At 35.7% G+C, this 71,189-nt stretch overlaps 6 protein-coding genes and 1 long non-coding RNA gene across 7 annotated transcripts; 1 reads left to right on the forward strand and 6 right to left on the reverse strand.

Annotated features, from left to right (window-relative positions):
* Positions 1 to 2,472: 2,472 nt before the first annotated feature.
* On the reverse strand, positions 2,473 to 4,559 carry LOC137032612 (C-type lectin domain family 4 member E-like). Its single transcript, XM_067404441.1, has 5 exons — positions 4,391 to 4,559; positions 3,902 to 4,024; positions 3,702 to 3,805; positions 3,528 to 3,631; positions 2,473 to 3,206 (listed from the first exon to the last, which is right to left on the reverse strand). The coding sequence occupies exons 1-5, from the start codon at positions 4,491 to 4,493 to the stop codon at positions 3,071 to 3,073; spliced, it is 570 nt and encodes a 189-aa protein (XP_067260542.1). The 5' UTR covers positions 4,494 to 4,559; the 3' UTR covers positions 2,473 to 3,070.
* Positions 4,560 to 7,931: 3,372 nt separating this feature from the next.
* Positions 7,932 to 21,768, reverse strand: LOC137032407 (C-type lectin domain family 4 member G-like). The gene is made up of 9 exons (XM_067404162.1): positions 21,672 to 21,768; positions 21,181 to 21,302; positions 21,007 to 21,110; positions 20,588 to 20,712; positions 11,544 to 11,681; positions 10,093 to 10,482; positions 9,901 to 10,016; positions 9,713 to 9,816; positions 7,932 to 9,471 (listed from the first exon to the last, which is right to left on the reverse strand). The coding sequence occupies exons 1-9, from the start codon at positions 21,766 to 21,768 to the stop codon at positions 9,330 to 9,332; spliced, it is 1,338 nt and encodes a 445-aa protein (XP_067260263.1). The 3' UTR covers positions 7,932 to 9,329.
* Positions 21,769 to 25,533: 3,765 nt separating this feature from the next.
* Positions 25,534 to 26,958, reverse strand: LOC137031454 (CD209 antigen-like). Its single transcript, XM_067402392.1, has 4 exons — positions 26,846 to 26,958; positions 26,156 to 26,596; positions 25,959 to 26,068; positions 25,534 to 25,888 (listed from the first exon to the last, which is right to left on the reverse strand). The coding sequence occupies exons 1-4, from the start codon at positions 26,937 to 26,939 to the stop codon at positions 25,781 to 25,783; spliced, it is 753 nt and encodes a 250-aa protein (XP_067258493.1). The 5' UTR covers positions 26,940 to 26,958; the 3' UTR covers positions 25,534 to 25,780.
* Positions 26,959 to 32,012: 5,054 nt separating this feature from the next.
* On the reverse strand, positions 32,013 to 39,968 carry LOC137032971 (C-type lectin domain family 4 member G-like). The gene is made up of 8 exons (XM_067405025.1): positions 39,576 to 39,968; positions 39,369 to 39,472; positions 39,198 to 39,298; positions 34,395 to 34,465; positions 33,705 to 34,091; positions 33,489 to 33,610; positions 32,806 to 32,909; positions 32,013 to 32,640 (listed from the first exon to the last, which is right to left on the reverse strand). The coding sequence occupies exons 1-8, from the start codon at positions 39,691 to 39,693 to the stop codon at positions 32,508 to 32,510; spliced, it is 1,140 nt and encodes a 379-aa protein (XP_067261126.1). The 5' UTR covers positions 39,694 to 39,968; the 3' UTR covers positions 32,013 to 32,507.
* Positions 39,969 to 41,368: 1,400 nt separating this feature from the next.
* On the reverse strand, positions 41,369 to 42,628 carry LOC137032973 (uncharacterized). Its single transcript, XR_010896775.1, has 3 exons — positions 42,513 to 42,628; positions 41,924 to 42,016; positions 41,369 to 41,560 (listed from the first exon to the last, which is right to left on the reverse strand). It is a non-coding gene; the product is annotated as an uncharacterized lncRNA (long non-coding RNA).
* A 2,747-nt stretch (positions 42,629 to 45,375) lies between these two features.
* Positions 45,376 to 47,638, reverse strand: LOC137032842 (C-type lectin domain family 4 member M-like). The gene is made up of 5 exons (XM_067404809.1): positions 47,425 to 47,638; positions 46,717 to 47,274; positions 46,507 to 46,628; positions 46,324 to 46,427; positions 45,376 to 46,133 (listed from the first exon to the last, which is right to left on the reverse strand). The coding sequence occupies exons 1-5, from the start codon at positions 47,522 to 47,524 to the stop codon at positions 46,004 to 46,006; spliced, it is 1,014 nt and encodes a 337-aa protein (XP_067260910.1). The 5' UTR covers positions 47,525 to 47,638; the 3' UTR covers positions 45,376 to 46,003.
* An 8,519-nt stretch (positions 47,639 to 56,157) lies between these two features.
* Positions 56,158 to 59,081, forward strand: LOC137032841 (CD209 antigen-like protein 2). Its single transcript, XM_067404808.1, has 5 exons — positions 56,158 to 56,327; positions 57,062 to 57,163; positions 57,263 to 57,384; positions 57,453 to 57,556; positions 57,928 to 59,081. The coding sequence occupies exons 1-5, from the start codon at positions 56,204 to 56,206 to the stop codon at positions 58,064 to 58,066; spliced, it is 591 nt and encodes a 196-aa protein (XP_067260909.1). The 5' UTR covers positions 56,158 to 56,203; the 3' UTR covers positions 58,067 to 59,081.
* Positions 59,082 to 71,189: the final 12,108 nt, after the last annotated feature.

A 71,189-nucleotide genomic window follows, 5' to 3' on the forward strand; every position in this document is an offset into this window, starting at 1 on the left:
TTAAAGAGTTAAAATGTCATTAAATCTCTTCATCTCTACGCAGGTCTTCCTCGGCTTCTCTGGTGCTGATTTACTAAACATTGCATCACTTAAAAGAAACTTCTCAGCCTCTTCTGTACTTAAACACTTAGACACAAATGTTGTTTTGCACAATACAGGAATTAGAACAAATGCTGGATAAAGTGCCTTTATAAGTAGCTCATGGTTTAAGTTTACACATGAGAGTTTTAAATCATTTTTCACACTGTTTTGTGTGACACTCTACATACTAAACTAAATTTGATCTGATGGATTAACCAATTATGCTAAAATATTTCATATTTCAACAAGTGTAATAAACTGTACACTGTGTATTAATCTCAGTGTGATAATGATCTTTAGCTCCATCTAGTGTATGAACCTTTGTGGCATTGAGTTATAACGGTGGTTATCTGACACTGGAGTGGCTTCAAATGTCTTAAATTGTGCATCCTCATTTCGTTTTACATGGGGAAATGAAGCCTGATGAAGCTCTGAGGCTTCCCATGATTGTACCAGGAACGATTCAAAGCCTCGGCAGCGCCATCTGCTGCCTCGAAAAAATGCAGCCATGACACACATTATTTTATAAACTGAAAATTTCTTAAATATGGCAAATTTTCATACCAGATATAATTTATTATATAAGTAAGCCGCTGCTGTAAAAATGATCCTCCTCATTGAACATGAAAACCAAAGCAAACAAATTACCACACCGAGGTTTTTAGGATGATGACTACTGCTTTAAAATAGTGCTAAAACCACACAGGAAGTGAATTCATCTGACACTGATAGCCTGAGAAATATATATATATATATATATATATATATATATATATATATATATATATATATATATATATATATATATATATATATATATATATATATCAACATTACTAGCTTCACATACAGTCCAGCTTGGCTTTATTTCTGCCATACATCTACAGAAATTCTTAGTGAGAATTAACAGAGGTTTAGATGGTTTATGGTGATCACTGTTTGCTTTAGTTGGGCTCTAGACCCTTGACCTTTGTTATTTTATTTCTCTGTCAGCAATTGCAGATGTTTTCATAAAATGATACTGTGCTGATAAAGGAAGAGATTGAAGAAAAGGCATAATAGCAGTCAAATAATATTCCAGTGATTAGATCACTTTCTGATAGTGTCACTTTTAATTAACAGTCAATATCATCTTATAATGTCTCAAGCATTTCTGACAAATAATATAGAAGTCAGCGAAAAACTAATAAAATTAATTTAGGCTTTTACTCACATGTAAACATTGATCAGTGAACATAAACAGAAGCTCAACTGAACATGAATGACGTTCAAGAACAAACCTCTTCTGGAAGTTCAAACATGCTGCGTATCACACGAGAATGAACCTCAAAGGTTAACCCTTATAGGGTCTTTGGGGTCTGCACAGACCCCAAACGACGTTTGCTCAAATAAAAAAAAAATGTCCAAATGACATGAAACTTTGTACAGTTGTTAACACTTTCTAGATCTACAAAGAAAAAAAATTGGAGTGATATCTTGTTTTTATGTTAGTGTAAAAAAAAGGGTCACACTCAGGGTCTTCGGGGTCTCCACAGACCCCAGGCAACAAAATGTAATTTTGTAACAAAATAATTGTTTTTTTAAAAAACAAATGTAATTTTAATCTGTTTATTAATGTTTTTACTTCATATTTGTGCAGTTTTTGGAGGATTTGTCATATCTTTTAAATTTATATAAATAAATAAATATATATATTTTTTAATATAAATATAAAAAAACAGCTTATTATGTAAAATTCACTATATAAAAGACCCACATTTCTAACTTTCATTAATGGGGATAACATGGATAATTTGACATGGTTTAGTGTAAGATTTTTGCCCGTCTTTTGGAAAATGCAGTTTTAAAAGTAAAAAAAAACTATCACTTTTACCAGTAGACGGCTGCAGAGCTCCACTATTTGCTATGTGTTATTTGACTGACTGAAAGATGTCTTTTCACAAGTATTTTTCAGTTGAAATCATATCTAAACATTATGAAATCACAATTATGACAATAAAAGACAATAAAAATTACTTTTTGTCAAAGTTTAGCATTTTTTTGTACTGAAAAAAATAAGTTCTTCAATAATGTTGATTTTGAGGATGAATTTTGTCCATTTTCTAAGTGGAGTCTCATCATAATGTAACAATATTGAAAAACTGATTTTTTTCATTACAAAAAATACTAAACTTTGACAAAAAGTAGCCTTTATTGTTATAATTGTGATTTCATAATATTTAGATATGAATCCAACTGAAAAATACTTGTGAAAAGATGTATTTCAATCAGTCAAATAACACATAGCAAATAGTGGAGCTCTGCAGCTGTCTACTGGTAAAAATGATAGGTTTTTTTTACTTTTATAACTGCATTTTCCAAAAGATGGGCAAAAATCTTACACTAAACCATGTCAAATTATCCATGTTATCCCCATGAATGAAATTTAGAAATGTGCTTTACATAAAAAGCTGTTTTTGTATAAAAACCTATTTTAAAAAATATTTTTTAATTTATTTATATAAATTTAAATATGATAAATCCTCCAAAAACTGCACAAACATGGAGTAAAAACATTAATAAACAGAATAAAATTACATTTGTTTAAAAAAAACAAGTATTTTGTTACAAAATTGCATTTTGTTGCCTGGGGTCTGTGGAGACCTCGAAGACCCTGAGTGTAGCCCCCAAACGAAGACCGCACAAGGGTTAAATAGCCACATTTAGAATCGCTTAAATAGCAAACTTGAATGTACTTAAAAATTTAAGGTAGCATTTTTTTTAAGTGTGTGAAGTAAACAAATAAGCTAGTATTATAGTAAAAAATAAATCAACCCGTTATGCTGGGTTGAACAAACAACCCAATTTTCCTGGCTAAAATTGTGTTCTGTCCTATAAGATTTACCCATCCCTTGGGATAAAAAAAAAAAAAAAAAACCCAAACTGGTATAGTAAGAATGATTTGGTAAGATAATACATGTTGATAAGACTATGCATGATAAGACTAAATTTATTTCTCACAAATCCATTTTATCATGTATGAACACGGGAGATCATTCCAGTTGTTCAGGATTGGTTTTTCAGGAATCAGTTCAATACAGTTCTCATCTGCAGCCAAGTTATTCGGCTCACCTTCGATCCAAAACCTGATTAAAAAATGTGTACGATTTTCAATTATTCAGAACCCCAAATGTTTAATCAAATCAGCCCCAAACTGATCACTTATTCACAAACTAACAAATGAGGAGCATCACAAGCAACTCATGAATCAACAATCCTCAAAGCACCGCAATCACGTAACAAGAGTGAACTAAAGTTGTACAGAAGCAGAAGTGAAAGAGCATGAAATTTTTCTTTTTAGTAGATTTTCTTTTTAATGGGAAGTTTACCAATTATGGTGAAATGACAGTGAAAAATAATTACAGTGATATCCTTGTTTTATCCCTGACAAGTGCTTTTTCACTTACCCTTGTTTCAGTGGTGAATTATCCACCCATTTCATGTCGCCCTCGTTCTCAATGTCAGACAAACCAATCCACACAGTCTCCTTGATGAAGGAAGATATGAGTCTCTGTGTGTGAATAAAAACAGGAATAAGTGTGATTCCTCTCATTCATGAACAGACTCTCACACAAACTCACCTGCTTCTCTTCAGTGTCGATAATGACCAGATCAGTTCCTCGATCCCTGCAGTACTGCCTGCTCTCTGACCAGTTCTTTGACTCACTGGATATAAAAAAAACACCTGGACCACAGAGATTTTCATAGATAAACACTTTAAAAATCTGTATAAAAACTGTGAAAAATAAACTACTTAAAACAAAAACATATTTAAACTAACTATTTTTAGAAGCCGCCTCTCTCTCTGCTGTGTTGGAAATGTGCTGCACTATGATGAAGACCAACAGAAGAACACAAATGATCCCAAGACACACTGTCATCAACACCAAACACCTACTTCCTCCTGACAAACAGAGAGAAATCACACAAATATCAGTTAAGAACAATTCAGGTCCTTCTTGTTGGATTTAACATTTCAAATCAACCCTTGTTAGCAATTCAGGTGTGTCTTTAAATAACTTTAAATAACTTTTAGAGTGTGTATTCTGTTAAAATGACAAAATCTGGAATTGCTATAGAGTAAAATATGCAAACAAGAACATATCCTGGGGAAAAAAAAGAAAAAAAAACTGAAAAATAATTCCATGAATTACACTTCATATAAAAGCAGAACCATTAACATGGGTTTCATAGAAATTGTATTTAAAAGTTTCCGGTTCCTCACACATTAGCAACACTATATTTCCTTCAAACTAAACTTTCTACTTACTTTGCTTTTGAGCTTGCCCTTCATCCTGTCTGTGTATTTGAGGTCCACTTGTGTCCTTAAAATGTTTTTGATTAACATTTTCATAAACGGTATCTAACTCCATTATTCACCTTCATGGATGAGATGCGTTTTTTGAATGATGAGTGGTGTTGTGCTAAACCTACAAAGGAAGTGATTTCAAATCTCTGACAAATAGGTTACAAAATCATATGATGAAGATGTGGTAACAGATGGTGCAATCTCAACTGACGTTCAAATTCTATTCATTTTTCCTTTGAATCATAAGGATCAGCATGCTTTATGTAAACGCATGATCCTGACAAATGAAAACCATGACAGTAAAGTTTTAATAAACTTTGGTTCCACTGCAGGTCTATCTCAGGCAAAGAGCACCAAACTCTTTAATGGGTTTTTGTGATGTATCCTGTCCAAATACCCACATTTGTGGTCTGGGCCACTTGAGAGTGTGTGTACACAACAGGAAGTAAGTGCACAAGACTGTCCCAGGTCTGAAGAATGCTAAAGCGCAGTACACTTAACGAACACTAAATCAACACTATGTCTGAGGTCTTGTCCCAAATGGAAACCTAAGCCCTCGGTATCTTCCTCTAAGTACACTATTTTGTGATGTAATGCCCAATGTTCCCTCTAAGCTGCGCGTGTGCGCGGCCGCGCACTTCTAAAGCCGCGGCTGCGCAGAACAAATAATTGCCGCGCAGACAACAGACATGAAAATGATTGTAGTAGTTTAAATGAGAAATAATTGCAGTGCTCTTGACAACCGCTATAGAGTTATTGTCGCTATAGAGTTGGAACCGGTGAATGCGGTTAACAGGTTTCATAGAAAGAGAACGACTGAGCGTGTGTGAGCTGGCTGGCCCTGAGCCAAATCAATCGCGGTAAGAATACTGTCATGTTTGCGGAATAATGCCGCGTTCCAGGCAACCTGTAACTCGTGTTTTTCCAACCTTCTACCCGTGAAAGTGCACTGGAACAGCAGTCAAAGCCGTGACTTCCCACCCGTGAACTCGTACCAGATCAATGTACTCCCAGTTATGAGTTCTGACGTCACATAGCCCGTGAAACAACAATGGCACTCCTTACGGATGCCGTGTTTATGCAAGTGCACGGTAAAATAAAAGGTATAACAGCTTCTCTTGCCTTATGCTCCGTTTTCCTTCTCTGTTTCCCTTAAATAAGCAGAGTAAGCACCTTTGGCGATAGAAATAATTAATGAGCATAAGCCCCGTACGGTCCGCCATCTTGGTTTGTTTACACTTTTACACAGTTTGGCCTGACTTTCCTGGAACGCTACAAAGTCATGAGTCGTGATTTGAAATCGCGACTTATTACGGGCTCAAAAACCTGCCTGGAACGCAGCATAAATACCTCAATACGAGAGGCAAAGCGAAACGAAAAGAAATGTGAAATAAAACGTCATGTTTTAATGAAAAGTGGTGGAAATAACGGATGATGGGCACAGAATGCAAACAAAACTCTGAGACATTTACAATCACACACCCACCACAGGTGTAGCTTGCAAACTTAAAATACATCAGTGATATACCTCAGTTTAAACAGATTTTTGTGTGTGGTGGTGCTGTGGGTTTCAGGGATGTTTAGATAACTATAAAAGAGTTAACGTTCACTTTTCTTAAAAATATTTAGCTGTAAGATCGGTTAAATGCTTCAGTTTGTTTTCACTATATAATATATTAAAACAAATGGAAGCATTTAAACTTATATAATACTGTATATCACTTTAAATACTTAAATATTATATTATATTTTATTATATTATAATGTAAGCCTAATAAAAAATTGATCTCACAAGGGGATTGTTTAGGGCTCCTTGCCACGAAACATCTTGAAACCTGGTATAGAAAATCTGGGAAATACATAAGCAATAAAAATGTAATTTTGATGGTTTAACACTGTCTGTTGCTAATAATTGACTGTACAAAAACACATGGTTCTCCCAAACCATCATTGTAACTGCTCATATTATATTATTATAAAGAATTGAACTGTCCTGCAGGAGGACAGAAATTATTTTTAATAGAATTTCTTGGTAAAGACTGGTACAGTTAATACAGCAATGTAAAAAAAATCTCAAGTAACCTAAAATGTGCTTAATTTAGTGACTGAACTGCTTGTTTTCAAACATATTATTTAATAAATCACTAAGTTACATCAATGGTCAAATAAAATAGAAACGGCACAATAAAGTTAAATGTTACAGATGCATGATAAAAACATTTTGTGTGTGTGTGTGTTTACGTTCATTGTACAGGTCTGATATAAAGTATGTTTTTGCTCAGGTGGCCAAAATGTGCGTTCAACAGAGAAAAGTTTTGCTCAGCGAGAAAAAAAATTAGAGGGAACATTGGTAATGCCACTTTGACTGTCAGGTAGAAGTCTGCTGCAGAGCTCGCTTCAGTTTGGTTTGGTTAAAGTGTATCTAGGGAGCATATTGGCTGGAGAGGGGACTCGCGGGCACCCTTTTGATACCTAAAATGACAAATAGGAAGCCCTACACTCTCGTGGACATGGTCCCTGTGAAATCAAAACGTTTTTTTTAAACTATGTTAGCCTTAAGGTTATCAATAAGCTGATCTGTTCTAAACAATTACAAAATTTGCATTTAAAAGAATATAAGAGTGATCAAGGTCTAATCAGATTATACCCCAAATGCCCCTGATAAAGACCCCCAGATTTACTAGCCTCCTGATAGCAGGCTTTCAACTAAATGAAAATGACAAGCAGAAACATAATGCCACAAGATCAAAAGTTTATTTATCAAAAATCACTAAAAAAACCCAATAACAAAATTCAAACAAACACCTAAACCAAATCGACTCTCAATGAAAGCAAATAATACAAAGAAATACAATAAACAAACCAAACAAAAAAAATCTCACACACTCTCTCTCTCACACACGTTTGTTTTTGTGAATTGTGGGGACAATGCATATAGATGTAATGGTTTTTATACTGTACAAACCGTATATTCTATCCCCCTACACCAATCCTACACCTAAACCTACCCATCACAGGAAATTGTGCACATTTTTACTTTCTCCAAAAAAAAAAAAAAAAAATCAATTTATAAGCCTTTTGAAAAATGGGGACATGGGGTAATGTCCTCATAAGTCACCCTCTCCTTGTCATACCCATGTCATTATACAAATCTGTGTCCTGATATGTCACAAAAACGCACGCGCACACACACACACACACACACACACACAGATTTGTTTTGCTATTAAAGTGTGGACATTCCATAGGCGTAATGGTGGATAGATCTGTTTGGATCTGGTCTGGCGGACAACAAAGTTGAGTAGAGTTATCCCTGGATGGAGCTCTGGATAGAGTTAGTCCAGGAAGATTTGTCTGTAAGTGTACTGTTTAAACGCACAGCTACACTGTAAAAAGTAATTATTACACTGTAAATAAAGCTATATCTACTCCATAAAATTTTGGCAACAGATTACAAGCAATATTATTAATTAAATTCAACAAATAGAACTGAGTTAGAATTAATCAAATTAATTCCTTAAATGTCAACCATTTAAAACGAGTAAAATTTAAGTAGAATTTAAACAAAAATATCTGAATAACAGACAGACGTAAAAGATTAATTAAGAACTCTTTATTTTCTTATTGCCAACTTTGAAGACACTTGATGATAACAAGTAAAATCACTGAAGGAAAGAGAAACACACAAATTAACAGAGGTTTAGATGTTGATGCCGATTTTATTGAAAAAGTTTGCTCACCATTATGGTGATCAGTATTGCATTTAGTTGCCCAGTTCGACTTATTGCTTTTTATGTCAGCTTGTGGTATTTGTAATGGTGTTTGCTAATTTTACACATTTTAAATGGTTGACTTTTAAGGAATTAATTTGATTAATTTTAACTCAGTTTGTATATGTTGACTTTAATTAATAATATTGCTTGTAATCTGTTACCACAATTTTATTGAGTATATAGAGTGTATTACTTTTTACAGTGTACCTGACAAATGTAAATATTTTTTTTTCAGTTATCCCTCTCCGTGAGGAAGATCTGTTTAGATCCGCTCTGATGGATATATCAGTTTAGATCCGCTCTGACAGACAACAAAAAACTCCCTGAAACTTCCTAACTCTTCCATCAAGACAGTGGCTTTCTCTGTTTTTACTGTTATTTTTATTTCTTATGTATTCCATTTTTATTCTTATGTATCTGTTTCCTCTTTATGTAAAGCACTTTGAATTACCATTGTGTATGAAATGTGCTATACAAATAAAATTGCCTTGCCTTGCCTTCTTAAAGGGGCCATCCTACTACATAAGCATTCAAAACTTACAATCTCTCACTTCCGCCAATATGGATCAAGGATTTTAATGACATCATCACACACTTCAGCTTCTCATCAGATCTTCTGTCCAATCAAAGGCTCTCTAGAATCTGAAGTCCCCAATGGGTCAATATCAGAATAATAGGGTGAATCAGGGCAATCTGGGACATTTTAGACTTCTGTAGTTTACTGTGATTTTCACCTCAACACTTCAAACCAACAAATGAGATGCATGATAAGAGCTAGAATAAGATCATAATGACATAGAGCTGCTTGAGATGGTGCATGAACACATCTGAGGTTTGGTGTCCCAGATCACCCCGATTCACACTGTGAGAAACTGGATGCTCTGAGTTTATTACAGCAGTAAGAAAATAATGGCAATTTTACTTTTCCATTCATCTGAATATAAGCTTGCAATTTTGTAATTTACAGAAAAGTATGAAATAAAATTGATATCATAAAAGTCGTTTATATAAAATGAATGTAGCAGACTGTTTTAAAGGCAGGCACCTCTATCAGAAATTCAGCATTCACAATAAGAAATGCTTCCATAAAATAAAAGAAGTAAAACCACAACAAGACGGGATGAACCCTATTTCTCACAAACGCCTTTTCTCTTCTCAGAGCATGGGAGATCATTCCAGTTCTTCAGGTTAAAAGATGTAGAAGAAGAGATCATTTCAACACAGTCCTCCTTTCCATGTTCATCATTCGGCTCACCTTCCATCCAAAACCTAAATAACATATTCGATTTTTCAATTATTAAAAATCCCAAATTTACTTAGTCACGATTACAAAATAAGCATATTCTTTTGAATTTATTTATAGGAAGTATCTTTCATTGTAGTTGTTGTCATGTTTGTAGAAAACATGTTTTCGTAATGTTGCAATGGTTCGATTTTCATAAGGAGTGTACAAAAGAGCAACCAACAAAACACAGTGATTTTCTCTTAGTGTAAGTGTTTTAGCACTTACCCTTGATTCAGTGGTGAATTATCCACCCATGTTAAATTGCCCTCGTGCTCAATGTCAGTCAAACCAATCCACATTCTCTCTTTGGCAAATGAATTTATGCATCTCTGTGTGTGAAAAAAACAAACAAAAACAAAACAAGAATAAGTGTGATTCCTCTCATTCATGAACAGACACTCACACAAACTCACCTGCTTCACTTCAGTGTCGATAATGACCAGATCAGCTCCTTGATCCCTGCAGTACTTCCTGCTGTCAGACCAGCTCATCTTCTTATTGGATATGAACAAGCCATCTAAACTGCATCCTAATAGAAATACACACATTTTTAAAACCATGTACATGTAAAGATAAAGAAATCTAGGGTGAAAATGGATATTAACCTTCATTAAAAGCTTTTAACTTCAGTTCATCACTCAAAGACGTGACTTTGCTTTCTAACTCCAGTTTCTTCTGACTCAAAGAATCAATGTTTCTCTGTAACTGGCTTTTCTCAGCCGTAAGATCATTGACTCTGGTCTCCAGCTCCAGTTTCTTCTGACTCAGAGAGCTGAAGTTATTCTTCAGTTGGTCTTTTTCAGTCATTAGTTCAGTGTAATTGTCCTGTAAGCTGTTGATGGTCTGATTGAACTCTTCAACTGTGTTCTTGTTACTCTTGAACAGAGATTCTCTCTCTGCTGTGATGGAGAGGTGCTGCACTATGATGGAGACCAGCAGAAGAACACAAATGATCCCGAGACACACTGTCATCAACACCAAACGTCTGCTTCCTCCTGACAAACAGAGAGACATTACACATATATCAGTGAATACCCTTCATTGACATTATTCATGTAACACAATTCTTAATATTGTTAAAATACAGAACATTTCTAATTTCCTCAAACATTAGTGACACTGGTAACACTTTAGAATACTGATCCATCATTAATGAATAACTACACAGGAACAAATGAGTAATGCATTATTAACACTCTAGTAACTACTATTAACTAACAAGAAACTCCGATTAATGAATTAGTAAGTAATAGTGCTCAGTTGAATGTGGTAGTTCACTATTAGCTAATCAGTAACTACTGTTTTTTTAAACCTCCCAGAGAACTACTATATACTATATACTACTACTATATCAGTATTCTAAAGTGAGAAACATGATAACTATCTAGAATCTACTGAAGTCATTGTAAACTTTTGAGGTTTTTGTAAAGTATTGGATAGTAATAACTCAAGAGTTACTATATAACTCTAAAGTAACTACTTCTTATTTGGATCAGTATTCTAAAGTGAAGATCATGACTAGTGTTACCAAATACATCAGAAGGAATTACTGTACAAAACTGTACAAAAACCTCAAAAGTTTACAATGACTTCAGTAGTTCCTAGAGAGTTATCATGTTTCTCACTTTGGAATACTGATCCAAATAATTAATAATTCCTTCTGAAGGATTTGGTATTACTTCAGTCATTACTAGTGTGTTACCATAACCTTTTACTTTAGAATTAATTATACATTATATATTATTCACATTAATTATGAACCCGTAGTTCTTAGTAGTTAAAAAAAAAACCTGTATATAGTAGTTCTTAGTAGTTCTCTGGGAGATTAAAAAACAGTAGTCACTGATTAGCTAACTACCGCATTCAACTGAGCACTATTACTTACTAATACATTAATCAGAGTTTATTGTTAGTTAATAGTACTTACTAGAGTGTTAATAATGCATTACTCATTTGTTCCTGTGTAGTTATTCATTAATGAAGGATCAGTATTCTAAAGTGTTACAGTGACACTATTAACTAAATCCTCTTGGCTATAAATTAAATTTCTGCTTACCATAATTTTGAGCTTTCCCTTTATCCTTGTTTTTACTCCATTTTCGAGGTCCAGTAGTGTCAGTATCTTCATCACTTTCATAAATGGCCTCTATTTCCATGATTTGCTCTTGTGTCTTATAGAACATCTTAACAGATGAGGTGTGTTCATCAGAATGATGAGTATAGTGTTTTTAAATTATTGCTACACCCACATGGGAAGTGATTTCATTTGACGCTGCATTTAATAAAAATATAGACTTCCAGTCAGAAACTCTCCTCAGACCTGAACTATGACTGTATCAAAACCATGTTGGCAATTACAAAATCCAACAAGAGGAATCTGTGACCACAAATTAAAGGGGTGGTTCAATGCGATTTCACTTTTTTAACTTTAGTTAGTGTGTAATGTTGCTGCTTGAGCATAAACAGTATCTGTAAAGTTACATTGCTGAAAGTTCAATGCAAACGGAGATATTGTCTTTTAAAGTTATGGCAGTTTATTGCCTACAAAAACGCCCGGTTTGGACTACATTGAGCTTCTTCCTGGGTTGGTGACATCACAATCCCTTGCTATTAACATAAACACTGCCCCTGGGAACACGCAACAAAGTGGGCGACGCCATGTGGCGCAGTATAATGGAAGCGGAAGAGTTGTTTACACCGGACGCGAGCTGTGTGACACGACATTTTATTGTTTGTACATGTTTTTTAACGTAATGTTATAGTTCTGTTGCTATTTTTAATGCATCAAGGACATATACAAAGAGCAACTCTTTTTTGCTAGCCAGTTAGCTAAGTTCTAGTGCAACAAACACCAACAAATGTCTCTGTTCATAGACAAACAGTTGTTCATGCTATAAATTAAACGATACCTTTACAAAAATGTGACTACTCAGTCATGTATTCAGCTACAATAAAGCTTTAATAAGGATAAAACTGTATATTGAAAGCTAACAAACAGCAGTGACAGCATATCTAAACACTTTGACACAAATACTAAATGAAATACCATTCATAAACGTCCTTTAAAAGACGCGATTGCAGAGGTTCTGCTTTACCCTCTTCATCTGGGTCTGATTCGGCTCAATTATTTACATTTCCAGCTTAGCGCGTAACTACGAATGGTAAGGGGCGTGGTGTTTCCGGACGCTTCAGCGAATCATGATACACTGGGCCAGCTACCAACCTGCCAACCAATCTGAGCACATTGCGTATTTCGGAGGGAGTGGCTTAATAGAAGCAGGAAGTCAAACGAGCCGTTCATATGAGAGTGGAAACAGAGGTGTAAAATAAAGGTAAAATATATGAAAAATACAGTATTTTCAAAAAAACGAAGCATTAAGACATGTTAAACTGCGCCCCTAAAACACACTCAAGCCTAGAAAAAAAACACTGAACCTTGTGTTTAAAACGTTTATGTTGAAGTGTATTTTGTTCCTATTGTTCCTGTTTTCTTTATTTCCAGTACTCTCTTGTTTGTTCCCAATATTTACCCTAAGCTGCATCCCAGTTTGCCTACTTATACTATGCCCTAAAGAATGTACTCTTTTTGTGAAGAAAAAGTACACAATTTTGAGTGTGAGGCTGAAGAGACAAGCTTTAGGACATTTGATCACATCGTAAAATTGTGTCTTTAACAGTCTTTACATCTGAAATGCTTTGGCTTCACTTTTCAGGATGTTTGTGGCCCACTTGGACTAAACATAGTACAGACATGGTTTTTGACACCAAAATGAACTAAAATGTCCTTAAAATCAAAACGTGAAATTAATGGGGGATAAGTTAAATATCACATGACCAAATGGGAAAAGTGGTCTCATCGCATCCACTTGTCGGAAAAAGCGTTAACAGCAGCATAGTTCTTTTTATTTGATTATAATTTCCAAATGTTAGTGAGAAGATTTTTTTTTTTTTTTTTTTTTTTAGATATCTGCATATGCAAGTGGCATTGATTATACTCATATTTGGTCATTCCTTTGAAGGTTTCTTGAGTAAAACAGCTCTGTGTTTAAGGAAACACATACAAAAGACCTGTTCTACAGAATACGGAAGTTGTGCAGAGCCCCTATACACAGCACATTTCCCAGTGTTAAATGAACAGGGTTTATATAAGTCCACACTCAGACTGTTATAAGTAATACTGGAGCAGTGTTGAAGGTAAGTATGTGATGAGTTAAGTGATGATTGAGCATTATTGAAGACACCTGATGATAACAAGCAGAATCTGAAGGAAAGAGAAACACAAGAACTACAACTAACCTCAGCCACAGCCTTAGATGAAATCAACTGAAGATAAAAGAAGACATTACATCTCTCAAGATCTGATTAATTTAACACTGAGGATTTTGCTGTGTAGTGTCCCACCAGTTAAGAACCATGTCCAAAAACAGGATTCATGCTGCAGCCCCTTTAAATTGCGCGCTCTCCACCCCCTCCCAAGCTCTCGACTCTATCATTGCATAAACAAAGTTCACACAGCTAATATAACCCTCAAAATGGATCTTTACAAAGTGTCTAATCGTGTAAGTACAGTGTTTATTTGGATGTTTACATTTGATTCTGAATGAGTTTGATAGTGATCTGTGGCTAAAGCTAACATTACACACTGTTGGAGAGATTTATAAAGAATAAAGTTGTGTTTATGCATTATACAGACTGCAAGTGTTTAATAATGAAAATAGCGATGGCTCTCTTGTCTCCGTGAATACAGTAAGAAACGATGGTAACTTTAACCACATTTAACAGTACATTAGCAACATGCTAACGAAACATTTAGAAAGACAATTTACAAATATCACTAAAAATATAATGTAATCATGGATCATGTCAGTTATTATTGCTCCATCTGCCATTTTTCGCTGTTGTTCTTGCTTTCTTACCTAGTCTGATGATTCAGCTGTGCACAGATCCAGACGTTAATACTGGCTGCCCTTGTCTAATGCCTTGAACATGGGCTGGCATATGCAAATATTGGGGGCGTACATATTAATGATCCCGACTGTTACATAACAGTCGGTGTTATGTTGAGATTCGCCTGTTCTTCGGAATCTTTTAAACAAATGAGATTTATATAAGAAGGAGGAAACAATGGAGTTTGAGACTCACTGTATGTTATTTCCATGTACTGAACTCTTGTTATTCAACTATGCCAAGGTAAATTCAATTTTCAATTCGATGGCACCTTTAAATCTAAAAATATCTAAAAAAAAAAAAAAAAAAAAGAAATGGTGGAAAAACACTTGAGCATCTCTGGTCACTTCAATCCTCCCTATAGGCCCAGTGAAGTCCATGCTCACTGACATGGAGATGTTCCTTCCATTTCACTAAGCTGATTGCTCACTTAAAAACCTTCACTGGTTGTGTTTTAAAGTCATTTCAAGTGTGATATGAATGAGTGAGCTGTTTATTTCCTTATTAGAGGCACTGTATTTAAGATTTTTGCTGTAAAATATCCAAAAACCACTAGGCCAGTGTTATATATCTTGTTCAGTATTTACAATATCCTAAATGTTTCCAACTATCTGCGTTACCCTCGGTTTCCGGTTTTATTTTGTATAAAACAAGGAAACACTAAAGACGCTTTAATATATTATACGTTTTATTAGACAAGGGAACAACTGTTTGGTTACATTTATAGACAAAAAAAGAATTATTGTTATATAGCTCAACACGTTTAGTCTTATTGTTTGAATATAGTTTTCTTGATTTTCTGAGTGTACCATGCTTTTACCATGCCTCAGAGAAAAACACTATTGTGTCAAGTAGCTAACAGCATATTCAGATGCATCTTTATTTTTAGTAACAGTAATACAGCATTTTCTCCATTATACAAAACGTTTTAAAATTAATTGCATGCCATTTATCAACACAAGCCACCCAGCATTTATTAATATGATATTCTAAAATCGATATAGCTTATACTGCAGTGTGCAACAAGTGTCTCACAGTAACGTCATAACATCATTCCCAACACAGTAACACAACGCTGTGTTACCTCACGCTTGACACAAGAAGTGGAAGCAGTGACTGCGGCATAATAAAAGTTCCACTGCTCTCGAGACATGTGTCGTGCTTGTCTCTCATTATCAATCATTATCGATCGGCCTTGTTCAGCTCCAACATCACTAGTCCTGCTCTGCTTCATACTACAGTAATGTTAATAATCTCATCCATGAACATGATTTCTGCCCAAGTACCATCCCGTTTCTTTTCCGCCAGCTGTGAGGTGAAGACGGCATCTCCCAAGACTCCGCACTCAAACTCTGCTTCATCAAGCTATGACTTTGTTTTGAATAGGCGACCTCTAGCAGTTAAAATCTACATATTGTAGCTTTAATTAGATTTCCCATTCATTTATTCATTCAGACTGATGTGTGGATGGGGTCGTGACCGTCATGGGGATCACACACAAAAACGAGAGGTGGGAGTTATCACTTAAACAGTTTTGTACTATGGATTGTTTTCTAATTCTTTTTTTTTTTCTTTTTTTTTTTTTTTGAGGAAGCACTTCCTCCTTTGCCTCCTTAAGAGAAAGTCCCTGCTGCAAAGACAACTTATACGGAATGCAGAAGCTATAGCAGAAGAGAAAGTGCAGTAAAGAAGTATGAGCAAGTTTTGAGCAATCTCTTGCCACAAGTAGATATATCTGTATTCTTTCATGCTAGAGTTATACAAATGATGGTACTTTCTAACCTCTTCCCACAATCTGTCATTTATATAGGTCTTCGTTGTCGCTGTGTTTCTTCGACTACCTTGTGAATCGACGGCCCCAGGGCAGGATTTCCACCTTGTGGATAAACTAATTACTGCAATATATAATATACAATCCGACGATGTGCGTACAGTATGCACATACTCTTCTGATGATGAAATTTGCATCATGCACAATGTACGCTGACCCTCTCATACATGTAGAGATTGGGCTCTAAATGAGGCCAGTGATTCAGGTCAAATGATGATTATGTCAAAACAAAACCAACAACACCTGATAACATTTCCTCTTTGTTTTCTTGGTTTGTCTGGCTGTTTTAACTCAATTACAGCAGCCACCTGAAACCATGTTAAAAAGTCAAGGATCAAGAGCAGAACTAAATCAAACACTCATCTCCATGATGGTGACTTAAATTGTGATTCTTTCCTTTAGTGATTCTGTTTGATAACATCAGGTGTTTTCATCATGTAATTATTCACATAATAATTTCATTAACTTTAACACTGCTTCAGTGTTAATTTCAGCACTCTTGAGTGTGGACTCAAACTCAGAGGAGAGTTAATTAAACCCTTTTTGTGGTGGGTTTTTGTGGTGTAATTGTCCTGTAAGCTGTTGATTGTCTGATTTAACTCTTCGAATGTTTTAGTAACGCTTTAAGTGGTCTTTCTCTGCTTTGATGGAGATGTGTGGATGTGCAAATATCAAAATTGTAACAATTTACATCATATTTTTTAAAATAATGTTTTAAATAAGCCTTTGTAAAAAAAAAAAAAAAAAAACATTTTTCTTTAGATTAGAAACAGACCTTTAAAAAAAAAAAAAAAAAAAAAAGTTAACCATGGAAAATAATTCCATATTAATACACTTCATATAAAATCAGAAACCCTTTAACATGGTTTCAGGTGGCTGCTGTAATTGAGTTAAAACAGCCAGACAAACCAAGAAAACAAAGAGGAAATGTTATCAGGTGTTGTTGGTTTTGTTTTGACATAATCATCATTTGACCTGAATCACTGGCCTCATTTAGAGCCCAATCTCTACATGTATGAGAGGGTCAGCGTACATTGTGCATGATGCAAATTTCATCATCAGAAGAGTATGTGCATACTGTACGCACATCGTCGGATTGTATATTATATATTGCAGTAATTAGTTTATCCACAAGGTGGAAATCCTGCCCTGGGGCCGTCGATTCACAAGGTAGTCGAAGAAACACAGCGACAACGAAGACCTATATAAATGACAGATTGTGGGAAGAGGTTAGAAAGTACCATCATTTGTATAACTCTAGCATGAAAGAATACAGATATATCTACTTGTGGCAAGAGATTGCTCAAAACTTGCTCATACTTCTTTACTGCACTTTCTCTTCTGCTATAGCTTCTGCATTCCGAATGTTTTAGTAACGCTTTAAGTGGTCTTTCTTTGATGGAGATGTGTGGATGTGCAAATATCAAAATTGTAACAATTTACATCATATTTTTTAAAATAATGTTTTAAATAAGCCTTTGTTAAAAAAAAGAAAAAAAACATTTTTCTTTAGATTAGAAACAGACCTTTAAAAAAAAAAAAAAAAAAAGTTAACCATGGAAAATAATTCCATATTAATACACTTCATATAAAATCAGAAACCCTGACATATTCCTAGAAAAAACATTCATAAACTGTATGCAATTCTCATTTCCTCAATCACATCTGCTATGCCATTCCTTCTTTACAAGACTATGTAAAAAAAAAAAATAAATAAATAAAGGGAAAAATAATTCCATATTTCATTTCACACCGGTGTGATGAGACAGACTTTTAATGGATAGTATTTTTAGCGCCTGATTGTAATTCTTGTTATGATTTATATTATTTAAAATGTGTTATAATGGCCATTAATGCCTTTTAAATTAGTTAATATACTAGTATATAACTGTATAGTATATAAGCTATAGGTTGTGAAATCAAGCATTTCTCATTTTTACTGTTTTTTTTAGTTAACTTATGTACTAGCATAGCATATATCTACTCAATTAGCCTGCTATCTTAGGGTGCGTTCACACTTGTAGTTCTGTTCGTTTGGTTCATTTGGTCCGGACCAAATAAGAAAAAAAAAACCATTTAGTCCTGGTCCAGTTAGCGTTCACATTGGCAATTTTATCACAGAACCAAAAGAGACCGAACCTTAAGGCATAGGGATACATTCACAATGTGATTGGTCGGATTTTATGACGTATTGCCTATTTTGAGACAGATCTTACCGAACATCCAAAACAATGCTGTTTGCTGAGGTAAATGCGCTCGTTGTGTTTGCGTAGCGGGGTGTAGCCTGCATGTGATGGTATTTTGGCCAGCTGGGAACTCGTGAAGAGCTTATAAAATGTGTAAAGTAGTCAAAACACCGACGGGAATCCATTCGTCACACACACAAACGATCTGCTGCATGGAGACGCACGTCTGATGCCTGTGATGGGCAAACTCGCGATTATGACAAGAAAAAACGACATGCGTGAGGATTCTGTCCTTTTTAGGGTCTCGTCTTCCTGTTTTTGGTTCGTTTACATGTCTTTGGTCCGTGTTGCGTTCATATATCATTCGAACTGCACCAGAGTTCGTTTGGAAGCGGACCGAGACCCATCTTTTCAGCGGTCTCGGTCCGCTTGTTTGGTGCGCACCAGGGTTCGGATGGCAGCGTTCACATATGTTCAAATGAACCGCACTAACCGAGCAATCGCACCAGGGTTCGTTTTAATCGAACCAAACATGACAAGTGTGAACGCACCCTTAGCTTATATTATATTAGGTATGTTTTTTTGCTTCCAATATAGTTAGTTCCCACATGTTGCAAATTAATTATTGTTACGGTTAGTTCTGTTTATATGGTTATTGTTTGAGTTTTTACTAGATTTTGATTGGTTTTTCTTTGTGTCCTTTTAAAAAGGGGTTTGGCCGCTGACCATTGACGCCTCTCGTCAGAAGTTTAAAGGGCGAGGTCGCATCTGTTTCCGTCGGGGGGGAATAAATATTCTCTGCTTGAACCTCTGTCTTCCTCTTCACTACGTGCCCAATGTTTGATTTTGTTCGTAACATTTAATGGGGGCTCGTCCGGGATATTCTGTAATTATTGCAGATGATCCGGAGTTGTTTTTTTTCCCCTCCCTTTTTTCTTGTAAAATTATTAATTTGTATTATGTGCAGATTGTAACAGTGGTGCTGTGTGAGGGGAGAACATTTGGGGCGTCTGAGGAATTGATTGTTTAAAAGATCAGGCAGCATCAGGTAAGAAAAAATGAGTTCTTTCGATTTCCATGTTTTTTATTAATAATCCAACACCTGAACAATTGGATATATGTAGAAAAGATGATCTTATAAAAGTAGCTGAGCATTTTAAAATTTCTGTTTCGAAGCAATCGCTGAAAAAGTCTATTAAGGCTTTGGTACTTCAAAAGCTGGTTGAGAGTACTTGTAAAGACTATGTAAAAATCTTTACAAGTAGTCTTGTTATGATATCCTTTTACACATTTTTATTAACACACACAAAGGTTCAGGTAAAACCAGGAGTGTGAAAACAATCTGAAAAGTTTTTTTTTTTTTTTTTTTTTTTTAAATCAGCCTCTCTTCACTACAGCACTGTTTAAATTTCAATCAAGAATTTTAAATATAAGAATTAACAAGTTGGACAAGTATGAATGAAAAGGCATAGATTTCATACTAAATCGAATTATAGGCTGGTGGTGCTTGAGATGTTAATGGTCATTCAGTGATTATGTGAAAAAGACCAACAATGAGGAGATCCAAGTTTAAGAAAATTTTAAAACTTAAAAGTGTTTGTATATATTTAACAAAACAGCAACATGTGTTTTCATCAAATGCAATGAAGCTCACAGACAAGAATGAAATGTAAAATAAAAGCAAAAATGAAGTTTATGGCATCTTTTAATTATTGTGTACCATTTCATATTTTGATTATTACTGCTGCCTCTAGTAATTATGTCTTTGATTTTTAATTTTCAACCTTTTAGGGTTCATTTTAATCTGGGACAGCTTAGACTTCTATACAATGCCAATATGTGCACAAATGAAACACTTGGTAATATATATTATATTTATATTAGTATTATATTAAAATATATTAACATAGAGCTGCTAGTGATGGAGCAAGACATGAACACATCAGATGTAAAGTGTGCAGCAATTTCACATGAAAGCAGTTAAAACAGGATGAAATAAACTGACATTGTTTTAAAAGATACAAATTGTAATAATAACTAATATATGATCACAGTAAGATTGATTCCATCAGATGATGCAAGTAAAAGCATGAAAAACAGGACAAAACCCTATTTCTCACAAACCCCTTTTCTCACAAAGCCCTTTTCTCTTGTAAGAGCAATCAAAATCACCCCAATTGTTCAGAGTGTGTATTCCAGGATTCAATCCAATGCAGTCCTCATCACCACGATAGTTATTCGGCTCACCCACATCCCAAAACCTGAATAACATGTGTCAGATATCTAATTATTCAAATGTTCAACCAAAGTTTTTATCCATTTACCAAAAGAGAAATATAACAAAGGAAATATGCGCTGTGGTAGGTAAAACCTCACTGAGACTGTGGTTTCTAGTGTCATTGTTAGCGTGTGGGTTCGAGTCCCATTAAGAGCAGGGCGGTAAGGACCAGAGAGGTGACACAAGCAATTCATAAATCAGTACTTGCACAATGACAGTTTTAAAAGAAAAAGTTAGCACATTTTCTGTGATTTTCTGGGAGTGTTTTGTCACTTACCCATGTTTCAGTGGTGAATTATCCACCCATTTCCATTTGACCTCATTCTCAATGTCAGACAAACCAATCCACACATTGTCCTTGACTAATGAAGATATGTGCCTCTGTATGTGAATAAAAACAGGAATAAGTGTGATTCCTCTCATTCATGAACAGACTCTCACACAAACTCACCTGCTTCTCTTCAGTGTTGATAATGACCAGATCAGCTCCTCGATCCCTGCAGTACTGCCTGCTGTCAGACCAGCTCTTCTGCTCAATGGATATGAACAAACCATCTGGACCCCACACATATCCTAATAGAAACACAACTGTACACATGTGATTTAAATAAATAAATAAATAAATAAATAAATGTACACAATATCTAACCTTTTTTAGAAGCACCCTGAAAGTGCTGATATATAATGGCAGGAATCAGAATAAGACAAAGGATCCCGAGACACACTGTGATCAGGACCAAACATCGACTTCCTTCTGAGAAACAAGATGAAAACACAAATATTAATGAATACACTCCATATTATCAAAGATAAAATTTCAAATCAAGATTTGTAAGTCAATTATTTTGTTCTATAATGGCAAACATATAATATGTCCAAAGAAAAAAATAATTCTGTGTAATACATTTCATATAAAAGCTTCAAATCAGACTTTCAGCTTACTGCGATTTCTAGCTTGTCCTTCATCCCGGCAGTGTCTTTGACGTCCAGTTGTGCCATTATTTCTGACATCATTTTCATAAAAGCCCTCTAATTCCATTGTTCTTGCTTCTTACAGTACATCTTCACAGATGAGCTGTGGTTCTTATAATGATGCCTACTCTTAATAGTTCATTTTATAGTGCCAACACAGGAAGTGATTTCATTTGAAACTAGAATACAAACTTCCAGTCTCAAACTCTCTCAGATCCAAACTCTATAACCATATCATCTTGTACATTCAACCAGATATACAGTGGTGAGCTAAAACCCATTTTGGCAGGAAAATCCCAAATAGTCCATGACCACCTAAATGACAACCTTACAGGACAGGTCTAATTAGACCTTTATATAATGACTGAAATCTAATGAAAAAGTTTTTAAGCTGCACCACTGTGCTACTGAAATGCTGCAATGTATGACCTTTAACTCTGAGCTGAGATCTGGTATGTAGAATGAAACTTAGATCCTCCATTTTTTCCAGATGGAGTAGGCGGAGTTGTGACCAGGGGGCGTGGCAAGGTTGAGGGATAGTGCACAGTCAGCAGATTATTATGCAAAACTAACCTCTGCAGGGTGTGTAATTAACCCGCTTATTATGTGGCTACTTGCCAGATCAGTAAATATTTGAACATGAAAAATGTATGTGACATCTTTAATATCTCAAAATGACTCACAGTACCCGATTGAATGGTCTGTTATCAGTTGTAGCAGTTGTTGTCGTGAAATAACAGACCGCTAGATGGCGAGACTGGAGAATCAGGATTGAGTACCTGCTGTTAATAAAGGAAAGAATCACAATTTAAAAATCACCATTATGGTGATCCTTGTTTGCTTTAGTTGGGCTCTTGATCCTCAATGTTTTAACATTAACATTTCCCTTGCTGAGTTACAACAGCCAGACAAGCCAAGAAAGCAAAGAGGAAATGTGATCAGATGTTGTTTGTTTTGTTTTGACATAATCATTATTTGTCCTGAATCACTGACCTCCTTTAGAGCCCAATCTCTGAGTTAGATTTACTTTACTTCACAGCACTGTTATTCAACAGAATAAGATACAGCATTTTCATATGAATCTCAACCAAGGTGACAAACAGCCTGATGAAAAGATCAACTCTGAACATCACAAAACAAGCCAATAAAAAGTCACAAAAAACCCAGCAAAAATAAAAACAAACTACTAAGATAATTCAGCTCTATTTATTGCTGCAATGCATGCACCCAGAATGCATGGCAAGATGCTTTTTGATGGTCACCGTTGTTGAGATTCATACACTGATTTTTGACATCTGTGTGTGTGTCTAAACAACATAGATCTGATAATATTGAAAAGGTTGGATCTTATGCAGTAGAATTACAGGGCTACAGTAATCAATAAGATGAAGTCAGAGATTGGGCTCTAAATGAGTTCAGTGATTCAGATCAAATAATGATTATGACAAAACCGAACCAACAGCACCTGATCATATTTTCTCTTTGCTTTCTTGGCTTGTCTGGCTCTTATAACTCAGTTAGTAGCCAAACAAAATGTAGTATTACAAAGTCAAGTGTCAAGAGTCCAACTAAATCACACACTGATCCCCATAACGGAGATCACTCAATCACTTAATTGTCTCATTAACTTTAACACTGCTTCAGTGTTCAGTTTCAACACTCTTGAGTGTGTACTTTGGGGAGAATTAATTTAACACTGGGGTTTTTGCTGTGTATCAAAATTTCTGTCAAGTCCACTATTACTCCCAGTGTGAGAATGACTTTGGCACTCTCTAGGATATGAACTTTAAGACACTTTGTGACATTAAACTTTGAGAGTGGTTCTCTTATCTGACATGAGGTGCTTGTCAATTCTTAAACTGTGCATCTGCTTTTCATTTCCTTACTTTTCATTGTGTTCTAGCATGGGGAAATGCTATCTCTTCTGTCTAGATAGACCAAACTAATTAAAAGCCAAAAAGAAACAAAACAAATTCTTGATCATTTCAATTTACTGGTTTATGATTAGGCTACACAACACAACTCACAATTCCCCAATAATATCCAGCTGCAGAACCGCAGCACCAGCATTTTTCAGAACCGGAAGTGCGAGGCTGGGCTTAAACAGACATATTTGCCATACACATTCACGTCATTTTCTTTTGTTAAACATAGGCTGTTTTCACATGAATTTTGATCTGATTCTACCTTGACTGTATATGATAATATTATTTCCTTATGTATGTTCATGTTGTGAACTTATTAAGTAGCCTACTTAAAGACACAGAGGTATGGGCATTTAATGTCTGACCGATCATAATGCTGAATCTGCCATTTTTTTGAGAAACAAACCAGACAGGAGAGTTAGATTAACACTGGGGGACTTGAAACTGAAACATGTTGTGTATTCACGTCTTTTCATGATTGTAACAGCATAGCTTATGATGTATATTCACATTTATTTAATGTAATAAAGAGGAAGAGATGATCAGTTCACATGACGCTTGAACTGAGGTGCCACAGCAATGTAACCACACATTAAAAAGGTTATTAACATAACATATGATTAGTTTTCTCATTTAACAGTGAAATCTTTTTTTTTTTTTTTTCGTGAGCACAAGAGTTCAAATGAACTTCTGTAACAGTTAAAGTTAATGAGGCATGAGGCATGAGGCATTCTTTGTAATCACGAGGGGCGCAAAAATGTGGCACTTTGCAAATGGGACAAAACTGATATGCTTGCTGCTCGTCAGTAAGAGCTGTATGACATCTTTTGACATGACAACTGAAGAACGTGCAATGATGTTAGCAGACTGTAATGTGTAACAGAAAACCTGGTGACTTTGGTAGAGATAGCTAGTATACTGCTATCACACTTGTTACTCTATAAATTGATTTTCTTTGGTTGATTTAGTGATATTAAATAATATTTTAAAACCAGTTAATTTAGATGTTACCATATTTTCGGTGTACAGGATCATGCGGCAAATATTACTGAACTTGAAAGTAAGATTATTTTCTTCAGAATGAAAGGAATGCCAAAGTAAAACTGAAGTAAAAACAAATGTAATAGTGTAATCATTTTAAATAATGTATGTATAGCACTTTTTAGACCAAAGAACACTTTTTTACCAAAAGGGGTTCTTTGTCCTTATATAGGAACAATAATGTTTAAAACTGACAAGACCACAAAGGTCAGAGGAAACACAGGGCTTAAATACTGGGTATGATTACTGAAACTGAACAGCTGTGTCGGATTAATTAACAAACGAGGAGCAAATCATTTATTCTTGAAATGGGAAACTAATGACAAGTTTACATTTTCCTTGCATGCAAGTATCCACTCCTGACTTTGTATATTACAGAAAATTATAAAACAAAACTGATATCTTGAATGTTTAAAAAAAAAAAAAAAAAAAAAAAAAAAAATGAAACTAGCAGACAGTTTTAAAAGGTAGAATCCACAATCAGAAATGATTTGTTCTTAATAAAAGGATTCCAAATTAGTAACAGAAAAAAGAGAACAGACCCTATTTCTCACAAAGTGCTTTTTTCCAGTCTAAGCATGGGAGATCATTCCAGACGTTCAGGTCAGAAGAACTACAATACGTGCAATACTGCATTTCAACACAGTCCTCGTTTCCATGTGCATCATTCGGCTCATTTGGGAAAAAAAACCTGAATAAAATGGAACAGATTTTTAGTTGCTCAGTATACCAAGTATCCCAAAGTTGTACTTATTCAGGAACCAAATAATAATAATTACTTTGAGTAGATGCTCAAATAAATCTCACTAACAAGTGAGATTTGTCACAGGCAATTCAAAAATCACCAATACTCACTGTTACCCATTTCAAGAATAAAAAAGTTGTACAGAAACAAAAGCAGCTCTATTGAGTAAATGTTAATCATCACCCCATTGCTTCTTGGCAATCATTCTGCTAAATATTGCTGAAGAACTACATTATTTGGCAGATGTTATTAATGAATACCATTTTTGTTTCTGTGTGTTATTTTATGAAACCTTTCCAGTTATACACACTAACCATTTTATAAAACCAATAAGCCTTGGTTTATATTTTCTGTGAGTGTTTTGTCACTTACCCTTGTTTCAGTGGTGAATTATCCACCCATTTCATGTCACCCTCATTCTCAATGTCATTCAAACCAATCCACACACTTGCCTTGATAAATGAAGATATGTACCTCTGTATGTGAATAAAAACAGGAATAAGTGTGATTCCTCTCATTCATGAACAGACTCTCACACAAACTCACCTGCTTCACTTCAGTATCGATAATGACCAGATCAGCTCCTCGATCCCTGCAGTACTGCCTGCTGTCAGACCAGCTCTTCAACTCATCGGATATGAAGAATCTGCCATTTCCTTTCAATTAAAAAAAAAAAAAAAAAATGATTGTGCTGGAAATGTGTGTGTGTGTGCGTATGTGTGTGTGTATCCTTTTCTACAAACCCTGTTCAGATATGTTCCTTAGTTCATTCTCTAACTCCAGTTTCCTCTGACCTTCTTTACAACCTTTTAACTTCACTTCCTCACTCAAAGACGTGACTTTGCTTTCTAAATCCAGTTTCTTCTGACTCAAAGAATCAATGTTTCTCTGGAACTGGCTTTTCTCAGCCATAAGATCATTGACTCTGGTCTCCAGCTCCAGATTCTTCTGACTCAGAGAGCTGAAGTTGTTCTTCAGTTGGTCTTTTTCAGTCATTAGTTCAGTGTAATTGTGCTGTAATCTGTTGATGGTTTGATTGAACTCTTCAGCTGTGTTCTTGTTACTCTTGAACAGAAATTCTCTCTCTGCTTTGATGGAGATGTGCTGCACTATAATGGAGACCAGCAGAAGAACACAAATGATCCCGAGACACACTGTCATCAACACCAAACACCTGCTTCCTCCTGACAAACAGAGAGAAAACACACAAGTATCAATTAACAACAATGCCCTCATAACATCAAATAACCCTTGTAAGTAGTCCAGCTTTGTTTTAAGATAAATGTTTTTTTTAAACAGTATGCTGAATTCCTATATTGTAAAATATGTAACATTTCATATAAAATCAGAAATTATTAAAATTGCACGTAACATTTCCGTCCCCTCAAACATTAGCGACACAATCTTTGCTTCAAACAAAACACTCAGCTTACCTCGATCTTTTCCTTCATCATGGAGGTGAATCTGTGTTCGAGGTCCTGATCTGTTAGTAATATTTCTGCACACATAAAAGGTTCCTGATTGCATTATTTGCTCTAACTTACAGTCTTACAGTTCAGTGTGTGTTCACAGAGGAGGTCTTTAGGATGTGTGTCGTGTTTTTAAACAGTTCTAAACCTACACAGGAAGTGGTTTCATTAGTGCAGATAAATCTAGATTTCCTTCTCATGCTCTCTGTCAGCTCATACTACTGTATGATTGAATATATAATACATATTCAACCTCATGTAGTCAAAGCATAGTGGAGTTTTCTCTGTGATAGTGTCAGAAGCTACAGTGTCCAACAAGAGGAATCTGTGGTAACCCAAACTGACTCAAACACCCTAAAACAGGCCTAACTGGACCTGTGTGTTAATGACAATAAACTGGAATGGGATGATGATTTGCATCGCAGTGGTGCTGAGAGACAGAGAGGATGATGGTAGGAAATAGAAATTGTGGGATGATGACTTCCTGTTTACAGTTATACAAGTGGCTGACAATGGGATATTCACATTTTCATTTTCTCAATAGATGTCACTGTTCTGTCATTTTCTCTGTGATGGTATATATCAATCAAACTAACTAACTAACTAACAAACGAACAACCCTTTAACTTTGAGTTCAGATCAGAACATCCTACATTTTTCCCAGGACAGTCATCAGGAGTCAAAGCTTCAAAACCTGCTCTCTGCTGCACCCTGCTGGACTGGAGGAAATCTATCCAAAGTGCAATAAATAGATACACAATGATATATGAAATAAAAACACGATGAGATAATAGTCAATTGACAACTTTATTAAAACAGAAAGCAATTCAACTCAAAAGCAGGTTTAAAGATACTCAATCTCAGAATAATGAGAAACAGGATATTGAGAGTTTATTGTAGCAATGAGAACATAATTTGTTTTACGTTTTCCAGACATCAGATGGCAGTGTTTTAAAAGATAGAAACCTCAATCAGAAACTACACATTTGCAATTGCAAAATGAGTAAATAAAATAATAAAAGCAAAAGCAAAACAAAACTTATTTCTCACAAATCCCCTTTGCATGGAAGATCATTCCAGTTGTTCAGGACGGGATTTGCAGGCATCAGTTCAATACAGTCCTCACTTCCACCTGCGTCATTTGGTTTACCTCTATCCCAAAACCTGGATAATATGTATCAAATTTTCAGTTACTACCCCATATTCAAATGGTAACAGCCCCAAAGTTTTATTCAGCAACCAAGCAGTAAGAATAATTATTTACAATTATTATTTAAGCAGAAAGCAATTAAAAAGTAAAAAGCATCAGACCAGCTTTTTCAGGATGATTCAGTTCAATACAGTCCTCATTTCCTGAATTAGTAAAGGATTAGTTCACTTTCAAATGAAAATTAGCCCAAGCTTTACTCACCCTCAAGCCATGATGAACACAATCGTAGAAATATTAATACATATCCTGACGTATTCAAATGACAGGGAAAAAAAAAAAAACAAAAAAAAAAACGGTACTGGCGTACTGGCAAGTTCCGTAAATTGAATAGGGAAGGCATAGGACATACGGCGTAAGCTTAAGAATACGGAAGGCGGAAGCTAGATATTTTACTTCATAACTTGTTAAATATAGATTTTTTTTTTTTTTTTTACACAAACGCATCGCTTCGGCCTTTATTAATCCTCCCGAGCCGTGTGGAATATGTTTATGATGGATGGATGTGGATGGAGACATTTTTTTCAGCTCATACTCATTTGGTAACGCATACTGCCATTATAAAGCTCGGCTGCGTCAGGATATATTTTAGGTAATCTACCTAGCTAATACTATAGATAGAGCTTTTATATGTATTATGTTAATACATTAAATATAAAAGTAGTAACATATTGTTTTTAGGAATCATTTAATATTTGAAATTGTATGGGACACTTCCTCAAACCATGAACCGTTTCACCATGAACAACACCATCTGCGAAGGTAATTTTCAGCTTACTGTGCTTTTTTCTTCATTCTGGCTGTAGTTCAGTGTTCTCAGAAGATCTGATTCAACAACTCCACAAACAGCATTACCAGCTTCACTTATTACTAACCAGACTGACTTTATTTCTCTCACACGTCTACAGAAGCTCTTATTGAGAATTACCAGAGGTTTAGATGTTTCGTCACCATCATGGAGGTTGGTGGTTGCTTTGAGCTCTTTACCCCTGACTACTATAGAGTTGCTTCTTTATCAGCAATTGCAAGTGTTTTCAGAAAGCATTGGTTCTTACACTGTCAAGATAACATTCCACCACATCACCCATTATAGTACATTCAAGCACATATTATTAGCTTCAAAAGCCAACAGGAGGAATCCCTCAAATAGACTCGAACACCATTAAGCAGGCCAAACTGGATCTTTGTATTAATGGTGCAGGAAAATATTTAGTAAATCTAATGTTTCCATTTCTCTCTGATCACTTCAGTCTGCTGCTCCCTGCTGGACTGGAGGAAAGCCACAGCTCAATAAAGCAGCAACAATGACATTTGAAATAAAAATAAAAATGCTGTGAAAATAATCTTAATTGATCATTTAATTCAAAGAAAAAGTTTCATAGGCACAGATTATCAGAAATGTTCCATGATTCCATAAAATAATACAAGCAGAAAAATTAGTTAAAGGGATAGTTCACCCAAAAATAAATTCAAATAACTAGCTTCCGGCAGAAGACCATACGTCAATTTGGGCGGAAGAGCAACCTTTGACCTGATGCGATGACGAACGCAGAGGCGCAGAGGAGAGAGCTAAACAAAACACTGGTCAAAAATTAGAAGTTTAAAATGAGAAATTTTAAAGAGAAATGTCAGAGGAACTTGAGATTGTTGCCCAGTTGTATTTGTTTGAACCATGAGAGGCGTCTAAGCTTACGATACTCTTACATCCTACGTCAAACATCGTGTCAGAGGATTTCATTTGGCGCAAGTCGACTTGCACATTTTGCGTGCGGTCGTTCACCAGAAACTAATTGTTTGAATATATAGAGTTTTAAATATGGATATGTTTTCTTACAAATACGCATCCCTGCGCCTCAAAATTTATTAACCCTCTGGAGTCATATGGATTCATTTTTTTTTTTTTTTTTTCTAATGGATGGATGCATTCAGAATTTGGCATACCATTCACAACCACTATTAACCTTGGAAGGATATTTTTAAATATATCTCTGATTGTGTTCTTCTGAAAGAAGATAGTCATATACACCTAGGATGGCTTGAGGGTGAGTAAAACATGGAATAATTTTCATTTTTGGGTGAACTATCCCTTTAATCCACAGACCATATATAATTCAGAAAAATATGAAAAACATCAGTTCTACTATTTTAACAGATTACAGTTTAATCTTACATTTTGAAAATTACATAAAATGCTGAAAAAATTAAACCATATTTTTGTGTGTGTGTGTGTGTGTGAGACAACAGTTTTGCTGACAGAAATGAGCAGATATTAAACTATGAAGCCCAAAAACAATTTTACAATTACTCAGGATGTCTTCAGTTATTTGTTACAGGGGTAAGAAAACAAGTCTTATATTTTTCTTCCTAATATTTGATATTGGAAACACATACAATTTGAAAAAAACAACAAAAAAAAAAAAAAAAAAAAAAAAACATTAAATCAGTCATGATTATTTTAAGAAATTAGGTTTGATTACAGGAACCTTCACTAAATATGCAATAAAAAGAAAAAAATTAGGAAAAAAAAGAGAAAAAAAGAATACAAGTCAAAGCTTTATTAAATATAATGATGAAGGAATAGATTCAAAATGTTGAACAGGTTGAGAGGGGGCAGTTCAAATATCAGTCACCAGGGGAACATTCTACTTCCTGTTTCTCAACACTATTACAGTGATGTCACAGTGGTGTCACATGGCGAGCTCACAGTATCAGTGTCAATGTCAATGTCAATGTCACACCCAGATAACAGATTTTTGTTACAAGAACGTTCTAAAACATACAACTGACTTCCAGACACAGACTTTGATCAAATCAACTGAAATAAAAGAAGACATTAAAGGATTAGTTCACTTTCAAATTAAAATTTCCTGATAATTTACTCCCATGTCATCCAAGATGTTCATGTCTTTCTTTCTTTAGTCGAAAAGAAATTAAGTTTTTTTTTTTAGGAAAATATTCCAGAATTTTTCTCCATATAGTGGACTTCAACAGTTACCAAGGTCCAAATTACAGTTTCAGTGCAGCTTCAAAGAGCTCTACATGATCCAAGACGAGGAATCTTATCTAGAGAAACCATCGGCCATTTTATATTAAAAAAAAAAACAAAAAAAACAAGAACAAGCAGTAATCTCAGACAGTTTAATCCAGATATTTTAATCCAATCCACAAATTAATTCCAAGAACCAAATTAGCCAGAGTTCAGTTATCATGATTAGGAGATCTGGCATCTGTCAAATCATCTCAGATGTATTAAACACTTACTACAACATCAAAAAAAAAAATAACAGCCCAAAATATACCATTTCTTCTTTGGCATCTGTAAACACATCTACTATTAAACCCATTTATTGCCTACGAAAATATTTGAACTAAATATTGCTAATGCAAGACAAAAATTGTATCACAAAAGAACAAAACAACATGAATAATTATATTTATAGTCTACATAAACTCGAAATCTCCCACCATCTAGGTTTCAAACGAACAGCCTGTGTCACATGCTCATAAGTGGTAAATGTATTTCTTTGAAGTGAGCATGTACCCTTTGTGGTTATGTTGCTCACTTTCACTTTCAAGTGGCATCGCCTTCCTGCGGGGAGCCTATTAAAGGTGCGCAGATGCCATTTGGAATTCATCATTAGTTTGTAAACGATCACTCAATTCTCTGAAAACTGTAAACTACAGTTATTGCTTAAAAATATAACTATATTATTGTCAAAGATACTTTCTTACGTGTAAGTAGAAGTACTTTAAACTTGAAAACAAATACTGTATGTCTATAAATTGGTAAAATGTTTCTCTTCCTCTCTGATGATCACTTCAGTAGAATAAATGGCTCTCTGCTGCACTCCGCTGGGCTGGAGGAATTTTCTCGCCATAATCATGCATCAAGTACACCGAAGTAAATGTAAGAACGAAATACGAAGGAGCAAAAAGAGCTTTGGTAATAATGGTTATTGACCATTTTATTATATTTACTTTATGTTGACCATTTAAAGAGAAAGCAATTCAACTCAAAAGTTTCAAAGACAGTCAATATCAGCACAATAGGGTGAATCTGGGACACTTTAGACTTCTGTAATTTACTGGCTCATTATAACAGCTAGAAGAAGGTCACATTGACATAGAGCTGCTTGCGATAGAGCAAGACATGAACACATCAGAGGTTTGGAGTCCCAGATTACCCAGTTCACCCCGCTTATAAGTTTTTTAAAGTAATGCATTTTTTTTGACAGTTTTACATTTTTCTTTTATGAATTTCAATTTGTGATTTTGTATGTTATATACAATTGTAAAATTAAATTGATGCCAGTTTAAATAAAATTAAGAGATAGAAACCTCAATCAGAAATGTTACGATCACAATAAGATTGATTCCATAAAATAATACAGTTAACAACAAAACAATATGGGATGAACCCTATTTCTCACAAATCCCTTTTCTCTTCTCAGAGCATGGGAGATCATTCCAGTTCTGGATGGTGTTTACAGGCATCAGTTCAACACAGTCCTCATTTCCTCCTGCATTATTTGGCTCCTCTTCATACCAAAACCTGAATAACATGTGGCAAGAGTAAAAAGTACAGAGCAAGAGCAAAAGTGAACTTAATGGAGAGAAGAGTTTTTTTTGTTTGTTTTTTTTTTGCTAAAAGTCTTCGGTTTTGTTTCATGCTTAAAATACATTTGCACTGGTTTTCTGTGAGTGTTTTGTCACTTACCCATGATTCAGTGTTGAATTATCCACCCATGTCATGTTGCCTTCGTTCTCAATGTCAGACAAACCAATCCACACTCTCTCCTTGATGAATGAAGATATGGACTTCTGTGTGTGAATAAAAACAGGAATAAGGGTACATTTATACTGCAATAATGTGCTATAATTTAATCGTTCTTACGGATCCACGAAAACAACTAAAATCACCATATTCTGCTGCCAGGCCAGTAGTTGGCGATGTCACTTTGTAAAGAAACACTATGTGCCTTTAGATTGCATGTGTAACCCCTCCTGTTCGAACTGCCCGCTTTAAGTGGGACTTGAACCCCGGCATGGGAGTTGGACACTCTAACAAGGAAGATAAATACCGCAGTCTGTAGTGTCAGTCATTTTGTGATCAGGGGAGTGAGGTTTACACGCACAGCTCTACGTCTGTTACACGTGTATAACATCACCGTTTTCACAAATTCACATTTTTATACTTTACACAAAGATGATTTTTTTTAAAAACGAGCACTTTGAATCCCGTTTTCAAAATTTTGCATTTTCAGGCCCCCAAAACACCACTGTAAATAAACACCCAAACTGAATAAAAAGTTTCCCCTTATAGTTGAAAATGGTGTGTTATTTAAGCAACCCCTAAATGTGATTGCTCTCATTCATGAACAGACTCTCACACAAACTCACCTGCTTCTCTTCAGTGTTGATAATGACCAGATCAGCTCCTCGATCCCTGCAGTACTGCCTGCTGTCAGACCAGCTCTTCTCCTCATCGGATTTGAACAAACAAACAGGACCACACAGATTTCCTGACAGAAACTTCACTTTTTAAAAATGCATATAAAGATAACGAAAATTATGAGAAAATAATCTACTTAAAAAAAAAAACAGATTTGTACCCACCTTTAGATTTTTCTTTCTGTAGCTCTTCACTTAAAGATGTGACATTTCTTTCTAACTCCAGTTTCTTCTGACTTAAAGAATCAAAGCTTCCCTTTAACTGTTTTTTCTCAGCTGTAAGATCATTGACTCTGGTCTCCAGCTCCAGTTTCTTCTGACTCAGAGAGCTGAAGTTGTTCTTCAGTTGGTCTTTTTCAGTCATTAGTTCAGTGTAATTGTGCTGTAATCTGTTGATGGTCTGATTGAACTCTTCAACTGCGTTTTTGTAACTCTTGAACAGAGATTCTCTCTCTGCTGTGTTGGAGATGTGCTGCGCTATGATGGAGACCAGCAGAACAACACAAATGATCCCGAGACACACTGTCATCAACACCAAACGTCTACTTCCTCCTGACAAAAATCAGTTAACAACAATTCACGTCATATTATTAGATAACACTTCAAATCAAATTTGTATGTAATCCAGCATTATTTTTAGATAAATTATTTTTAAAGAGCGTTGCAAAAAAAAGTTGTTTTAAAGAGTATGTTCTTTTATAATGACAAACATCACTAAAATATGGAGCATTTCATATAAAATCAGAAACAATGACACATTTTTTCCCCCAGAAAACAACAATTGAAATTTTACGTAACATTTCCCATCCCCGCAAACATTAGCGGCACCATCTTCAAACGAAAGTTTCTGCTTACTTTGCTTTCGATCTTTTCCTTCATCCTGGAGGTGAAGCTGTGTTCGAGGTCCTGATCTGTTAGTAATATTTCTGCACACATAAAAGGTTCCTGATTGCATTATTTGCTCTAACTTACAGTCTTACAGTTCAGTGTGTGTTCACAGAGGAGGTCTTTAGGATGTGTGTCGTGTTTTTAAATAGTTCTAAACCTACACAGGAAGTGGTTTCATTAGTGCAGATAAATCTAGATTTCATTTTCATTCTAAAACTCTCCTTAGACTCATATTACTCTATGATTGTATATATACAATATATACAATCATAGAGTAATATGAAAATATACAGCTACAATGACTAACAAGAGGAATCTGTGATCACCCAAACTGACTCAAACACCCTAAAACAGGCCTAACTGCCTATGTATTAATGACAATAAACTGGAATGGGATGATGACTTGCATCGCTGTGGTGCTGAGAGACAGAGAGGATGATGGTAGGAGATAGAGACTGTAGGATGATAAATTCCTGTTTGCAGTTAAACAAGTGGATGATAACAGGATATTCACATTTCCAAGTTCAAGTTTATTTATAAAGCACATTTAAAATAACAAATGTTTAACCAAAGAGCTGTACAATTAGGAAAATACAGTAAAAGAAACAGGAAAAAAACTAAATTTGTTAAAAATAAACAGAGTAAGAGAAGAAAAGAACTTAACACAAACACACATAAACACAAATACAAATGAGACTCATTCAACCAAAACCTGTATACATCTCAAACAATAGCCTACCATGGACTAAGGAGAAAAAAATGTAGACAGTGTGGTAGCCCAGATGATAAAAATTGTTAGTGGTGGCGAGATGAAGCCTCATGAAGCTTTTCAGCCAAGTGGTTCACAAAAGGGTTCATTTCTCGAGGCTTAATTTTCCTCACAATACCACCTGGTGGTCAAAGAGTGTAAAACAAGCAGATACATTACAGATGACCTGATGTGATCTGTGATGCACTGTATTTTGCACCAGTTAAGGCTTAGAAATAACGGTGAAGAAAAAAAAAATATTTCCACATAGACTAAACTATTTATATGAATATAATGTGTTTTTTTTTCTTTCTTTTTTTTTTTTTTTCTGGTAGTATATAATGATTGTCTAACATAACTGTGTAATAAACATATTGGCTATCAAATGTGTGTAAATCAATTCTTTGGTCATAATAGGCAAAACTTACCTCTATCACAATCACACATTTTGAGGGGATCCTTTAGGTAATATGCAGTGTTATCGACCGCATAATGTTTATTTTAAGTTTCAGACATTTAAATACACATAAGTACTAACAAAACAATACATTTAGAGTTTGTAAAATACACACTGTCTATGGAAGCTCAATAATAATCCTTTCTGTTATAATTAGATTACGTGTTTTATTCCTATCAGATTCACATTGTGTAAGTAACTGTAAAGTTTACTCTATTCTTCTCCCATTTTGTGCATGAATTCATGTGTTTTAAATCCAACAGATGATATTCTCTGAACTGCGGCACAAACTAACATAATGGCACCCATCGCGCCCAGGTGTTTAAAGCGGAACTCAGTAAGATTTGCGAAGCTCCCCCTACAGGTTCCTTCAGTGAATCACACTGTCATAAATACTCCAAGCGCAGCTCTGGACTACAATGACTACAAAGCTCACCAGCGCAGTAGTTTTGCAAATACAGTACAAGAAATCTCGATGGAGGTGGGTAATTTTCGAAATTGTCTTATAAATTCATAATATATACATTGTTTTTGAATTACCGTAAAGCATTTTGTCACTCTCGCGTGAACATGAGGCGAGATTGTGTCGGGTCGACAAAGCTCAACTTGCAAGTGCTGTTTTCTGGCGTAGACGTGCCAGAGGGGGTTAGTGTATGCCTCAAACACACCACTAGAAGTCAATTAACCATCGTAAGGACTTAGAAAACTATTTATGAAGGTAAAAAAAGTTACTTAGTTCTGCTTTAAAGGGGGTATCACACACAGTTTCTGCCAATCTCATGTAATCTTGAGTACATATAGAGTAGTATTGCATTCTTCATATCTACAAAAAGTTTTTAGTTTTGTCATATTTATAAAAGATAGATACGCTAAACCGAGTCTTTCCAGAAAAAGCCGAGATCCTGGAGGCGTGTCTGCTGTCAGTGCCGTGGGCGGAGCTAAAGAGTCACGAGTGCGCACAACTTCTGCATAGAGAACGTCCGCTAGTCCACAAATAAAAAGGAAACAAAAACGTTCATGTCGTTTACATTATATGCACTTGTGCGCCGTTTTCCAACAAAACACAGACACCTGATACAGCTTTACTCACCACCTGCAATCTGCAAATCCAGCGCCAAACTGGGACTTGTTTACAAAGCATTCATCACCGAAATCCCGTGAACAAACAAACATACGTGCATTGCTGCCCCAGAAAAACAAACTTCATCCACTGTTCCCTTGGCGCTGGGATCTTTGGGAATCTTTCCCTCAGAACCAAAACCACACTCCTTTGTTTACAGGAGCTGCGTCTCATTTCAGAGGCTGTGTCCTCCGGAGGTCGCGTTTGAAAGCTGAATACTTCATCAAGGATAAAATGTTCTATGTTGTCCGCTGACAAGCAACTTGACCCGCCCACAAACACTATAGTATTTCTGTGTGGTTTACATCATGTCAAGTAGATGCCGTGTCCTACTCTGTGAAAGTAAATGTGTTTTATTTTCACTTCCGAGTCTGCAAAGAATCAGTGGTTAAAATTATTTTTTTCAACAATACCACAGCAAAATCCCAATCTTTTGTTGTGTTCCCGTCATTTTACTGACAACTGCTTCTCAAACCTCAGGGAGTTCAACGCTGGATTCACAAAACGCTTGGTCTTAAAAGATGGATCAATGCCTAGTTTATTTGGACCAGCTTGCTCCCTATAGTCTGTATATCTCCTGCTAACTGGCTAACTCAAGTTTATGTAGTTCTGCTATTCAGATGAGGGTCCAATATTGTCTAAAAATGTGTCGATTAATGCAGCTTGTCTGTCTTATTACTTGGAGTAATGATCAAGGATGGAGCACGACTATTTACAAAGTGTAATGCATTATCAGCTATTCACATTTGTGCACGGCTAACATAGGAGTTTACAACCTAGCTCGGTTTGCTTACATAAATACACACACATACATGTATATATTTAAGAAAAATGTTATATACAAAATATTTATATTTGATATAAATTATATGTATTTATTTATACATGCATATATTTCTTATATATATATATATATATATATATATATATATATGTGTGTGTGTGTGTATTTATATATAGATAATTATACACCGAACACACACATACGTAAACATAGACTTTTATTTTGGACCTGATTAATCGCAATTAATCGTTGTGCAGCCCTACTTCTGAAAAAGTCACTGTTCTGCGATTTTCTCTGTGATGGTATCAATCAATCAATCAATCAAATAAATAGATAAATTTGAGTTCAGATATTAATGGTAGAAGCTCAGAAGATCCTACATTTTTTCCCAGGACAGATGTCAGGAGTAACTTCTCTGTTAATGGCATTTCACAAAATTTAAAGTCATTAAATCGGGCCTCCAAACTCTGTTTTCATCCTACTGATGAAGCACTTAATATTTTTTTAGCAGTTAGATCACTGTAACTGGCCTGCACTCTGCTTCAAAATCAGCTTCAAAGCCAACAAGAGGAATCTGTGATCACTGTGAAACAGCAGCAAGCGCCCTAAATCTGATGTTCCTGTTCCTCAGTCTGATAAAACTGCTCTCTGCTGCACCCTGCTGGACTGGAGGAAATCTGTCCAAAGTGCAATAAACAGATAGAGGAGAATGAAATATGAAAAAAAAACAAAAAAAAAAACACAAAAAACAAATGCTGAGATAATAGTCAATTGACCATTTTTATTAAAACAGAAAGTAGGGCTGCACGATTAATCGCATGCTATTCTCACGCGCATTTCGTCATTAAAGCCGGTTCCCTGATTACCGCTAAATCGCCATCACCTGTTTTTAAACGGAGCGCCTATTAATAGACAGAGCCGTAGTTCACAGACAAGCCACGCAATATCGCGTTCATATCGCAGGCGATTCATCTGCGATATGAACGCGATATTGCGTGGCTTTTCAGTGATCTACGGCTCTGTCTATTAAATGCCGCTTCATTTGAAAGCAGGTGATGGCGATTTAGCGGTAATCAGGGAACCGGCTTTACTGACGAAATGCGCGTGAGAATAGCATGCGATTAATCGTGCAGCCCTAACAGAAAGCAATTCAACTCAAAAGCAGGTTTAAAGACACTCAGAATAACATGAGAAACAGGATATTGTGAGTTATTGTAGCAATCAGAAAACAATTACAGTTTTACATTTTCCTTTGGATAAATTCATATGGACATCAGATGGCAGTGTTTTAAAAGACAGAACATTAGCATTAAGAATGAATCAATAAACTAATAAAAGTAACACGACTTGATAAAACTTATTTCTCACAAATCCCCTTCATCTTCTTAAAGCATGCGAGATCGTTCCAGTTGTTTACAAGGTTTTTTTCAGGATTCATTTCAATACAGTCTTCATCTCTTACATTATTAGGCTCACCTGTGAACCAAAACCTGAATAAAATGTGCCAGATTTAGTTTGTACCAGACTTTCATATATAAATATAATGACTTGGATCAGATTGGGTGCACAAAAAAACTTGATTGGGACATCACTTTTAATTGAGAATAAAAAGACTTTGCACATGCATCTGCATGCATTATCTGTGAGTGTTTTGCACTTACCCTTGTTTCAGTGGTGAATTATCCACCCATTTCCACGTGCCCTCGTACTCTGTGTCAGACAAACCAATCCACCCTCTCTCCTTGAATGAAGATATGTGCCTCTGTATGTGAATAAAAACAGGAATAAGTGTGATTCCTCTCATTCATGAACAGACTCTCACACAAACTCACCTGCTTCACTTCAGTATCGATAATGACCAGATCAGCTCCTCGATCCCTGCAGTACTTCCTGCTGTCAGACCAGCTCTTCTCCTCATCGGATATGAAGAAAAACCCTGGAAAACACATTTTTGTACATAAACACTTTTCAAAACTGTATACATACAGTAAAGTAAACTAGGGAAAAAGAAACTATACACAAATCAGATTCATACTAACCTTGTTTAGACAATTTTCTGTTCAGTTCCTCACTCAAAGAAATAGTTTTATTTTCTAACTCCAGTTTCTTCTGACTTAAAGATTCAACGGTTCCCTGTAACTGGTTTTTCTCAGCCATAAGATCATTGACTTTGGTCTCCAGCTCCAGTTTCTTCTGACTCAAAGAGTTGAAGTTATTCTTCAGTTGTCTTTTTCAGTCTTTTTCAGTCATTAGTTCAGTGTAATTATCCTGTAATCTGTTGATGGTCTGATTGAACTCTTCAACTGTGTTCTTGTTACTCTTGAACAGAGATTCTCTCTCTGCTGTGATGGAGATGTGCTGCGCTATGATGGAGACGAGCAGAAGAACACAAATGATCCCGAGACACACTGTCATCAACACCAAACGTCTACTTCCTCCTGACAAACAGAGAGAAAACACAAAATATCAGTGAATACTCTTCATAATATTTTTATTTTATAGAGTTTTATATCAACCTTAGGTAATTCACCTTTTTTATATAATGCTATAGACAGAGGTTTTATATTATTTTATAAAACAAACATTGCTATACAGTAAAAAATATCAAAAGAAGAACAGGTTGAAAAAGTAAACTAAAAATAATTGCATGTTAATACATTAACAAAACGTTAATACATTGTTCTTAGAAAATAAATAAATAAATAAAATTGTATGTGACACTTCCTCAAACATTAGTGACACCTTAACAGAAACATCTGCGACACCATTTCTACTTTAAAGTCATTTTCATCTTACTGCGCTTTTCATTTCTCCCCTCATCCTGGCTGTGATTCAGTGTTCGAGGTCCAGTTGTGTCTTCAATATCTCTGCGTTCAACGTTTTGATAAATGTCCTCTAAATCCATTATTCGTGGTTTTGGACAGTACTGTACGTCTTCACAGATAAAGTGTGGTCCTCAGAATGCTAAATATCATATTCAAAACAGTGTTAAACTCTCACAGGAAGTGGTTTCATTTCACAAGTATGTATTTCATTCAGTATGCAGACTCATATGCATTTGTGTATTGAACATTCAAGCACATTATCAGCTTCAAAGGCAAAAAAGAGGAATATGTGATCAATCAAATGGATTCAAACACCCTTAAACAGGCCAAACTGGACCTTTGTATTGATGATGCAGGAAACAGCAGCAAGTGAATCTAATATTTCTGATCCTCTCTGATCACTTCAGTCAGATAAACTTGCTCTCTGCTGCACCCTGCTGGACTGGGGGAAATCTATTCAAAGCACAAAATTCCCTTTGATTATACGGTATGAGATCCAGCAGTGTCATAATCATTTATGAAAAGCATGATAACACATAAACATTTTGTGTAATTTAGACATAAAGAGACATCAAGAATCAGCGTATGAATCTCAACAATAGTGACAATGAAAAGCTTCATGCTGGGTACCTAGTCTTTGTGCAGTGAATGCACTTTGACCTCACATTGTGACCAGAGTATAAACACACAGTGAGGGCACTGTTAGGGTGCAGAAACAGATGTTGGTTTTGCAACTCATGTCCGATGAAGAAGAGTCCAATTTTTAATGCCCTTCCCTCGCTAACTTCCCCCCGTCTCTTTCACTCGGATCATTGTTTACGTCGCACAAGTGCCCACTACTGTCAAAAGCCAAGTGAAAACTGGAGTCAGGTGGTGCTGTCTATTTATTGGTGATATTATAATCATCACATAGTGGCCTAGTGTAATCACTTATCACTTTAATGTGCTTAGAAGGATTTAAAAAAAAAAAAAAATTCCACAAAAAAAAGTTTGAATATCAAGGGCCCTGTCTCCAGCTGGTATTAAGACACATTTTGGTCGATTGGATCACAAGTGGATGATGCTAAATACAAGTGTGAACAGAGTGTAAAACGTTTTGAGCTTGTCCTCTTTCGACCACTTCCAGAGGTAGTCGAAAACCAGATTGCATTCGTAGTGGAAACACTCAGGTGTTCGAATATAACCACCCATAGACCCTCCTGTCAGAAAAAAAAAAAAAGAGACAGAAACAGTTGAAAGTGGATAAAAGAGATGAATTAAAATACCAGGTGTAAACAGGAATGTGTCGCCATCGTCCACTCGGGATTCAATCGACCAAAATGCATCTTAAAAACAGGTGTAAAGAGGGCCAGGAATCAGTGTATGAATCTCAACAATGAAGATAAACGAAAGTCTTATGGGTTTGGAATGACATGAGGGTGAGTAATTTATTTTTGGGTGAACTAACCCTTTAATCCCAGTGTTATAATTATCTTTAGCCCCCTCTAGTGTATGAACCTTTCTGTCATTGAGCTGAAGTGTGGTATTCTGATCTCACACATGAGATGTTTCTCCTTTCTTACATTGTGTATCCTCGTTTGCTTTCCTTTGCTTTTCTTCCTTTCCTTGTGTCGCAGCTTCTGGGAAATGACGCCTTGTGACACTTGAGACATTACCTAGAAAATATTCAAAGCCTCAGAGTATTGACAGCAACGCCATCTGTTGGTTCATGAAATTTACAACAGCCATAAAAGCCTGAAAAAAGTACCAAAGTAAACTAAAATGTCTGTTGATAAAAAGGGAGATTTCCAGTGCACTGACCTCACAGAACTACTTTTACAATTCAAAACTGTTTCTTAAGTCTCATGTTTTTACTTAGTTTTTAATTTGAGCCAAAATAGTTTTTTTTTTTTTTTTTTTTTAAATCATTATTTTATTACTCAAAAAAAGTTTTGCAGGTGCACAGTTTTCCCCATAAGCATCAGAAAACACTTACACAATGTGAATGAACCGTATCAAAAGGGAACAAGGTGAATCAGGGTAAGTTAGCTGGGTATATTTAGTATGAGGTTAGAGAAAACTAATTTTGCCAGCAGTTCAAACTATGAACAAGAACCCACAAGTAACTTCAGGGCTAGGCCAAGCCAAAATAATAAACAAAAAGTGAACTACCTTAACCCAGCAACAATATATCCTATCAGGAACTAAAGATATGAGAAAATTCAAAGACTTCCATAACTCCTCAATTAAAACTAAGTCAAAAAATAAATGGCATTCATAATTCAAAGGCTGTCGCTCTTCCGTTCCTCTTTTAAAAGACGCCCGTGCTCCCCGTCAACCACTGTGCGCTAGCGTCACGTCCAGAGCTGTGACCTATGAGAAATGGGAAAGGAGAAAGAACAAAAGGGAGAGACAGAGGGAGAGAGAAACACACACACATATGCACTGGCACCAATACAGCCTTGGGCGTAACAATATTATGTATTGGGGCGTTTCCTCCTGACAAAAATAAAACAATACAATATTACATAATGAAATTACCAAAAAAAAATAAATAAATAAAATAACAATACATGAATGTAAACAAATAAATAAAAATCATGACAAGAACTTTTTATTATCTTTATTCCATCTACTGTTTGTCTATTAAGGAGTCTGGATTAATATCAGTTCTATAGATATTACTATAGGACTCGAAAATCTCTCTCCAGAATTCCTCCAGCAATGGACACAACCTAAACACATGAGCTGTCATGGCGGGTGAATGCGAGCACCTATTACATGCATGGCACCTATTATGTTGGGATAAATCTTAAGTTTGAGTTAATAAAATGAAGTCTGTGGAGTATCTTAAATTGGACTTAGAGTAGACCATGTCTAGCACAGGGAGAGTGTACCTGACCTAGATCATCCTCCCATTCTCTCTGTGTAAAGTCTATGCCCAAATCACACTGCCAGGCCCTTCAAATACCATCTAAATTGTGTGGATCTTATGTATACATGAAATAAGCCCCTTGCTGTTTCGATTTAAATCAAGCAGTGTTTCAGTGGGTGAGGAAGAGGGCACGCCCTGGAAAGGAGTTAAATACTTTCTTTATGAAGCATTTGATTTGCTAAAATCTGAAAAGAGGGGATCTAGGCAAAGCAAAACACCATTCAAGCTCTTCAAAAGAGCAAAAAGAGCCTGATACCATTCTCTTGCTAAACAAGAAATGCAGAATCCACATAGGGCGGAGGAAACAGGAACAGTTGTAAACAATAGGGCCCAAAATAGAGGTTGTCTGCAGATCAAATTCTTATTAAACTGAAACTAAATTTTTAGAGTACGTGCAACTACTCACAGTAAATTCCCCACTGTTAAAATTAACACCGCTCTGTGTTCATATGGGAACCACCGGCAGTGCATTAAAGTAACACTGAAGCAGTGTTAATTAGATACTTAAGTGATTAATTGAGTGATAATTGTTCAAATATTGAAGACACCTGATGATAACGAGCAGAATCACTGAAGGAACACAAGAACTGTGATGTTTCATCTAATCTTTGACTCTCAGCCACAGCCTTAGATGAAATCAACTGAAAATACATAAAATCCCTCTCATTAGAAACCAGAATGACTCTGTCACTTGTCTACAGTTCATTTTGAGAATTAACAGAGGTTTAGAGCTTTATTGAAAATACTTGGTCACCATTATGGTAATCAGTGTTTCATTTAGTTAGACAGTTTGACTCTTTACTTTTTATGTCAGTTTGCTTTTTTTGGTGACTTATTAAAATGGTTAGGACAAATAAATCCTGTTTGATGACTTGAAATTAAAGTTGGAAGAACAGGCTTTATATGCATCGCTTACATAATGAAAATATATTTCCATATATTTGTGATCAATATATTAAATTGTTTAAAGGTGCCCTCGAATGAAAAATTGAATTTATCTTGGCATAGTCAAATAACAAGAGTTCAGTACATGGAAATGACATACAGTGAGTCTCAAACTCCATTGTTTCCTCCTTCTTATATATATCTCATTTGCTTAAAAGACCTCTGAAGAACAGGCGAATCTCAACATAACACCGACTGTTACATAACAGTCGGGGTGTACGCCCCTAATATTTGCATATGCCAGCCCATGTTCCCAACATTATGAAAGGCATTAGACAAGGGCAGGCAGTAACGTCTGGATCTGTGCACAGCTGAATCATCAGACTAGGTAAGCAAGCAAGAACAATAGCGAAAAATGGCAGATGGAGCAATAATAACTGACATGATCCATGATATCATGATATTTTTAGTGATATTTGTAAATTGTCTTTCTAAATGTTTAGTTAGCATGTTGCTAATGTACTGTTAAATGTGGTTAAAGTTACCATAGTTTCTTACTGTATTCACGGAGACAAGAGTCGTCGCTATTTTCATTTTTAAACACTTGCAGTCTGTATAATTCATAAACACAACTTCATTCTTTATAAATCTCTCCAACAGTGTAGCATTAGCCATTAGCCACGGAGCAAATTTATTCAGAATCAAATGTAAACAATATAACAGTATACAATACTCACATAATCCGACGCATGCATGACGAACACTTTGTAAAGATCCATTTGAGGGTTATATTAGCTGTGTAAACTTTGTTTATGCACTGTTCAAGGAAAGCACAAGCTCCGTGGAGCACGAGAATTAAAGGGCCAGTAGCCCTGAATCGGCTCATTTTTAATTATGCCCCAAAATAGGCAGTTAAAAAAATTAATAAAAAAAAATCTATGGGGTATTTTGAGCTGAAACTTCACAGACACATTCAGGGGACACCTTAGACTGATATTACATCTTTTTAAAAAAAGTTCTAGGGCACCTTTAAATACTCTGAAAAAATATATGAAATAATATATTGTGTTAATATTTTACAATATATTGAATAATTCATGAGGAATTGCTGCTTTTCATATATTGAAAAATGTGACTATATTTACACTGTAAAATGTAATTTGTTGAGTGTACTTAGAAAACATGAAGCAAAACGATTGCCTTTTTTTCTCAAGAATGTTTTACTCAAACTTATAAGTTGTTAATACAAAGATATACAAATAAAACAAAATCAATTCAGCCATCAACACAAACTCGTAATAGTTGAGATTCACTTATACATCAACACATCATTCAAACCTCAACAATTGTGACAACTAAAAAATCATAATTTATTCATGTTGAAATGCATGCTGGGAGCCATAAAGGAGTTTTGTATGCTGGCATGTAGCATGCCTCCATTGTTGTGTTTCATATGCTGATTGTTGAAATTTGTGAGTGTATAAATATTCAAAACATTCTTTTTTTTTTCTTTTCTTTCAGAAACTCTGTTTTCCAAAATCGGAAAACACACTTCAGTGATAAAAATGCTCTGGTAATAATGGTAATAATTTAAAAAAATGTTTTAAAAAGTTTATTAAGTTTATTAAAGCAATATCTATATATACATATATTTTGACATTCTACATTTTCATTTTATATCCATTTGCAGTTTTGTATGTTATAGAAAATTAAATTGTATTAATAAAATTAAATTGATATCATAAAAGCAGTTTAAATAAAGTAGGGGAGACCTCATTTAGAATTTGTACTGTCACGATAAGATTAATTCCATAAAATAATGCAATTAAAACATGACAATACCCTATTTCTCACAAATCCCCTTTCTCTTCTCAGAGCATGGGAGATCATTCCAGTTCTGGATGGTGTCTAAAGGCATCAGTTCGACACAGTCCTCATTTCCTCCTGCATTATTTCGCTGTTCATACCAAAACCTGAATAACATTTGGCAAGAGTGAACTTAGAACTGAAGCAAGAGCAAACGTAATAGAGAGAAGTGTTTTGCTAAAATAAAAAAAAAACTTTGGTTTGATGAGTTGTGTCTTTAGTTGATTTTTAAAGGTTGTGATGTCTCATGTTTAAGATACATTCGCAGTGATTGTCTGTGAGTGTTTTGTCACTTACCCGTCTTTCAGTGTTGAATTATCCACCCATTTCATGTTGCCCTTGTTCTCAATCTTAGACAAACCAATCCACACTCTCTCCTTGATGAATGAAGATATGGACTTCTGTGTGTGAATAAAAACAGGAATAATTGTGATCCTCTTATTTCTCCTTTAACACATAAACACATTCACACAAACTCACCTGCTTCTCTTCAGTGTTGATAATGACCAGATCACCACCATGATTCCTGCAGTACTGCCTGCTCTCAGACCAGCTCTTCAATTCATTGGATTTGAACAAACAAACAGGACCAGACAGATTTCCTAACAGAAACTACCTTTTAACAAACTCTATGTATAAAGAAAAGAGAGGTATGGAACAGAATCTACTTAAAAACATATTTGTACTGACCTTGTTTAGATTTTTCCTTCTTTAATTCTTCACTCAAAGATGTGACTTTTCTTTCTAACTCCTGTTTCTTCTTATTCAAATCATCAACACTTCCCTGTAACTGGCTTTTCTCAGCAGTGAGATCTTTAACTCTGGTCTCCAAATTCAGGTTTTTCTGACTCAAAGAATCAAAGCTTCCCTGTAACTGGCTTTTCTTGGTAGTGAGATCTTTGACTCTGGTCTCCAACTCCAGGTTCTTCTGACTCAAAGAGTTCAAACTGTTCTGTAACTGAATTTTCTCATCAGTGAGATCTTTGGCACTGGTCTGCGGTTCCAGATTCTTCTGACTTAAAGAGTTGAAGTTGTTCTTCAGTTGGTCTTTTTCAGTCATTTGATTAGTGTTCTCATCCTGTAATCTGTTGATGGTCTGATTGAACTCTTTAACTGTGTTCTTGTTACTCTTGAAAAGAGATTCTCTCTCTGCTGTGATGGAGATGTGATGCAGTATGATGAAGACCAGCAGAAGAACACAAATGATCCCGAGACACACTGTCATCAACACCAAACACCTACTTCCTCCTGACAAACAGAGAGAAAACACACAAATATAAATTAATAACCATTACTCTTTAATCAACCTTTCTTTAAAAAAAAAAAAAAACAACAACAAAAAAATATTATTGCTCAATTACCAACTCCGTCTCAACTTTAGAATAAATTTCTGCTTACTGCACACTCGAGCTTCTCCTTCATCCTGGCAGAGACTCTGTGTTTGAGATTCAGTTGTGCCTCCAGTAACTGTGTTTAAAGTATACCTGCCTGATTTCATTATTTGCTCACAGTCCTGCAATACAGTAGCCTATGTGTTCACAGATGAGCTGTGGTCTGTCCTGTAAGAATGGGTTTCCTGCTAAGATAGAACATGGAATCAAACATTGTGCTATAGAACAATAAAACTCATTCATCTGGAGAATAAGGACCACCTTGCCCAGACATCACCTCGCCCATCTATGGAGGGAGGGAGATCCTTTCCCCCTGACTCACGTCACTGAAAGTTCACTAAGAATAATAAACATAATTTGATGTATCTTGTGAATATCTTGGTTTTTTTTTTTCCTGTTCATGTTTGGTATCACTTTGTCTCAGTGTGATTGATAAAATGGTCTCAATTTCACCAGATATGCATCATATTATGTGAAAGCTTAAAAAAAAAAAATTCTGTTCTCCTTTTTGGGTGGTCCTTCTGATAATCATTGCTCTTCTCCCTCGAAACCAGGTTCAACCCTTTGGGGCATAATATTTGTGAAATATATATATATATATATATATATATATATATATATATATATATATATATATATATATATACAACTCTTTTGTTCTGGTCTGGGTATTTAAGGAACATAGACGTTGGAACAGGGGGGCGGGGGGCGGCCGCCCCCCCTCCACCCCCCCCCACCCCTTTTCCCCACCCTTCTAGGGGTCAGCCAGCTGTTTTTTTCGTTCAGTGGCTTGATATTACCGGTATGAATTTTCATGTTCCAAAATGTTGTGAAAATAAAACAGCTCGCCCTCGTTCATTTCAGGGGTTCTATTTAATTACCATTTGTGCATTTCATTCATTGTGCCTTGACACCAGTTCAAAACTGAGTCCCAAAAGTCCGCGTAAGAAGCATAAAGCCTCGTTTACACTGCACGCGTGTGCGTTGCATTACGGCTCCGGCAAGGTTTTGTTCCGTCTTCTGAGCGGTGTCAACTCACACCAGAAGCATTTCAGAAGCGAAGCGGCTGGATTCCCGAGACCAGGGGCGGCGCCAGCCGATGTTGCCGGGGCTTCAGCCCCGAATGTTTTGAGTCAAGCCCCGAATGTAATGACTGTCACTGAGCAAATATGAAACTGGACAATAGCCTATGTAAACCCCCGAAATCATAAGCTGCTTTATTTCATTGTGCTTTGGCTTTGCATATACTGCATACAGCCTGTAAAAATAGACCTTAAAAATAATCCAGCCTATAGAATACATTTCTTTGCTGTCAGTAGCCTATGGGCTACTCCGTTTCTTCCTCTCTGTTGAATATGCAGCAGGTAGGGGAGGAGCTAGCACAGTCAACCGCAAGAGTGCGAGACAGTCAGCGAGCAGGAATTTCAGGTTTGAGGTTTCTTAACAGTGCTCTCAAAATATAATTTTTCTAAACATATCTCTCTATTAAAATACGTTAAGCAGTTCAATACTGCTTTTCTACAGTATCCGACCATAAACCGGCAGCGCTTTCTCTCTCTCGCACATTTGCGCACGCGATGAGCTGGTGATCTGGTGATCAAAATAAAAGCTCAAGGATTTATCTTTTAAAAAGAAATGAGTACAAAAGTATTGTAAAAAAGATGTTTGAACCCTTTTTAATGTCCAGGTACAAGTCAATGCTGTTTCTTTGTTCAGTTTGCACACTGTACATTGGTTGAAGCTCTTAAGTTTGAGTTTCCAGAGTGCACCAGATTGATGCATTTAACCTTAAAATGTACAAAATTTTCTCTCGGGGGCGCATGCCCGCGGACCCCCCTAGAGCTGGTACATCCAACAAAGTTTTACAAATTACAGTGTCAAATAATGTACATTTTCTGAACAAGAATACGACAACAAAAGCTCCTTTCATGTCAATAAAGCTGTTAATAGAAAATTTAAATATCTTTGGACAAACATAGATTTGGGCTAAGCCCCGAATGTTTACAATGTCTGGCTCCGCCCCTGCCCGAGACCACGAGATTTGCATGTCTGACGTTTTTTTCATTGATTTTTTTTTCGTGTTTTTAATGGCTAAATTGTTATATTTTGTCCGGTTTTATTGTGTTTATTGCTATGCCATACTTTATTTTGCTGTAGCCATACAGATGAAGTTAATACACTTAAAATTCCAGTTATGGACAACAAAAACAAAGAAATTTCAAGTTTTTCAACTTCGAATCTCTTGTTGTCAGTTTCTGGCATGGTAGTGATGCGAAATATGACCAGGAGTTTACTCAGGGTGATTATTTTGACTTTATTTTGTATTTGAGCTGCGCGTCTTTGACGCGGCGTCCGTCAAAAATAGGCGAGGCGCCTATCTTTAGCGAAGTGGCGCGGCGAGCCGCTTCTGGGACGCTTCGCGGCTGGTGTAAACACGAGCATTGACTAGAGTAGCCGCGAATCAGCTCCGGTAGCCGCGTCGCAGCCGTAACGCGCCGCACACCCGTGCAGTGTAAACGAGGCTTAACACGTACAGACTGTTAGGCCTATGATTCGCTCTTTTGTTGTTCTGTTTTCTTTCAGGATCAAAAATACAACAAATGAAAGCGTTTGTATTTCCGACTGATGAACTATGCATATACATTCATAAATCAGTCAATTTTGTATTTTATTATGAGATATTTATTCTAATGTGATCAGTGACTCAAGCACTGGTGGACCAAAGAGCGCGCATTTCGACATTTGCAGTAAAAACTTGAAATATAAATTCTCAGAAAATGCATTTAATACCAATATATTGAAACGTCTGTTTATATACTCCATTAATAAAGGAGTCTAGACATTGGAAAAATATCAGTCCACATGCGTTTTATATTTAATATGAGGGAAATAGACATGCATGCATGCGTGACACACAAAAAAATCTTTAACTTTTAGGTAGCAAAATATTTTTTAGTAATTCTGTCAATTACACTAAGGTTACATTGTCTGCTAAATATTTGCTTCTTATTTATTAAATACGGGCAATTTATTGATAAAACATTGATCAAAATTAAGATACAATTTATACAAAACGAATATCTTTTTAAAAAAGTTTTCTATAAAACAAAACTTAATGAAGTCGTCAAAATCATGTTTTACCAAAAACAGCGCCGTTGCTAGGAGGGCGCCAGCGCCTCTGCCTTTCAGCGCCTATGCCTCGCGAGTGGATGATAGCCCTGAAGACGCCTTGCAATGATATACCTTTAGTGGTAGTATACCTTAAGAGTCTTCGTAGCGCGCTAAGAGACAATGTTATCGGGAAACGCAGCCCAGGTATGATGCGTTTCATGCGTAATGGAGATTCCAAAGCGCTCTTCTTTGGTCAGAACCATGGAGAGCGATCGCGGATAGGTCTGTCCTATGCACCGAAACTTTTAACAATGCAACAAAATATTTAAAGAGCATCAAGCTATTAAAATCTATATTATGTATACGCACAGATAATATAACAGTAGGCTATATTAGTCAATATATAGATATTATTATAAAATAATTATATAAAAAAAAAAATGTGATTTACAGATCGTCTGAAGGTGTGAACGTGTGTTTTACTGTCTATGGATGGATCTGAATTTTTATTTATTTATTTATTTATTTTTAAACTTGTATAGGGGTTTCATGAACATCTATATCGGACGTTCAGAAGATGTCAAGAAATAAACATCATAAAAACTTTCATTCTGGCTCCTCAGTGGATGTCTTTTCAATGTGTGCCAAGACATCTTCTGGACATAACTTTGCTTATAGGGTATCATGCATTTAAAAGTGAAATGACCAGCAGACAACACTTGATCACACAAATAATATTTCATATGAGTCAGACTTAATAGTTTTTTAGTTAATTACAACATCCAAAACAAATGCAAATTTGTATTTTTCAGCATTGCAAAAATTTTATTTGCGTTATGCAAAACCCCAGTAGACGTATACTGCATAATGCTGAGGCTCGTACTGTCACATCACTGATGGACATTTGGGTCAAAATGTGATCAAACATGATCAAAAATCAAACATGATCTTTATTTAATATCCTAATGATTTTTGGCATAAAAGAAAAATAATATATTTTGACCTATACAATGTATTGTTGGCTATTGCTTCAAATATACCCGTGCGAATTATGACTGGTTTTGTGGTCCAGGTCACATTTGTGTATAATCTTGAGTTTTTCCTGATGGAAATATAAAGTATAAATACTCCAATGAACTTTTGGAAACCACACAAACAGCACTTCAGGTCAGTTTGAATGAAGCGCCCATAGAATACAGTTCCTTTCAGGGGTGCAAAATTAATCTGTTCCCGCCCCCATGTCAAAACAATGCCATGAACTGAAACGGACAGAGAAGTGTTGGAAAGTCATCTGTGCAAAACAAAATGTTGCAGAGATGCGCTTCTTTTACAGCAGTCATTGATTTATTTTATTTGCAAAACATATTTTTTCTCTCAATACTTTATTTTACTTTTGCATTTCTTTATTTTTGTTTGCAAAGCAACCTTTTTTTTTTTTTTCTTTTGCAAAACTTTATTTACTTTATTCTTTGGCAAATATATGTGGCATTACATTGATTTCATAGTTGGGAGGTTATCCTAAGTTTTAAAATTTATTTACAATGATTTTTCTGTTCTTCTTGTTCCCCTTTCCCCCGTGATTCTGCTTGTTAACAGCAGGTGTCATTGATAATGCTCAATCATCACTTAATTAATCATTAATCATACAATTATTATACAATTATCATGCTGGTAACTACAAATTTACTATAACTCATTCAATCTGAGTTCTGTTTCAGTTGTTGAGTTCACATAACTTTTCTATTACCACAGGTCCTAAAGCTCTTGCCTGATCATAACCCTTCTTTTTTCAGTCATATTCCTCTGAGCTTTTTTTTTTCTAATGGCTCTCAGCCATCTAAACTTACAGTCTTTCTTCAAATCTCACTCTTGCTCACTCTCTCTCCTCCCCCATTTGTCTGGACACACCCTCCCTACTGCTGATTGGCTCTCTCTCTCTCTCTCTCTCCTCCCCCATCATGAGTGAACACACCCCCTACTGCTGATCTGCTCACTCTACCTTCCCCCATCATGAGTGGATACGCCCCCTACTGCTGATTGGCTCTCTCACTCTCCTCCGCCATCATGAGTGGACACGCCCCCTACAGCTGATTGGCTCTCTCGCTCTCCTCCGCCATAATGAGTGGACACACTCCCTACTGCTGATTGGCTCTCTCGCTCTCCTCCCCCATCATGAGCGGACATGCCCCCTACTGCTGATTGGCTTGCTTTCCTCCCCACCATGAGAGAACCCACCCATACTGCTGATTGGCTCATGATGAGTGGACACACTCCCTACTGCTGATTGGCTCTCTCGCTCTCCTCCCCCATTTGTCTGGACACACCCTCCCTACTGCTGATTGGCTCTCTCTCTCTCTCTCCTCCCCCATCATGAGTGAACACACCCCCTACTGCTGATCTGCTCACTCTACCTTCCCCCATCATGAGTGGACACGCCCCCTACTGCTGATTGGCTCAGTTTCTCTCCTCCCCCATCACGAGTGAACACACTCCCTACTGCTGATTAGCTCTCTCGCTCTCCTCCCCCATCATGAGCGGACACAGCCCCCTACTGCTGATCGGGTACAAGTTTGTTGTGGTGCTCTGTCCTATACACTTTTAACAGTGTTTTTCAAAAATTGCTTACTACACCTTTATTTATTTTTTCAAAATAAAAATATTAAAACGTTTACTAGATTTGTGATGTTGATAACACCACAGACTGTGAAAAGGGTCATTTTTTATGTCAGTGATTTTAGCGAATAAAATATATTTTATTGAGAAAAAAAAAAAAAAAAACATAGAAAAGTAACTAACAAAACTACTAAATGAATATCATGAATGGATTAACAAGAAACATACAAGAAGCGTAATTTATTAAGATGTTATGGATTAAGAGTTCCATTATCCTATGAAAAGATAATCTGCTGTTTCTCTTAAACTAATATTCCACATATTCCTTCTGCAAATGTGCAGATTAACTAAGGATGCTCTGTTAATGAAGGGAAATTGCTTGAACAAACAGGATTCTGTGTGGGTGGAGTGCATCCGTTTTGTGTGTGAAGGGGTCTGTATAAACCCTGATAATTTTACAATAAAGCTGAAGACTTAAATGAACACTTCTCTGTATGATTGTTTTTCTTCCCTTTGGCCAAAGCTGAACTGAGATAGACACAGTTCCCATGCGTTCTGAAAAACCTAGAAAACCTGGAAAAATAATGAACAAAACCACAACAAAAACACATGGGAAATGAGAGAAAACATCAAATGTCCTGGAAAATTATTTTGTCAAAAAAAAAAGAAAGAAAAAAAAGCTCTTGTTCAATGAAGAACAAACAGTTTTTTTGACCCCCAAGAGTTTTGATACAATTCAAACACTGCGCACATCTCAAATAAAATTAAATTAAATTATGAGCTTCCAGCATGACAGCCATACGCATTCTGTTGGTTTGTTGCAACCCCCAACAGCATATTTAAATACTGTTTAGAAAACACAAAGTACGGCAGCTGCTTTGTTATGGCTTACGGCTGCATGTACCATCAGCGCCATCTACTGTCACAGAGTGAATGTTATGTGCAATTTCATTCTGTGCATCTCCTTGATTTGTTCTGTTGCCATTCTTCTCATCCGTGTTGGGCTTGTTTCAGAGTGCGCATGCACATTCATTTTTAATTGTATGCCTGATGAACGGCTTTGTTAATGTTTCTTATCTCGTCACATTGTCACAAAGTATATCTCATCACATTGACAGTTATGAATTATAATGAATCACGTAGCCTATATTTTCAACAAAAAATTGCTAGATTAAACAAAAGTTTATACGTTTTCATCCCTGAATACTTCTGTTGGTCGTTTAACATTTCTATTGTAAAACAGCTGACAAATATTAAATGAGTTTGTTTATATCACACTTTATGACCGAAGCGTTTCGCTTGAATTCATGATCATCATTCAGCAGCTTCTGTGAACATAAAGCCTGCCTACTTTGATTTGATTGGTCATTTCAAACATTTTTTACATTAATGAGCGGTGTTTGACTACTGACAGCTCAGATGAGAATGTCTGTAATCTTAGCGTTGTGCAATATACCCGTGCAGCACCAAAGTAGAGTTAATATTAGACAATTATTTCACAACCTTTATTATATCTACACCTCATTATTAAATACAGAGGTCCGGACCTCGGGGACCCTGATGGTGGGTGCTGCGTACGGCTGTGGCACACTTGAGCGTGTTTTTCATATGCAAACCTAATTTGGAGTAGCTTCTTATGAAATTGGGATCAGCAGCGAAACAATTTGATTAAAAAAAAATATTGTTATATATACCTTATATATTATGTTTCAAGTATTCTAGTTTTAATGAAAAACCAGGGGACCCACAAGGTCTTTTTTCTGGGCCTTATGGGGGTCTGGGACATTAAAACTTTTTTCTTTTCTTTTTTTTTATGTAATTGCAATTAATCGTGCATGGTGCTACCGCTTAACCAGAAAGAACAGTTGTCATAAATAGACATAGCTTCACTAACAGTCTATTTTAACAACACAGTATCATTATTTCTGTCTTACAGTAGTTCAGATTATCACAGAAGTACTGGGATACAAATTTATAGTTGGGATATAAACACTGATGTCTACGGAATTGATCAAAATAAATCACCTTTTGAAAGTAACTTGACACTTCAAATAAAGATTGTATCAATTACGTTGTCACACCAGTAGGTGGCTACAAGTGACTGATAAAAATGCATTTGTTATTGAATCATTCAAGAGATTTGATCAAAAATGCTGATTCATCCAGTAATGAAACAAGTCAAGTGTTTATGAGTCATTGAATCATTCACTCGAACCATTTTTTTTAATAATTAGATCATTTTAATTAACAATTTTTCATCCTCTAGTAAATTACATGTTATTTTGTTTAGTTGTCTATTCAGAATCGTTGGAGGATTGTGGCCTCTTAAAAAAATAAAAAATAAAAAAAAAATAAAAAAAATGTGATTCTCACTTTATCCAGGATCGTGCAGATCTACTTAATCAATACAAAAGCCTTTTCTTTTATGTAAGCCTGTTTTTTGAATAAATAGTAGCCTTTATATTTATGCATATTAATATGTACATTGTACGTATATTGTATATTTTGTAAAATTGTATATTGCAAAAGACACAAACTCCACTCACCCCAGCCAGAAACTATTTGAACTGCCGTTCAGATAATGCCTCAGATCACTGGGCACTAGAACATCTAGGCACAGAAACAGTTTCTTTGCACAGGCTATTTTTCTCTTGAACAGTTAAATGCCTTCCAAGTGCAGTACCCCACAGTTTAGTGCAATATCTTTGTAAATCTTTGTAAAATCATTTAGTCCTATTTGTTCATATTATTATTCACAATACTGAAAATAAGTCGATTATCTGTAAGTGTTTTTTTCTGTCTGAATCTGTGACTTCATACTTTTTTTATTCTTAAATGTTATTGTGTCTTGTTATGTGTGCACTGGTAGCTTCACTATTAGGGCAAATTCCGTGTGCGCGCAAGCACTCTTGGCAATAAAGCTCTTTCTGAATCTCATAACAAATCTGCCTTATAAACACAGTGTACAGCAGCCAAGACCAGAGAGAAACAAAGACAGGAAAGGCTGAGACGTTTAGCTTACAAGTAGGCATCGTTCTAAGAACCAAAGCTCATCTGTCGAGATGTACTGCAAGACCCAAGAACAAATAATGGAATTAGAGCTTTATGATAACAAATTCAGAAATAATAAGAACACAACTGGACCACAAAGATACTGTCAGGATGAAGGAAGAGCTCAAAATCGCAGTAAGCAAAGCATTTAATTTGAGGCATCAAGGAGGTTTCAGGAAATGACAACTGTTAAATTTTAATCATTGTTTCCAAGACAAATATGTCAAAATTTCTGCTTTTATATTTTTATATGTATTAACACACATACATTTTTTTCTTTTTACTTTTTCAGCATATGTTCTTGTTTGCATATTTTAAATTACCTTCTTAAATTTCAAAACTCTTAGCTTTTTATACAAACAGTTATGGTATGCTTTTCCTTTTATGCCCCATTGGGCATGGAATGACGAGCAAACTTAAAATACTTAAAATGGAGTTTTTTGTCGCCTTTGAATACTTTTAAATGTATTTTGTTTGAGCACACTTTTGTCCTTGTTTTTTTTGTGTGAAACTCTGTGTGCTGCCGTCTTGACCAAGTCTTCCTGGAAGAAGAGATTGTGATATCTCAATGGAATCTTCCTGGTTAAATAAAGGAAAAATTATATATACACACTTCTAAATATATATAGGCCTATAGTTCTGTCATGAAGATCTAGATGGCACAGGCAAATCTGCTTGCAATCACATCATTCTCTATAGGGCACAGCTGATTGGCTGCTGCTCTATCAGTAGCCATTAAGCTTGCTTCTCAACTCTCAAATACATGCCTGCTGTTTGCTATAGGATTTGTAGCAGAAATTTACCATGACAGAACTGACAATATGGAGTGTATTCATTAATAATATTTGTGTTTTGTTCCTGTTTGACAGGAAGTCGATGTTTGGTGGTGATCACAGTGTGTCTCGGGATACTCTGTCTTCTTCTGATTGCTGCCATTATATATCAGCATATTCTGAGCACTTCTAAACGGGGTTTGTTTTTGTGTACATCATTTCTTTTCTTTTTTTTTTCTTTTCTTTTTTTTTGTCTTATTTTATGTTTACAGTTTTAAAAAGTTCAGTTTCTATTAGGATATGTGTGGGGTCCAGATGGCTTGTTCATATCCAATAAGGAGATGAGCTGGTCTGACAGCAGGAAGTACTGCAGGGATCGAGGAGCTGATCTGGTCATTATCAACTCTGAAGAGAAGCAGGTGAGTTTGTGTGAGAGTCTGTTCATGAATGAGAGGAATCACACTTATTCCTGTTTTTATTCACACAGAGGCATATAACGTCATTCCTCAAGGAGAGTGTGTGGATCGGTTTGTCTGACACAGAGAATGAAGGCAACATGAAATGGGTGGATAATTCACCACTGAAATATGGGTAAGTGCAAAAAAATCATATGTATTTATTTGTTCTTGATTCTCGTTTTTAAAAATTAACAACATCAAATCTTCCCGAAATTTTCTGAAAACAGCTTTACCACAAACCCAAGCAGCAAAACCCAAAATACACTCCCTAAAAAATAAATTCTATTAAAACAAATAATAATAATGTTTTTACTTTTCAGCAGTTTCACTTCTGCTTGAGCTACTATAATAAATTTACTAAGAAACTGTCATTGTGCAAGTGGAAGTACTGATGATTTATGAATTGCTTGTGACATTCTTTAGTTGTTATTTTCTGAATGGATAAAAATTTTGGTTGAGCATTTGTGGTTCTGAATAATTTAAAATCTGACACATTTTACTCAGGTTTTGGATTGAAGGTGAGCCGAATAACTATCGTGGTGGAGATGAGGACTGCATTGAACTGAATCCTACAAAACACACCCTGAACAACTGGAATGATGTCAGATGCTCTCAGATGAGAAAAGGGATTTGTGAAAAATAGGGTTTCATCATGCTTATCTTTTAATCTTATTCTGGGGCTGTTTTCACAAAACATTTTATCCTACCACTAAGAGTTCTCCTAAATCAGCAAGTTAGGAGCTACTTTTAGTCTTGAGATGTTTTGTGAATATGGCTCCTATCACATAATTCATTATTACAATTCCTGTCTTTTAAGACAATATCAGTTGATTTAATTGCATGAACTCAGTGGCGTAACTTTGTTTTAAAAAGTGGGTGGGACAGGAATGTGTATGTGCCATTAGTCCCGAGAGTATGTATATTAGTTAATAAATACGAGGATCCGCAGTTGACATCAGATTGTCGTGATGGACTAGTGATGGCATTTTTGTTTAGCGTGCAAGAGGTTCTGGGTTCTAACCCCAACCATGTATGATTTTTTTTTTTTTTATTAAAACCAAAGATGTTCATTAAGATTGTATATCAAGAGCAGGGATACGTTTATGTGTAGCTATTTTGTTTTGTGATTTCAACCTAAAAAATAGAGAGTCTCTGCAACAGAGCGATAGATTGAAGCGCTCGTCCGTGTGAACACTGCTCAGTGTGCACGAGCGCCAAGAGAACACTGTTGCGCCTCTGATAGCAGCGACAACGAGCACTCAACATGATTTCAAAAACAACACATTCTAGTGCCAGATCGCCTACTATTAACTCAAACGGATAATCAACTACAGGTGTTTTTTTTGTATTACATATCCGTGCCACGAGAGGTTTCAAAAAGTGGTCGGGACAATATCGACCCTTTCAAAAAGTGGTCGGGACATGTCCCACCCATCCCACCCGTAAATTACGCCTATGCATGAACTGCTTTCATGTGAAAGGGTGGTGCTGCACACTTCATCTGATGTGTTCATGTCTTGCTCCACAAGCAGCTCTATGTCAGTATAACCTTATTCTAGCTGTTATCATGTCTCATTTGTTGGTCTGAAGTGTTGAAGTGACAATCACAGTATAGAAGTGTACAGTGTTTTAGATTGCCCTGATTCACCCTATTATTCAGCGTTAAGATATTGAGTGCTGTAAAACTGCATTTGGGTTTATTTGCTTTATCTTTTAATTAAAATAAAAACGTTATTAACAATTTGTCATATAATACATTTCATTTTTTTTCATATATATATATATATATATATATATATATATATATATATAATTTCATGTTTTTTTCTTGTGTATCTGTTTCACTGTACTTGATGCATAACAACTGAGAGATGTCTTCAGTCCAGCAGAGCACACACTGAAGTGATCAGAGATTAATATAAACTTTAGCTTCAAAACAATAGGTTACTTGAATAACTTGCAGGTGGAAGTCTTGCTGTGGTGGTAAAATAGAATTTAAGGGTATAATAATATAACACTCTTTTGATAAAGGATTAAACATTGTATGAGATCAGTGAATCAAGAGACTCGTCATAACAAATGTGTTTTATAAATACTCAAGTTACAGCAAATCGAGAAAACGTAATGTTAAAAAGTCAAGGGTCAAGAGCCCAACGAATACAAACACCGATCACCATAATGGTAACTTCAAACTTAACAATAAAATGTCAACATCTTTAACCTCTGTTAATTCTCAACGAGAACTTCTGTAGATACATGACAGAAATAAAGTAAATCTGTTTATTAGTTATATCACAGTTTAAAGTTAAAGTTATAAGCTGGTATAACTGCTGTTTGTGGAGTTATTTAATCAGATCTTAAGAGATTTAATGTCTTTTGTCTTCAGTTGATTTCATCTAAAGGCCCTTTCACATTAAGCGCGTTGTGAAAAAGTCAAACTGACCTTTCACACTGCATGCGAAACATGACTGATCACCCTCTTCTAAATCATGCATGCACAGGTTGCACCGACCATAAAAGCATTTTTCCACATGTATGTATCTCATATGTAGGTTTAACATTGTCCACTATCTGGCCTTACGCAGATCTAAAAATATAGCACCAACTACTCCTCCTTTGTCAACTTTAGATTTTGTTTGCTCTATTAAAAGTAAAGTAGCTGTTTCAGCAGAATAATTTACTCTTAAACCAAACTGCATACAGTATAAACCAGACTTAACTGTGTTAAGATAGGATGCCAGTTGTTCAAAAACATCTTCTCTGCAACCTTTGAAAGTACTGGCAATATGCTTATGGGTCTATAATTGCTAACTTCATAATGATCTCCAGATTTAAAAATAGGAGTAACAATAGCTTGTTTCCATGCAGTAGGAAAAACACTATATTCAAATGACAAATCAATTAAGTGAGTAATAACAGGAGTTAAAATAACATTGTGAGTTTTTACAAACATGGTGTCCAATTGATGAACATCTTTACATTTATATTGTTTTGTTAACTTGCATTTCATTAGTCTTGGTAATATTACAACTTTTACTCCCATCAGCAGTTGGAAACATATTTATTTCCCTTCTTACAATTTTTCCCTTAATTCACTAACATTTGCTTTCCCTGAACTTTAAGCTTAAAATCTTCTATAAAAGTTGGCTCCTTCTGGAAAGGAGTTTTTATGTTTTTCCAAATTAGCTTGCTATTGCCTTTTGCCTCGCTCATTAGATGAAGATAATTACTAGATTAAGCTACTCTCATCTCTCAGATAACTTTATTTTGCAAACCTTATAACCTTATAACAGAGCCTATCTATATCTCTTCCAGACTTAATAGCTTTCTTTAAAGCTGAATCCCTATTTTTCATCAGCTTCCATAAAGTCTCATTGAACCACGGTAAATTATTTTTATTCTTGATTTTTTTTCTGAACTCTAACAGTAAATTGATCTCTTACAGATTTAATTTTATTAAAAATGTATTTCAACCATAATCTATATCCTTAGAAGATAGTATGTTGTTACACTTTAAACCAGCTATTTCCTCATTAAATGCTATTAATTTTCCTTTAGTAAAAATGTTCCATTAGTAAAAGTTACTGTATTCTTTAGAGGTAACGGCCACCTGGAACACAAACATGTCTATACAGAGACAGAGACAGAGACAGAGACAGAGAGAGAGAGAGAGAGAGAGAGAGAGAGAGAGAGAGAGAGAGAGAGAGAGAGAGAGAGAGAGAGTATACACACAAGGACAGTTAATACAGATAAAATATCTCAGGGTCTTAACAATGAACAGAAATGATATTATATATGAAGAACATGTGAGAATAAATCTGTTCTCAGATACCAGTGATAACAAGTAGCCTACTCAGCATCCACTCTCTTCTCTCCTCCGTGATACTATTTTTCTGTGTTTACTCTAGTTTTCAAAACAGCGCCACCACTCCCTCCCTTCTGTGCAACAGCAGCTGCTCCAGGCATGTAATCTAAGGCACAAATCTAATTGGACGGCCCATCATTGCAAGAGAAAAAAAATCCTTGCTTTTTTGTGTAGCGAATGTTTGCGCCCAGTGTGAACATTCCCCATAGGGATCTATTGTTTTGATTCAAGAGCATTCTAGCTCCGAACATTCACGCTGAATTTTCATGTTCAGTCTGAAAGGGCCTTAAGGCTGATGATGAAGTCAGTTGTAGTTCTTGTGTTTCTGGTTTCTGCTAATCTCGAATTTTTCTGCTCTTGTTGTTTTCTTTTCTTCAGTGATTCTGCTTATAAACAGCAGGTGTTCATCACCAATGGTCAATCATCAATTAACCAGAGGTGTAGTCCAGACCAGACCCTCCAAGACCGAGACCAAGACCATTCAAGAGGGAAGTTAATGAGATAATTAAGTCATTAATCAAGCAGTAGTGATGAACACCTGCTGTTAACAAGCAGAATCATTGAAGGAAAGAGGAAAACAACAACAAAATAAAACACCTGTGCTACTTCTGAACATGAAGATCAAACTTGCAATGATCTCTTTGTCAAGTCCAGTCAAAAAACATCACCTACAACATCAGTGCTTGTGTTTTGGGACAACACTTGTGTTAATTTTTACACATTCACTGTGTCAAACACAGACATTCAGAATGTGTCAAAAAGCATTTGTTAAAAACCGACTCAAATTGGCTAAATTCTTACACATCAGTGTGTGAGTTTAGGGACAACACTTGTGTTAATTTTGACACATTCTTTGTGTGATGATTTTAACACAGTAAATGTGTCAGGAAGGTGATCTGATGATAACAAGCAGAATCACCAACGGAAATCACAATTGTTAAGTTGCTATCGTGGAGATCAGGGTTTGCTTTAGTTGAGCTCTTGACCCTTGACTTATTACAATTAGATTTTGTGTGAGCTGTTGTAATTTTAATTATAACAGCCAGACAAGCAAAGAGAAAAGATAATCAGGTGGTGTTGGTTATGTTTTCATAATCATTATTTGATCTGAATCACTGAACTCATTTAGAGCCCAATCTCTGAGTTAGATTTACATTATTGATTACAGCAGCACTGTGATTCTACAGCAGAAGATCAGCTTTATCAACATAATCTGAAGGATTTCACAAAAGGTGTTCTGATTTAAAAAAAAAAAAAAAAAAAAAAAAAAAAATCTTTTTTTTAGGCACACACATACATCAATAATCAGCCTGTAAATCTCAACATGGTGAGAATAATAAAGCATGTTGCAGTGCATTCTGGGAGCCACCAATCAAAATTCATCCATGGCTCCCATCATGCATTGCTACATGAATAAATTATGAGCTGAATTGTCTTAGTAATTTCCTTTATTCTCACTATTTTATTTCTATTTATGTGAATAAGTTGCTTCACTCAAAAAAATAAATCGTTGGTCTAACTTAATATAATTATGACACCTATTTCCACACATTTGAATGGTGTTCTCTCAACTTAATTTAGGCAAATGGAACCCAAGAGCAAAATTCATCTTGAACCAACAAGATCAAATCATTTTCATTTGAATCATATTTTGGAATTTATCTGTAAACTGTTTAATCTAGTTGAGCCAATTAATCTTAATCACTTAATTTAGAAAACCAGAAACATTTTGTTAACTACTACTGTTAAGTTAATTGTACAACTTTATTTACTTTAAACAAATGTTTAATTACTGACATGTCTATCACAATGTAATTTAATGCACAAATAAAATGTTCTCAAAGTGAATGTCACAAGTTTCTCTTTATTCTTATTTTAAGGCAATTTTTCTGGTGAAAAAAAAACAAAATATCATCCAAGAAAGATGAACAATATTGATATTTCAATGTATATGCAGAAAAATGTGTGTTAATGCCATTGCCAAATTGACAAATTTTAAGACAAAAAACACCATTTGAGAAGCAATCAACAAAAGAAACAAATGTTGAGATACAATTTTGAAACTTCTCAAACAAAAACATCTTCAAACAAGATGGAACAGAAATCCACTGTTTCCAGGATCAATTACATCCAACTACAGCAGTAGTTTTAAAGTTCAATCCAAGTTGACGAATACTTTAGAAAAAAAAAAAAACTACCATCCAAAAAATGAGGATAAACAATCCTGATTTTGCCTGTAATTGTCAACCACTGTCAATGCAAAACTGACAATTCAATTTTAATACTGTGAGAAATAGAAAAACACCAACATGTGCTTAGTGTTGAGCTACAATTTCAAAGCTAGTATATCTTAGAACAAGATAAAAAAAAATAAATAAAATAAAATAAAAAATAAAAGATTTCCAGGATCAATTAGATCCAACAGCAGTTTTAAAGTTCCCTGCATATGAAGAGTTTTGACAAAAACGTGTCAAACACTAAACAGACAGTGGGCACACTGCAACAGCAATGGGCAGGCCACAGCTACTACATTCTTGCATCAAGATTTAGTCTTTTGAGACTACACACGTAAGGTAACTTACTCCATCATCTTGTTCTTTAGGGCTTGTACCTTTGGTGAAAGTTTTTGTCCATCCAAGTTAAAGAACACTTTCTGGATGACCTCAAATGTAGCTTTGAGTTCTCGTGGGTAGCTGAGGTTCAAGGCGTAAGTAAGTCAGCATGGCCACTGCTACAGCTACATTCTTCAAAGAGCAGAGAACCTCAGTCCCTTCAATCACGATACCAACGTCCACAGGCTTATCCCCTGGTTGGTGTCCTTCGGATCGGATGATGTAGATCCCCATTACCATCTGCTCTATGGCTTCTTTGGCATTCACCCAGTCGCAATCCTGTGCAAAACAAATAAAATGTGTTTCATTTGTAGAACAACAACCTTTAATAATGACAGTAAACATTAGGGGTGCAACGGTTCAAAATGCTCACAGTTCAGTATGTGCTATGTTTAGGGAAAATAGGACTACTGTCAAATAAAAATTAAGAAAATAAGAACAAATAATCAAACTACAAGCAACATTACAAATAAATACAATAGAGCAAAGATTCAAATAAAATAAACAGTGTTCTTCAGGTATTTCAGGCATTAACAGTAGTTGTTTTTTTTGTTTTGTTTTTTGGTACGGAAAATGGATAAAGTAATCAAATATAAAATAACACTGCATATTATCTTCACTGAATAAATTATTAATCATTATTGAAGTTACAAAAGCTATTCAGTCAAGAGCAGTGAGTGATTTCTTTGTTATTTGTGGTTTGATTTAACATTAAAAACAGGCAGCCTTTAAGACATGCACGATCCAGTACATATACTGTTACAAATGCGCTGTCTTTCTCGACTAATATACGTTCACTTAAGACAGTGGTTCCCAAACCTGTCCTGGAGGACCCCCAGCCCTGCACATTTTGTATGTCTACCTGTTTCTGACACACCCATTTCAGGTCTTGCTGTCTCTACTAATGAGCACATGAGTTGAATCAGGTGTGATAAATGAGGGAAACGTACAAAATGTGCAGGGCTGGGGATACTCCAGGACAGGTTTGGGAACCACTGACTTAAGACATAACCGACTATGTTTGCTAGGATACTCGCCAAGACGGGCATGCTGACATAATTTTTGTATGAATTTGTCCGCTGAAGCGCAAGACTTGAAAGAGAACTCAGTATTTGCGCGCTGTCTGAAAAAAACGTGCGCGCTTCGGATGAGCGCACACACAAATCTTCTCACAGCGCGCGTGAGTTCACTTTCGCGTCTTGCTCCTGAATGCTTATGTTAGCAAGGCTTAAATGAGTTTAGTTTAAACAAAGATAGCATGCACTGTTCAGGTCTCACCTGCGCTCATGCGCTATCAACACCCGGGTGATGACGGTGTACATGACTGGACATTAGAGCATACGGCACTCACATTGAACAAAGTTTACAAAGAGTGACTGTTTTGTTCACGGTTTTTGATGATCGCTTTTGTAACATTTTGGGAAGCCAGAATGCACATCCATCGACTGAAACATACATTTATATGAACTCTTTCTGTCTGTTTTCCATGTTGCCATTTTAAACAAACTATATTAGCCTACAGATGCTTTGTCATTCGAGGTGGACCGCGGTGCAAGTGCATGCCGAACCGTAAGTGGAGAACGGTACGGTTCGATTTTTTTACCGAGAACCGTTGCATCCCTAGTAAATATATGAAATGTGTAACAAGCGTACAAAACGTAACGTAAACATATGAAAGTGAAGAAGAGAAAAGCATTTGCTTACAATGTACTCGAACAGCTGTTCATGGTCCTCATTTAAGTATACACACAGTGCTTTGAGAATGCATTGTCTTCGCATGTATATGCTGTTATTCTGTTAAAAAAGGGGCACAAAAACAATGATTATTTGACCATAGCATATCGACAACCAAGTATAACAGTACATAAAATCTGTATGAAAGTTCACCCAATAATAAAAATTCTGTCATTAATTACTCACCCTCATGTCATGCTGTAAGACTTTCGTTCATCTTTGGATCACAAATGATGATCTTTTTGATGAATTCTGAAAGCTTTCTGTTCCTCCATAAACAGGTTTGCAACTGAGACTTTGGCACTTCAAAAAGTTCTTCGAGAGATCATAAAACTATCTATATGAATCGAGCAGTTTAGTCAAAATTGTCTAAGACTCGATCGCTTGATGAAGAGATTTAATTTAGGCTTTTACTCACATTAGGGGTGTAACGGTACACAAAACTCACGGTTCGGTACGTACCTCGGTTTTGAAGTCACGGTTCGGTACAATTTTCGGTACAGCAGGTGGAGAGAAAACTAAACATAAAATTGCTTTTTTTAATTATTAAACAGAGGTTTACTGAACAAATTGTGTTTTTGTCTTTAAATATATTAAATTAAATTAAAACTAAAAGTTTCTTAAGGATAAAAAAAAATGATCTCTGCTAATGCTATAAACTATGTAGGGAGCCCTAACTTGAAAGAAGCCCAAACTATTAGCCTAAATTCAATTGCTTTTTATTTTTAGATAAAATAATCAACACTCAAATAACAAATTGTATGCAAACCTGTAAGCTGCACCTAAGGCAGTTTTTGCATTAACTTCTAAATGTTTTTACTCCAATTCGTTGTTGAAATATAATCATTTCTACACAGTGGCTGTTATTTTAACATCAGATTTATTTAAACATACATTAAATAGCCTAATCAGGATATCACTAAAAGATTAAGTAAAATAATGAATATATTGGCTAATACAGTGCATATATTAAGCGAAAGAGTTCATTTCTCTAGCGAACTAACAAGCTGTGAACACTGAATGGCTTTTCTGAGGTAAATGCATCATGACATATTGTTGAATACGGACGCTTTCATTGATGTCTTTCCACCGTTGAAACACTGAATGAGCGATTACATGAGATATGACCGTTTCAGTAAGTTGTACTGAATCTTGCAACATACCTTCAGATGTTCTTTCATGTTTATTCTGTAACTAGTATTAAGGAGGAAGAGATGAACACGTTCACTTGCGCTCCGCGCTCGCGCTGCCGGTTGAACTGAGGCGCCTGTACAGTGATCTGTCACCCCACATCAAAGCACGTCAAAATGGCATTTTCTGTTTAAACTTCATGATTTCGTGGACAGAATTTGAAGGATGACACTTTGTTTCTTATCGAAAGTAACAAAACGCAGAGCTTATTGCGGTTATTGGTGGTGAATATTGGTTGCAATGTAATGCTTCGGTACACACGTGCACCGTACCGAAAGCTCTGTACCGAAACGGTTCGGTACAAATACTATACCGTTACACCCCTAACTCACATAGAAACATTGATCAGCTAACAAAAGCAGAAGCTCAACCAAACCTGAATTACGCGTGAGAACAAACCTCTTCCGGAAGTTTTGAACGTGCTGTGTAACACACAAGAATGAACCTCATTCTCCACAATAAACTTCCACACGTTTGAGCTTCCGAAAGAGGTTTTTTCTTGCACGTCATCCAGGTTCAGGTGAGCTTCTATATGTTCACTGATCAATGTTTATATGTGAATAAAAGCCTAAATTAAATCAGTTCATCATATAAAGTGATAGAGTCTCTTCAAAAAATTTGGACTAAACCGCTCAATTCATATGGATTAGTTTTATGATCTCTTTATGAACTTTATAACACAAAGTTGCAATTGCACAGCTGTCTATGAAGGGACAGAATGCTGTCAGACTTTATCAATAAGATCTTCATTTGTGTTCTGAAGATGAACGAAAGTCTTACGGGTGTGGAACAACATGAAGGTGAGAAATTAAAGGATTAGTCCACTTTCAAATAAAATTTTCCTGATAATTTACTCACCCCCATGTCATCCAAGATGTTCATGTCCTTCTCTCTTCAGTTGAAAAGAAATTAAGGTTTTTGATGAAAACATTCCAGGATTTTTCTCCATATAGTGGACTTCAATGGAGCCCAAACGGTTGAAGGTCAAAATTACAGTTTCAATGCATTTTCAAAGGGCTTTAAACGATACCAGATGAGGAATAAGGGTCTTATCTAGATAAACGATCGGTTATTTTCGAAAAAATACAACTGTATATGCTTTATAAAAACAAATGATCGCCTTGCACATGCTTCCGCTTTCCATATTCTTCAAAAAGCTTACGCTGTATGTCCTACGCCTTCCCTATTCTACTTATGGAATGAACGTGGCGCCAGTTACATTTTTTAGATTTAGTTATATATATGTATATATATTTAAATAAAGCATATACAGTTGTATTTTTTTTCGAAAATGACCGATGGTTTCTCTAGATTAGACTCTTATTCCTCGTCTGGTATCGTTTAAAGCCCTTTGAAGCTGCACTGAAACTGTAATTTTGACCTTCAACCATTTCGAGGCCATTGAAGTCCACTATAAGGAGAATAATCCTGGAATGATTTCCTCGAAAAACCTTCATTTCTTTTCCACTGAAGAAAGAAAGACATGAACATCTTGGATGACATGGGGGTGAGTAAATTATCAGGAAATTTTTATTTGAAAGTGAACTAATCCTTTAATGACAATTTTCATTTTTGGGGTGAACTAACCCTTGAAGTAATTAATTGACTGACCAACCTGTGAAATGGGTTGCATGATGTTTTTTATTGTTCTGCCAGTGACTCCACCCTTACTCTGAAACAACTTCATCAAGCTGTCCGAATACTGGTCAAGCACAGCAAGAAACTTAAACTCCAATGGGACAGTGGTGATGCGCATGAACTTAGTATTTATCTGTTAAAAGGAAAAAAGGCAAACAAAATCAAATTGGGTATTCAACAGGGGTGTGATGAGACAGATCACAAGATCTGAGTTCACAAGAACGAGATGAGATTTTTACACAGTATTTTTAAGAAATCCTCAATAACGAAATATATGACTAGAAAAATAGTCTGCATTTGAAATGTTTCAACTAATCATATTTTAATGATATGATTAGTTGAATAAGATTTCAATAGTTAACATAAGTTAAGTACTTTAGTTGACCTGAATTAAGAATGAACAATACTTCTACAGCATTTATTAATCTTAGTTAATGTTAATTTCAACATTTACTAATGCATTACGGAAATGAAATGTTCTATTTGTTAACATTAGTTTATGCACTGTGAACTAACATAAACAATGAACAACAGTATTTTTATTAACTAACATTAACAAAGATTAATAAATACTGTAACAAATGTATTGGACTTCAACAAGGACCAACCGATACCAGACGAGGAATAAGGGTCTTATCTAGCGAAACGATCGGTCATTTTCAAAAATAAAAGCTTGTACATTTTTGTATGTCCTACGCCTTTCCCTATTCTACTTACGGAACGAACGCGGCGCCAGTTTTTTTTTTCTTTTTTTCCCTTAAGTAGAATAGGGAAGGCGTAGGACATACGGCATAAGCTTTTTGAAGAATACGGAAAGGGGAAGCACGTGCAAGGCGATAATTTGTGTTTATAAACATATACGGTTGTATTTTTTTTGAAAATGACCGATCGTTTTGCTAGATAAGACCCTTATTCCTCGTCTGGTATAGAGATTTGCATGCATGAGGGAGTTGCTTTCCTCTCGTCACGTGATCAGTGAACTCTGATTCTTGCTCCACTACTTACGACTCTGCAGCTCATGTTGGATGAGCTAGATGGAATTAAAGCGACCTTTATCCAACTGAATAAAATGGATTTTATTTCTATAAAAACAGTGGAGGCATAATGTAAACATAGCAGTGGAACATTCTATACTAATTTTACCCTCACACTGTGACAGCAATATCGCAAGACAGCTTTTCACCTCAAGAAACCTGGCAAGATCTCATCACACCCCTGGTATTCAAATTTCCAGGTTTAACATAACCTCAAGTAAATTAGCATGTCTACGTAGAATAGAAAAAATATAAAACACTTACTTCATCAACATTAAAAAGAGCTGGCCATCGACTTTTGAACTCTGCTATCATCGGCTTCTCCTGGACCACTTCCTGTCTTCTGTAAGAAAAGGTTCGCTCCATCTTCTCTTTGACTACTTTGTCATTGTTTCTCTTCTTAATCGCAGCCAAAAGATCGACTCGTTCCCTCTCTAAACTTTCAGACGTTTCTCCCTTTGGATGTTGAGGGCAGTAATTTACTTCGGCTCTTCTAGGCTTTTTGATGTTTGAAGCAGCATGGTACTGATCTTGGCGTTTGTTCTTCATTGAGTTTATGCTTACTTCTGAACACCCAACACTTCTGAGCTTAGTACGAAAGTTTGCCATCTTATATTTGAGGCTTATTTTCCACCCATAGCAACCATTGTAGGAGCCTTGTTCTCGCAAGCAAGGGTGTTTAATAATTAATGCTTCTGCCACTGCATTAAGGTCTAGATCAGTTGGATATGCTTTGTATTTTATGATTTCCTCAGCTAGGACTTCTAGAATGTGTGACTTCAGCTTTGGAGATGGACTGAGACGAGTTCCGTTTTCATGGTATTCAGCATTAGCTTGCTGTAGAATTATTTCAGAGTCAAAAGAGAAGCATGGAATTGGGAATACAAGTGGCCATGGAGTAGATCTTGATGTGGATTGCACTGACCCATCAGGAGAAGAAAGAAGAACCATGTCGTCAGTTTCAAACGAAGAGACAGATGCAGAGTCATCTGCCTGGCACAGAATTAAGCGAACAGGAGTTGATGCTGCAGTCTGGTTTTGTCCTGTAGTCTTGAAGATGACCTTTAAGGTTCCTTTATCTTGAACATCAGTTATTGTGGTTAAATTCACAAACTCGCCACCAAAATCGTCGTCTTGATATTGCAAGCGGATATCCCCATCAAGTTGGAACATTTCAGTGATTTTTTGTGCAAGGTCGTCAGTAGAACTAGGAAGCCCTTCAGGCAGGATCAACTTCCTGGCATCATCATCAGCTAAAATTACTCTAAGTTTCAATGGTCGAGCCATTGCTCTATTTATCAGTCTGAAGAGGAGAGGATCTATTAAAAAACATATTGTAAGTGCTTTTAAAATAGATGGTTAAAGAAATACTATGTAACTTTTGGCACTCTAGTGGTTAATAAACAAAACTGCATGCATACTACTCTATGTTTATGTCTATGAGTCACAGAGGTACTGTGCTACTAGTGATTGACGTCCTGCTAGGTCCAAAATTGTCAAAATATAAACACTTATTATAGGCGTACTGTAGTGATTCATGATAAGATAAAAACATGGTTTGGAAGATGGATTCATGATATACTCACTCTTTATATAAATTTTAACCCAAAAAAGTTACAGTGTGCACATTTAATCATTTTCATTTTATTATTTTGAATATTTTGAAAAAAAAATTAATAGACAACTTACTCT

This window comes from Chanodichthys erythropterus, chromosome 12 (genome assembly GCF_024489055.1).
Source record: "Chanodichthys erythropterus isolate Z2021 chromosome 12, ASM2448905v1, whole genome shotgun sequence".
Classification (NCBI taxonomy): Eukaryota; Metazoa; Chordata; class Actinopteri; order Cypriniformes; family Xenocyprididae; genus Chanodichthys; species Chanodichthys erythropterus.

What these genes read in the sequence shown, in the direction of transcription:
- LOC137032612 (XM_067404441.1), bottom strand. Translation starts at nt 4,493, where the DNA reads ATGGAGTTAGATACCGTTTATGAAAATGTTAATCAAAAACATTTTAAG. An exon ending in AGGGCAAGCTCAAAAGCAAA is followed by an intron (nt 4,025 to 4,390) that starts GTAAGTAGAAAG and finishes TCTGTTTGTCAG; the next exon opens with GAGGAAGTAGGTGTTTGGTG. An exon ending in AATTCACCACTGAAACAAGG is followed by an intron (nt 3,207 to 3,527) that starts GTAAGTGAAAAA and finishes TTTTTTAATCAG; the next exon opens with GTTTTGGATCGAAGGTGAGC.
- LOC137032407 (XM_067404162.1), bottom strand. Translation starts at nt 21,768, where the DNA reads ATGGAATTAGAGGGCTTTTATGAAAATGATGTCAGAAATAATGGCACA. An exon ending in TTACAAGAGAAAAGGGCTTT is followed by an intron (nt 11,682 to 20,587) that starts GTGAGAAAAGGG and finishes ATGAACACACCT; the next exon opens with CATCTGTTAAGATGTTCTAT. An exon ending in AGGGAAAGCTCAAAATTATG is followed by an intron (nt 10,483 to 11,543) that starts GTAAGCAGAAAT and finishes TCTGTTTGTCAG; the next exon opens with GAGGAAGCAGACGTTTGGTG.
- LOC137032971 (XM_067405025.1), bottom strand. Translation starts at nt 39,693, where the DNA reads ATGGCTGAGAAAAACCAGTTACAGGGAACCGTTGAATCTTTAAGTCAG. An exon ending in TCGATACTGAAGTGAAGCAG is followed by an intron (nt 39,299 to 39,368) that starts GTGAGTTTGTGT and finishes ATTCACATACAG; the next exon opens with AGGCACATATCTTCATTCAA. An exon ending in TCAACACTGAAGAGAAGCAG is followed by an intron (nt 32,910 to 33,488) that starts GTGAGTTTGTGT and finishes ATTCACACACAG; the next exon opens with AAGTCCATATCTTCATTCAT.
- LOC137032842 (XM_067404809.1), bottom strand. Translation starts at nt 47,524, where the DNA reads ATGAAATCAGGCAGGTATACTTTAAACACAGTTACTGGAGGCACAACT. An exon ending in GAAGGAAAAATCTAAACAAG is followed by an intron (nt 46,629 to 46,716) that starts GTCAGTACAAAT and finishes AGTTTCTGTTAG; the next exon opens with GAAATCTGTCTGGTCCTGTT. An exon ending in AATTCAACACTGAAAGACGG is followed by an intron (nt 46,134 to 46,323) that starts GTAAGTGACAAA and finishes AATGTTATTCAG; the next exon opens with GTTTTGGTATGAACAGCGAA.
- LOC137031454 (XM_067402392.1), bottom strand. Translation starts at nt 26,939, where the DNA reads ATGCAATCAGGAACCTTTTATGTGTGCAGAAATATTACTAACAGATCA. An exon ending in TGATGAAGGAAAAGATCGAG is followed by an intron (nt 26,597 to 26,845) that starts GTAAGCTGAGTG and finishes TCTGTTTGTCAG; the next exon opens with GAGGAAGCAGGTGTTTGGTG. An exon ending in AAGGAACATATCTGAACAGG is followed by an intron (nt 26,069 to 26,155) that starts GTTTGTAGAAAA and finishes TTTAATTGAAAG; the next exon opens with GAAATGGCAGATTCTTCATA.
- LOC137032841 (XM_067404808.1), top strand. Translation starts at nt 56,204, where the DNA reads ATGTACTGCAAGACCCAAGAACAAATAATGGAATTAGAGCTTTATGAT. An exon ending in AGGAAGAGCTCAAAATCGCA is followed by an intron (nt 56,328 to 57,061) that starts GTAAGCAAAGCA and finishes CCTGTTTGACAG; the next exon opens with GAAGTCGATGTTTGGTGGTG. An exon ending in TCAACTCTGAAGAGAAGCAG is followed by an intron (nt 57,385 to 57,452) that starts GTGAGTTTGTGT and finishes TTATTCACACAG; the next exon opens with AGGCATATAACGTCATTCCT.